This window comes from Carcharodon carcharias, chromosome 35 (assembly GCF_017639515.1).
Source record: "Carcharodon carcharias isolate sCarCar2 chromosome 35, sCarCar2.pri, whole genome shotgun sequence".
NCBI lineage: Eukaryota > Metazoa > Chordata > Chondrichthyes > Lamniformes > Lamnidae > Carcharodon > Carcharodon carcharias.
Window position 1 is genome coordinate 7,097,944 of NC_054501.1, and position 64,777 is coordinate 7,162,720.

A 64,777-nucleotide genomic window follows, 5' to 3' on the forward strand; every position below is an offset into this window, starting at 1 on the left:
GCACGCGATGCGCGTGTTCCTCCAGGGTCTGGTAGCTGCAGGGCTCCAGCATCCTCTGCTCCTCGGCCGTCCGCGATCGGAGCGAGACCCCAACAGTAACCCCGAATCCTGCATGTCATGCTTGACCGGGCGTGTTCTGGGCCGGCGTAACGGTATATCTGGCGTGGGAGGGCGACTCCAGCCGGGCCTTACTTGGCAGCCTGTTAGCAGCATGCAGCGCGGGTTCCCGGCGGCTTCCAGAGGGATTGGCATTCTGCCACGGCGGACACCGTCAGATGATGGGTTGCACACTGGCGTTGAACCGATTTTTGGGCTTGGCCCCACAAGGGTGAGGCTGGGTTTGTTCTCCCCGTTGTGCTGGGACGAATATTGATCCTTCAACCAACGTCACAGAAACCAGACAACTGGTGCCATTAATGGCCGCGGGAGCTTTCTGCGTGCAGATTGAGACGTCTGGTTTCCTGCACTACAACAGTGAAAAAACTTTCAAAGAAAACTTGTACAGGAATGAGAGGCGATCTCATTGAAGTGTACAAGGTTCTGAAGGGGTTTGACAGGGTGGGCGCTGAGAGATTGTTTCCCCTGGTCGGGATCTAAAACACATGGGGGGAGGGCACTGTCTCAGGATTGAGATGAAGAAAATTCCTTAGCCAGAGGGGTTGTGAATCTTTGGAATTCTCTTCCCCAGAAGGTTGCGGATGCTCCGTCGTTGAAGACATTTAAGGCTGGGATTGGTGGATATGGGGAGTGAGCAGGAAAGTGGAGTTGAAGCCCAAGATCAGCCATGATCGTATTGAATGGGGAAGCAGGCTCGACGGGCCGAAGGGTCGGGTCCCCTGCTCCTATTTCTTGTCTTCATTGGCTGTTTGGAGGTGGTGGAGGGAGATGAAGGCTGGATAATGAGGGCGGGGCCGAGGGGCGCGGCCATGCAGGAATGGGCGTGCCCAGAGTTGTCTCCCACCTACCTGCCCGCCCCCAATCAATCTTGCTCCGCCCCTTCCTGACTGAGATCTCGCGAGATCCTGGCTGACCTGCCCCCTGCGCGGCCCTGACCGCTTCTCGCCCTCAGATCTCGCGAGACCATGCCGGCACGGTCCCTTCACACCACGGCCACGCCCCTTCTTTCGTCTCAGATCTCGCGAAGCTCGACCTGGCCACGGCCCGCCCCTTTCCCTCAGAACTCGCGAGGGCCGTTCCACGACCCCGCCCCCTTCCTCACGACACCCCCTTCCACAGGCGCCCGCTTTTTCCCACAACTGTCTCCCTTCCCCACGACCCCGCCCCTATAACCCCACGACCCCGCCCCCTACCAGAGGACTCCGCCCACGCTCCCCGACGACCCCGCCCCCTCTCAGATTTCGCGATAAACCCCCCTTGCCCCGTCCAGCGATTCCCTGCTCCGTCTCCTCCCCACGGCCCCGCCCCCATTCCTCTCTCCCTCACAGCTCGAGATACTCTGCTCGGCCCCCCCCACGATCCCGCCCACCTCTGCTCCTCCCCACGACCCCGCCTACCACTGTTCCTCCTCCCCACGACCCCGCCCACCTCTGCTCCTCCTCCCCACGACCCCGCCCACCTCTGCTCCTCCTCACCACGTCCCCGCCCAGACCCTGCTCCTCCTCCCTACGTACCCGCCCACCCCCCGCTCCTCCTCCCTACGTACCCGCCCACCCCCCCGCTCCTCCTCCCCACGTACCCGCTCCCCACGTACCCGCCCACCCCCCGCTCCTCCTCCCCACGTACCCGCCCACCCCCCCGCTCCTCCTCCCCACGTACCCGCCCACCCCCCCGCTCCTCCTCCCCACGTACCCGCCCACCCCCTCGCTCCTCCTCCCCACGTACCCGCCCACCCCCCCGCTCCTCCTCCCACGTACCCGCCCACCCCCCCCCGCTCCTCCTCCCCACGTACCCGCCCACCACCCCCGCTCCTCCTCCCCACGTACCCGCCCACCCCACCCCGCTCCTCCTCCCCACGTACCCGCCCACCACCCCCGCTCCTCCTCCCCACGTACCCGCCCACCCCACCCCGCTCCTCCTCCCCACGTACCCGCCCACCCCCCCCGCTCCTCCTCCCCACGTACCCGCCCACCCCCCCGCTCCTCCTCCCCACGTCCCCGCCCACCCTCCGCTCCTCCTCCCCACGTCCCCGCCCACCCTCTGCTCCTCCTCCTTACGTCCCCGCCCACCCCCCCCGCTCCTCCTCCCCAACAGCCCCTGCCACCCCCCCGCTCCTCCTCCCCAACAGCCCCTGCCACCCCCCCCCGCTCCTCCTCCGCAACAGCCCCTCCCATCCCCCCGCTCCTTCTCCCCACGTCCCCGCCCACACTCCCGCTCCTCCTAACAGCCCCGCCCACACCCACGGCCCCGCCCACCCCCTGCTCCCCCCCACGGCCCCGCCCACCTCTGCTCCTCCCCCACGGCCCCGCCCACCTCTGCTCCTCCCCCACGGCCCCGCCCACCTCTGCTCCTCCCCCACGGCCCCGCCTACCCACCCACCTGCTCCACCACCCCCCCACGGCCCCGCCCCATTCCTCCTTCCTCTCTCCCCGCCGACCTCGCGAGACCCTGCTCGGCCCCGCCCACCTCCTCCCCTTTCCAGCCCAGCCCCCTCCTCCTCCTAATCCCCCCTCCCCCCACCCCAGCACCAATCTAACCGCCCCCCCCCACCCCACACTCACTTTCTCTCTCTCACTCCGGTTCTCCACGACCTCGCGAGACTTCGGCCGCTTTGCCGGTGTGACGCGCTGGAAATAATTTGAAAATGGCCGCCGCGCCTAGCGGAGGAGAGAGGCTGTGAGTACGGAGCCGGGGAGGGAGGGGGTGGGGGAAGGAGAGACAGAGAGAGAGAGGGAGAGACCGGGTGCCGAACGGGCGGGAGGGCCGGCGATCCCGAGGGGACTGGGCGGCGAGGGAGAAAAGCAGAGGTTTGATGAGACCGGTTTGTGTGTGGGGGGGGGGGGGGGTGGTGGTGGTGATGGAGGGGGAGGGGTAGGATAGGCCCGGCCTCTCTCTCTCTCTGTCTCTATGTGTGTGAGAAGGAATAATAATAATAATCGAAGGGCCAAAAGAACAAAAAAAAACTGGCGCCACAAAGAAATGCGTCTTTTTTTTCCCCATACAGGGTGGCGGGAGGGATTGTGATTAAATAATCAAGAAGCAGCCCGTGAGGCCTACCTTAAAAAAGGGCGGGGTGGAGGTCGACGTTCGGCTGCCGGCCGTTGGAGAGAGCGCGAGCGAATGGAGGAGGAGAGAGGAGGGGGGTGGTGTTGGAGGGAATAACGGTCAGCGCGAGCCGGCCCCGCGAGGTGGGGGATGGGATGGAATGTTGGGGTGGGGGGCGGGTGTGGGGCGACTCCATGGCAACCAGCCCCGGCGACGCCATGGCAACCCGGCCCCGCGCGCGCGCACCCCCAATCCCTCTCCCGCCCCCCGGGCAACGCTCTCCCTGTCAATCAAATCCCCCCCCCCCCCCCCCCCCCCCCCGGCGCTCAGGTATCCGCTCGCAAAGGTGTCCCCCCCGCCGTGACTGACTTCCCTCCCTCCACCCCCAAAACCGCTTCCAGGCACAGCAGAGCCAATTATTATTAGGGGCCCGGGTTGGGCGGATTAATAGGCATTAATTATTTTATACCTATCATTTCATAATTCCCCCTCTTTGCAATCGTGTGTGTATGCATATGTCATTCTGCACAAATGCAGTAATGGTTTCATACGTATCATTTCATGATTTCCCCTTCTTGCAATTCTTTTGTGTGTGTATATACCCATATATCTTGCACCCATGCTATAATTATTTCGTACATATCTTCATGATTCCCCCTTTTACAATTTGTGTATGCGTATATATCGTTTTGCACATATGCAATAACTTTTATACATACTTCCTAATTACCCCTCTTGATTCTTTTGTGTGCATGTATGCATATATAATGTAGTTTGCACATATGCATTCATTATTTCATACATATTATGATTCCCCCTCTTGCAGTCCTTGTGTGTACATATATATCATTTTGCGCATATTTCATAATTCCCCTTTTGCAATTCTTATATGTACATATATGTAATATACTTTGCAAGTATGCAATAATTATTTTTTACGTGCCATTATGATTCCCCTTCCTGCAGTTTGTGTGTACGTATATATAATTTTGCCCATACGTAATAATTATTTTATACATATCATTTCATAATTCCGCATCTTGCAATTCTTGTGTGTGTGTGCGTGTGTATATATCATTTCGCACATTATATGTATTAATTCCACACGTGTCATTTCATGATTTCTCTTGCAATTCTTCTGTGTGTGTGTGTGTGTATATATTATACATATATTTCACTTTGCTCAATTTGTTCTCTTGCAAATCTTTTATCGTTTTGCATGCTTCCCTTTTAATTCCTCAAAATCGGGGAAACGTGGAACTTTCTTTAACGGCAGCAGCGCCACTCGTTTTGCCCGATTGATTCTTCCTTCTCTTGCAACCCCCGCATATCGAACGTTTTGCCCAAAGGCTGCTCCTCTTGCAGTTAATAGTTCTTGGCAATGCCCGCGGGGCAGTGCGCGAAGTGCCCAGCGCCACGCTTCAGCCAGCTGGTCACCCCCGAGTGCGGCCTGACCTGCGCTGTGCTAGCAATTTTTGTCGGTGCTCTTAATTTTTTCTCGGGCGGCGCGGAAGTGAGAGAAGCGCTTGCACCGTTGCCGACGTTCGGTCCGAGCCTGGCGGTGTGGCGGCTAGCCCTTGTTTTTATAAAAAAAAATTGCAAAGCGTGTCTGTTCTTGTACGTGTGTGTCAGTGACCAAAAGATATAAGGTTAATATAATTGGGGTGGGGGGGTGGATGGGTGGGAGTTCAGACCGCAGTGAGACCTTCCTTTACACAGCGAGTTGTTGTGATCTGGAAGGCGCTGCCTGAAAGGACGGGTGGAAGCAGATTCAATAGGAACGCTCAAAAGGGAATTGGATAAATCATTGCAAAGGGCAAACATGTTGGGCTGTGGGTAAAGAACTTTCGGCGTACGGCTAGTTGGATAGTGTTTCACTGAGCCAGCACAGGCACTTTGGGCTGAATGCCTACCTCCTGCGCTGTATAAGTTCTTATTGTTTCTTTTTATGTATGCGTATCGTTGTGTCAAGGAAAACAGCGGCACTTTTCCTGTGCATTTTGCTCAATCCTTGGCAGTTTTTGTTTTGTTTTTATTTATGAATTTATGTAAAACTGTTTTATATCTAATTGGACGGTTTAGTTGTGCTGGTGCTATTTTCTTACTGTATGCGCATCATGATAGTCCATATGACTTAATAAAAACTTGCAGGTTGGGTTTTTTAAAATTTCTTTTTCCCCCGCCTCACTTTGCGGTTAGGATTTTTGAAAAGCGAGTTCCCGCCCTTGCTTCGTTTTCCCCATGAGTTGCGTTGTTGCTGTTCAAGCAAATTCCGCAAGCTTGCGCCCCCATTTAATACGGGTTGAGAGCTTTCTGAAAGTGAAAGGCTTATGCCGAGAAAGGGCTGTGCCGAATTTCTTTTTTAATGGGCCGACTAATATCGTTGGGCGTGGCTGAGACGCAGGTTCCTCCTCCCCACAAGATCTTGATGATGCCACAGGCTTTTCCATCGCGTGTCACATGCAGGTTAGCGGTCAGCCTGGCATGTGTTGTGCATCGCCCACGATGGGAAGTTTTCTTTGAATCATGCCAGCTGTTTGGAGGGTGGGGCGAAACCTTAGATTGGGAAAAGTGAGACCTTTTTTTATTGTTTTAAAGCATGGTTGAGTAATACCGCAGCGACTGCTTGGGTTTACATAGCACCTTTCATGTGAAACCTCACGAGATTTTTGGCACAGGTGTGTTATGAAGCAAAAAGTGTCACTGAGTCACAGGGGGACATTGGGAACAGTTAAGGAGGTCAGGTTTTAAGGAGGGTCTTAAAGGAGGGAAGAGAGGTGGAGAGATTCGGAGAGGGAATTCCAGACCTTAGGGGCCGCGGGCAGCTGAAGGCACGGCCGCCAATGGTGGAGCGGTGGGAATCGGGGGAAGCTGGAGAGGAGCGCAGAGATCTCGGAGGGTTGTGTTGGAGGAGATTACACAGGTAGGGAGGAGACCCATGGAGGGATTGGGAGAGAAGGATGAGAATTTTAAAATGGAGGTGTTGCTGGACTGGGATCCAGTGTCAGTCAGCAAGCACAGGCAGCGATGGGTGAATGGGATGGAGAGTTAGGATATATGGCAGCAGAATGTTGGATGACCCCAGATTTAAGGAGGGTGGAATGTTGGAGGTTGGCCAGGAGAGCCTTGGAATAGCCGGGTCTGGAGATAACAAAGGCACGGATGGGAGTTTCAACAAGGGTGGAGTCAGGCCATGTTGCAGAGATGGCGATAGACTGTGTTAGTGATGTTGCAGTTAGAAAATTATACGAAACGGTCATAACGAGCCGGTTTGACAGCCACGTTACCGCGATACCCATCATTCTGAAAATGGTTGGCCTCTGGTCTGCCTGGCGAAGGAAGCGTGGAGAGGTTGAGGAACTGTACCTCATAGACACTCTCGTGGAAGGGGCTAAAAAGCATGTTCAGCTTATTGAACTCGAATACACTATCACAGCTGAGAGTTGGGACAAAGCCATGACTATCATGCTCCTCTTACTTAGTAGTGGAAGAGCACAAATAGGCAAAGCCTATCCCCACCACTTCCAGTTTTACTCTAAATTGTACTGTGGTCCATCTTCATGGGTATGTGAGCTAGTTCTATTCCCGTGGACTATTCACGGCTGAGCCGAATCCTATTCTCATCCACCATCCACACGTGCATTTAGCATTATGTTATTTGAAGGCACCTGGTTGTGCACTAATATTGCAGCACCCAAATCTCTGGCTAGCTATCCTCTTAAAATAGATTCCTGGTTTCTACTTCCCCAGTAGGAGAAGGGGAGGCCCGAGCAGGAGGGAAAATCGAAAAGATGAGTCAAGCCCACGCCTTGAACACGTCCCTGGGCACCGGACAGGTCAGCATCTCGCTCTGAGCATGATTGGGCACAGCCGGAGGCGAAACACTCCTCGTCTCATGTTTGGCCAAACGTTTCTGTGTAGAGAGCTTGCAGCTCTTGTAACATTCTGTAGAACTTGGAGGCCCCATCCCATCCAAAGAAGGCAAATCCCAAGATCAGTCCCCGTCCCCATCAGCATTGAGCGATCTAGTTGGCCTTAACATGTATTGAGAACAGCGGTGAGTTTGAGGCCTTCCGGTGACCTGCGCTCCCTCTCTCGGAAGCTGTGTAGTTCCTACAGGAAACTGGTGTGAGTGTATATATGTCAGGAGGGCAGAACCCATTCCGTTGGTGGTCCAGGAGGCTAGCGATGCCTGAAACCTTGGTATGGCCACTCAGACCTGGAGAGCTCTTGGTTTCTGTGGAACTGACGTTAAGTGAGAAGCCACCACCTTGGAAGGGAAGATGGTAGGCATCTTTGGTGGACAAATTCTTAAAAGGACCACAGTCTGACGTTTTTTTAATTATCGTTAATTTTCAATAATCAATTTGATTTTGAATTTTGTGTGGAGGAGAAATTTTTGTGTAATGTGCAATGTTCTCTCCTCCTCTGGTAAAGAACCTGCATTTCCTGTTTTAAAAAAAAATTCTGGGGATTGTAAAATTGTTAGACGGATGGAACTTGTTGGGGAAAATTCTTCCTGTATAATTCTGTACACGCTATCTCCTAACATGCAGCAAACCTGATGGTTCAGATTTATTTTTGAACACCTGGATGAGTGGGGAGGGAAAGGACAAAAGGTTTCTCTTTTAATTCCCCCGCTTTCTAAAGTGCACAGGTGCCTGAACACATCCCACCTTTTCTTCCATTCCGTCCTGAAGGCGGTGCCTTCTTGCTTTGGGAGACCGTTCTGTGGTGTTCGTTCACCCACTGGTCTCTCGTCGAGTGAAGCCGTTCTCCACGTCATGAGCAGGCTCATCAGTCACAGAGGGATTTCCAGTCCAACCCTTGTGCACATGCTGCTTCCAAGCAAGGGTCGCTGATCGAGACCAAGAGCTGAGCCTGGGTTGTTTTACCCTCCCCCACCCTCCAAACCCAGGGATGATGAAACTAATTGCAGTATCCTAACTGCTAATCTGGCTGAGATTAGCAAGCGTCACAGACTGGAGGACTCGAGGCTCGTCTTTCCTGGCCAGTGTGGATCACTGATTCACGGGATAACCTTGCCAAACTGCCGTGGCGCTCTGAGCCGTTGATAAAGAAAATTTCCCATCCACGGGAATAGCGGGAGGCCTCAATAGCCCTCCAACAAAGGAGGGAGGGAAATTCACTCTGGATTGCCCGCTTCTGAACAGTAAATGGATGTTGGTTGAGAACCAGGCTGGACTGCAACTTGGATTCTTCCCCCCCCCACCCCCCGCCCCCCGCCCTGCCGTAGTCCAGTAACCATCAACACTTAACCTTCAGGACTCAAACAAGGAAATCAGCTCTTGGGTGGGGCCCTAGAATTTGGCAAAGTATGAAGCAGTGTTAGCCTAATGGGCTGCAGCACCTTCAAAAGAGGAGGAAAGTAGGAGAAGAATTAAATTGCCAAGCTGCGGTCGAATCAGCAGAATTGTGTGTGTAGCTGAACGTGTGTGGCGTCTGTATAAGCTCCCCTCAGCGTTGTACAGACCTTGGTGCAGCATGGCGCTCGTCAAGCATATTAATTTCATTTTGGTTTATAAACACTGATGTTTTTTACAAATTAATCCTGTAAGGTGCAGCCATACGTATGGTATAATTATGATTAGCAATATTGTAGTGCTCGAACATATTCTGAGATAAAGGTTGTGTTGCAGTATGGGCAGAGAGTTGGTTAATGGGCAGGATGTTGCTCAGTTCCTCGATAAACAAGAGGTTTACTTTTGCACTATAAAGGCCTCCAGGTTTTCGAGATAAAATGTGGGTGTGTAGTGGCGGCCCTATTAAATGGCTGAAGAGTTTATGGCGTGACTGCATGTTCATGTCCACTTCTGATTTGTTTTTTCATTCCTTTTATAAATAGTTTTGCTCTATTCTTTTGCTTATAGCGCTCCTTACGGAAGCATTCCACTTACGGCCACCCCACAGAGAAACCATTGAGATCAGAAACATGGTTCACAGACGACCATGGATCTATACCCACTTCCTGCCAGTTTGCGTGTGGCTCAATGAGCCCCTGGCAATGCTGTGCCATTGCACTGTATCCCATCACCTGCATCTTATCTACTAGTTATTAACCGGTTCTGCATGTAAATGCCTGTAATTTGAAGCAGTGTTCCCTCTGTCCTCATGTTTGAAAGGTCGTGCACCAATGTCCGACTGAGAAAAGCGAGTTCTTTGTAAATTGCGGCTTTTTGATGTGGTAGAGCTGCCCAGGGTGAGTCCGTTTAAATCTGATGGTTTATCTTGGACTGAAAAATTCCTGTTTGGTCACACCCATCGTTCGATTGTTCTCTGCCTCTTGTGTGTAGTTAATGGGTCCATACCAATGTCTTGTGTTCATTGCTACAGGGGAGAATGTTGTAGGTAGAAATATGTGCAGTTCTCCAGGGTCTCATCTCTAAAATATTGACTTAATATTTAGCTAAGGATTATTTTAGCCGTGCCCGATTCTGCCTTCTTTCCTGAGTGTACACTGGTGCATTCTCTGCAGCAGGTGGGTTAGATAATGATCAAGATCTCAGCACAGGTGCTGTTCAGGTTGATTTTAGCTCCAGCCGTTTGAATCCGTCTTTGGATGAGGGCGCCGCTGACAAGATCGGCATTTATTGCCCTAGGGAGGTGGCGGTAGAACCAAGAGGCTTGCTTGTCTTTTTCAAAAGGCAGTTTAAGACTTGACCCCATTGACGGTCTGGAGTCACAGACAGCTCAGATTGGGTAAAAGGAGGCCAGTTCCCTTCCCGGAAGGGTATTAGTAGCAGGTGGCAAACCGGCAACTTCACGGTCGATGATGCTGATTCCTGCTTTTTTAAAATTTGCATAATATTTTTAATTGAGCTCAAATTCCCAAGTGCGCTGCAATTTGAATTTGCGTCCTCTGGATTGTTAGTCGAATCCCCTGCAATGTGACCGCTATGCAGTCATAACCCTGTAATTCCTCAAAGGTCAGAAACCTTCGCGTCTGATTGGTGCACTGAGGCACCAACTGGTGTCTTTACTTACAACAGTTGTCTTTTTGTCCCGGCTGGAGTGAAATTATTTCCTCTTGACTCAGCAATTTTCTCTTGCTCTCAGGCGGGGCAGAAAGGGGCATCTTATTCTGTAGGTGCCTTCTGACACTCTACCCAAGCGACTAGGGGGGCAAGTGTTGGCAAGCTGATGGATTGTAAGAAGCCATGCGGTCAAGCCCAGTTCTGCCTTCACCCAATGTTCCCGAGCGAATGTTTGCTCGCCAAAGCTGACATCCGAGCTTAATTTTCTCTCCCTAACCCAGGTGCCGGTAGTAGGGCTCACCACCACTGAGATCCTCTAAACTAACGCCAAACAGGTGTGGACCTAGTGACGCCCCCAGCATGATATTAATAAACCAGTTCAACTTCAGGCTCGCCGCCAAGTGAAGATGTGAAGAGGTTTCAGAAAGGGTAGGAGATAACTTTTTTTAAAAAAAACCCTATACCCCTTAGCTTAGTCAGCACCTTGGGGGGGTGGAATTCAAATATTCTTGTTCGCTAATCTTTCTAAAAGTTGCCAGGAGCTGTGGAACGAGTTTGAGGTTTGTTAATTTGGACCTTGTGGGTTCTTGAGGTTAGGTGTTTGATAGCGAGGAACTGTGACATTTCTTTAAAAATGGTTTGTGATAGTTCTGCTGTCGTACAGAGAAGTAACCTGCTGCTGAGTACTGGAAAATTGTATGATAATATCTACCCAACACAGAGCAAGTGTTTGAACTTGCCCAGTGACCTCGAGCGGATAAAGGGTAAGTGTGATACTGAGCCATGTAGAAAGATAATCCCAGGTACAATTTGCTTGTTTGTGTTTTGTCAGCTGATATCTCCTGGCAGAGCAGTAATAAGGTGGTTACAGTTGGTCTCAAGGCAATGGGTGGGGAAACATTTGTTATCATTTCTGCTCCAGCACGCTGTCCGGTGACCCGTGCTCAAAGATACGTGTGCATAGGCGTAATTGGGATTAGCTGCGATGCCATTTGTAGTCAAGCCCGACATGAAGAATAGCCTTTTGTACCTAATCCGGGTCCTGCATCTTCGGAAGAGGATGGGAGGAGAAATTGCAAGTGTACTCCCAAATCCAGCCCAGGAATTCCCTCCCAAAACCTCTCCGGCCCCTCCATCTCCCCATCTGCTTTATGACCCTCCTTTAAAAACCCACCTCTTTGACCAAGCTTTTAATCAGCCCCCACTCATTTCCCTTCTGGCTGCATGTTGGTTTTTAAGACCATAAGACATTAGAGCAGAAATTAGGCCATTCGGCCCATCGAGTCTGCTCCACCATTCAACCATGGCTCATAAGTTTCTCAACCCCATTCTCCTGCCTCCTCCCCGTAAGCTTTGATCCCCATACCAATCAAAAACCTATCTATCTCAGTCTTAAATAACTCAATGACCTGGCCTCCACAGCCTTCTGAGACAATGAATTCCATAGATTCACCACTCTCTGGCTAAAGAAGTTTCTCCTCATCTCTGTTCTAAGAAGTGTTCACTTTACTCTGAGGCTGTGTTACTCTCTCTGGTCCTAGTCTCTCCTTCTAATGGAAACATCTTCTCCACATCCACTCTATCCAGGCTTTTCAGTATTCTGTAAGTTTCAATCAGATCTCCCCCTCATCCTTCTAAACTCCATCAAGTATAGACCCAAAGTCCTCAAACGTTCCTCATATGTTAAGCCTTTCATTCCTGGGATCGTTCTCGTGAACCTCCTCTGGACCCTCTCCAGAGCCAGAACATCCTTCCTGAGATACGGGGCCCAAAATTGCTCACAGTATTCTAAATGTGGTCTGACCAGAGCCTTATAAAGCCTCAGCAGCACATCCCTGCTTTTATATTCTAGTCCTCTCGAAATAAATGCCAACATTGCATTTGCCTTCCTAACTATCGACTCAACCTGCAAGTTAATTTAAGAGAATCCTGGACTAGGACTCCCAAGTCCCTTTGCGCTCCAGACTTCTGAATTCTCTCCCCATTTAGAAAATAGTCTATGCCTCTATTCTTCTACCAAAGTGCATGACCTCACACCTCCCTTTGATGAAACCATGCTGACTTTGCCCTATTTTACAATGCACTTCCAAGTATTCTGAAATCTCATCCTTAATCCTGTCAGTCTGCTTTTCCCCTTTTCTGAAGCACCTCGGATGTTTTTTCATCTTAAATGCCTGATATAAATGCTGCTGGTGCTGCAATGCTTGGCAGTTTTTCTCGGGCAGTGGAGAGAGAGTGGCACGGGCGGACGTGTTTGCTTGGAGTTTTTCCCCCTTCCTAATGATCCAGCTGAGATTGAGAATTCAACCAAAACAGTGCTCTTTCTCCGCCAGCTTTTCCTCATCGGCTGACGTCTTGCTGGGGAGCGGTTGTAGAGGTTGCAAGCACCCTCCTGTCCGCACCTAAGTAACTGTTTCTGGTCATGAATCCAAAATGGGAGTGTCATCACGCTGTCAGAAAGGAGGAGGGATTTTGCAGCCCAGCAAGGTCAGGTCCTCACGCACACATCTTTCCAACGTCAGATGCTGCCTAACAAACAGTGGGGAGAGCTGTGAACCACTGCCCCTTCCCTAATCCAAAAGAGGTGTGAGGAACACTTCAGAGCTTCTACCACTGTGCTGCCTGCGATTAGCTATTTTAATACAGACTATTGAATCTGGAATTTCCTGCTCTGGATGACTCACTCACTCACTGAACCATTGTGGGAGCCCCGAGCAAGTTATTTATTATGTGAAAATATTTCAGCTTTGTGACTAAATCTGTAGCTGCTTTGTTTACTATCTCTGTCTTTGTTGTTTTGGGAATTTGCCTGAGGTGTTTCTCTCCAGTGCTTGATGCCTTAAAAGAAGATATTTGAAAGGTTTTTTTTAAAAAAAAAGCATACATCCAAGTACGATTGCTGTAAATGTCGCCAGTGCTGTGAATTGTGCGGGTGGGGAGGTGGGCTGGGGTGAGAAGTTGGGCTGGGGTGAGAAGGTGGGGTGGGGTGAGAAGGTGGGGCGCAGAGAGCAAGGAAGCTTCCTGCAGGCAGCACGAGCACTTTTCGTGACGTTTCTCCTATCCTCATCCACCCCCTTCAAAAGGGCAACTGAAGTGGTTTTCTTTTGGCATAGGAAATTTGTTGCGCATGAGCTCCGCTGTGGGACACGTGCTCATGGTGAGGGCTGGAAAGATGGTGCGTGTGTCTTCATTCTTGGATGGAACTGGCCAGGAGCTTTGGTGAGCGCGAGACAGAAAGGAAGAGAAACCTTTGCCGAAAACATGTTTCAGTGCTTCACTTGAAAGCCAAAAAATGTGTTTCTTTTGTGGGGTGGGGGGGGAAATTAACTGCAAGACAATTACAGTTTCCAGTAAATGTCAGCTTTTTGTGATTCTTTTTAAACCGCATGTTTTCATTTGATTGCAATGAAAACATTCTCACAGCTTATCTTTAAATTTGCATGCTGCAGTTATTTTTTGTTCCCCTCTCTCTCTCGAGTTTTCTTCCTCCCCCTCCCCAGTTCCAGTCCTGTGTACACTGAGTGATGCTGGGTGCGGTTCCAATTGGGTCATCCCCACCCCCACCCAAAATCTCAGCGAAGGCCCTGAGCAACTTGACAATTGAATGCTTTGCAGCCCCAGTTGCTGGAGTTTATATGAATGTGAAGTGACCTCACTGAGATGTGTAAAGTGCTGAGAGGACTTGACAGGGTGGATGGTGAGAGGCTGTCTCACCTACCCCCCCACCCCTGGCCGGTGAGGCTGCAACGAGGGGTCAATTTTTACGTTGCATGAGTTGGGCCGAGATGAGGGGAAGTTCTTTCACTCGGAGGCTTGTGATTCTTTTCAATTGTCTATCCCAGAGAGGTGTGAATGTTCAGTCACTCTGGATTTTCAAGATTCAGATAGATGGATTTTTGTGCAGTTAAGAGAATCAGGGGATTTGGGATCCATTGGGAAAATGGAGTTGAAGCGGAAGACCAGCCGTGATCTTATTGAGTTGTGGATCAAGCTCAAGGGGGCCTCCTTGTATAGCTTGTGTTGTTATGAGCAGGAGCCATGGCTGATTTCTCCTCGCCTCCTCCACACACAGGCGTTGAAATCATTTCTATCTCCGTCCAAGCTGGACACTGCTTATTGGGAGTGTATCAGTTCCATACCATGGAATTAGACCATAAACGTCAGTTAAATTTCAGCCCTTAATATTGGAAAGAGAAACTGGACTGTCATTCAGTATGAATTAACATAATCGGGGGGGCGGGGGGGGGATGCTACTGTGGGGAGATCCAGTCTCCCAACTGGAGACCAGACTCCATGGAGAAGAAAAGAAATGAGAGGGAGGGTTATTACCTCCTGGGCCTTATACTGCTGGAAGTTCCTGGCTGCTTGAATGGTGTACTACGATTCAATATCAGAAGAAGGTAAATTTATTTCCCTATCACAGCATCCCATAGAAAAATATAGAGAAGGTTCACCTGAGGATATAAAATCTCTTTTCGCAAAAAAAAATTCTTAAGTCAGGGCATCTCATTTTCATTTTTATTCGATTCTGATGCGCGGTGGAAATGGGTTTGTTGCACGTTATGCCTGTAAATAGGATGAGCAGGTCTCGATTAAATCCTCCCACCCCAAGTCTGCTCATCCAAAACTGTGCATTTTCGCAACTCTCCATGGAGGCGAATGTGAGAGAGACCCAGTTGGATGGATTCCAGTGAAACAGAGAAGGAACTGGCCAGTTCAGGCAGGCAAAGTACAGCAGGTTGGTGTCTGAAAAGGAAAGGTCGGTGAGCCGTTCATGTGTAGCACCACCACCACCACCACCACACCCCCCACCCCCACCCACCACCACCACACCCCCCACCCCCACCCACCACCACCACCCACCACCACCACATTCAGCGTCCCAGTCTCAATGTTCGTTCTTCTCTTGAAGCTGTGACCTGAGCTGTGTCACCAGTGTTTTCTGTTTCATTTTATAACTGATACCAGTTCCTGCTCCTCCTGTGCTCTTTGGAATGCTTACTTGCTATAAATGAGGTGTAAAAGTCACTCTACCCCTCCCCTTGCCACACAAGTGTCTGCCTGGCAAGTTTAAAAATCTGTATCTAATGCAGAAGTGAGATTCTTAAGAATTGCATGTCATAAGCAACTATGTACCAGTGCAATGTGCACATGGCAGTTTGTACCTGGATTTTAAAACAATTAGACAGCAGGCTTGAAGTTTCTTGCATTTATATAGTGCCTGCTTGTCAAAGATTTCAAGGCGTGACGCACATATATCTCTGAGCTATTTTGAAATGCATTGACTTGTGTAGGCACATTCAGCAGCCATTTTACAAACAGCAAGTTCCCACAAACAACTGTGAAATGACAGCAATTCATTTGTTTTATGGCGGTGATATGTTGAGGGGGAAATATTAGCCAGGGTACGGAAAACTTGCTGCCCGTCAGACTGGCATGGGATATTCAAAATCTACCTGAGCAGGCGGATAGTGTTTGAGAAGAACATCTCCATCAGTACTGCACTGGAGTACCTGCCCACATTGTGTGTCCCTGAAGCGGGGCCTGAATCCATAACTCTGTGCTAAGCTAACAGCGCTACCAACTGAACTAAACTAGCCAGCTAAGCAATGTGGCTAACTTCTACGGACCTGCCAGTGCGACTGTTGCAAGCTGAACAAGAGAGTGGTGACTTTCCCTTCTTGCAGGAAACTAAGTTATCTCTGTTCAGTGCCTTTGCCACGGTGACATGCTAGCGATCATGGCAGTATGGGTCTGCATCTAGCTCCTCTTCCATTGTGCTTTGGGTGCTGCAATACGGTCTGACACCACGATTAGTTAATGCACGTCTTTGCGATGTTGGAGTTCCTACGCCTGGCACCCTGCGAACTCCCATGCAAGATAAACCTCTGTTTCTGTTGCTCTCCACCTGAAGGCTTACTCTTCCTGGCACATTGTACTCTCATGTGCTGACAGCCCTCTGGTACCTTGCCAATTGCCAACTCACACGATAGCTGGGATGTGTGTGTCGACTGGCTGTTCATATATCAAACTTAATTCTATTCTCGTTCAAAGGTCACTGCCTAGTCCAGAGGTGCTGCTCTTTCCCTCAGTTGCTGCAATTGAGATCAGCCAGCTTGCTAGAAAAATCCTTTCTAGCCACCCCAGTCACTCCCCGACAGCGAACTGCTAAAGTGTACAGATCAGGTTCAATTCCTGTCTTGCAGCAAATTACCTGATCTTAGCCAAGGTGACAGTGGGTCACTTCAGTCAGTCTCCTTAAGATATGGAGGGCAAACAAGTTCTTAACTTCTGATTCCAGTCCAGCCACTCCAGTTGGATGCATGAGCGTGCCAGAGTGTAGATGTCTAGCGCAGGCATAATTATGCTGGATAGTACCATCCACCCACCCCTGTGGTGAAAAACCTCATTGTCATTTGCTGTCTGAAGTTGCTTGGGTAGAGTACAGTAATACACTGCCACCACACACTGCCCCCCACCCGCCCCAAGAACAGTAGTTAAACAAATAGTCGATACATTTGAGAGCAGGGATAGGCAAAAAGTTAGTGAGGCCAAAAATGAGCTGGATACTTGGTGTCGTTTTAAGAGAATTATTACCAAAATTGGTTCTGCACTGCAATTTTATTTTTGCTTCTATTCTGTCTGTGTGTGTGTTTCTATTTGTTTCTGTGTGTGTGCGCACGTGCCTGTATTTGCTTCTGTTTCCATGTGTGTGCATGCCTGTGTTTGTTTCTGTATGTGTTTGTCTCTCATTTTGTGTGTGCGTGGCTATTTGCTTGCGTGCATGTGTGTGTGCATGTGTGTCTTTCTGTCTCTCTTTGTTTCTGTGTGCATCTGTATCTGTCTCTCATTTCTGAGTGAGCGTGTCTCTGTTTGTTTCTGTGTGTGTATGTGTGTAAATATTGAAGTAATATGTGCTAATGACTTGATTTTGTTTTGTTATTGGTTCGGGTTCTTACCAAGACTGTCATTGCCACTGAGTTAATTAACATTGGGGATATTTATTAATCCAGGGATGCTGCAGTTTTGACACCAATTTAAGTTACCTCCATACTAATTTAACTCTTGCGCACTCTTGCCCAAGCTCCCTGGCCACATTGCTTTCATGTCGTCTGTCAGTAATTAGAGTAAATCAGGAAAGACAATTTCCTGAAATGAATGGCAAGATTCCCTCATCAACACTACCGCAAACGCCCAGTGTGAGGACCTCCACCCCTTGTAGTGCACCTCTTGTGGCCCATCCCGGCCATATCCAATAAATAATGCCCTCATCATCATCAGTGGCCATTCCCCGGCCAACTTTTAACATGTCCCTTTCCTATTCAAGCAGGCCAGCGACCAGAGCGTGTGCCACTGCTGGAACCTCTTTTTCTTCTGCCTATTCCTACTGTGCGCTGACAACTGTTTGTGCTCCAAGGTACTGTTTCTTTGAGGCAGTGGGCCCCTCTTCCAAATATCAGCACACTCCTGAGGGCCCCCCAGCTGTGATTTCAGAAAGACATCACCAGCTACGCACCTATTCAATAAACAGCAGCGCGATTGTACACAGACTGCGTTTATTGGCCTCGGACAGAGAAGCCCTGATGGCTTTGTGAGCCCCCATTGGAAAACTTGTCCTCGCGATGTCCCGTGTAGGAATTGATTTTTTTTCTTTGGAGGGAGCGGAGGAATGGCCTGGAGCAGAGCCTGCTGTTTGTCAAACCCTATGTCAGCCTAACCTCGGGAGACCAACCGAGACATGTCGCTTTGCATTCTGCATACGGTCACAATTTAATCCAAATGTTTCTGTTTTTAAGTGGCAAGACTCAGTGACCTCGTGGGGTGGGAGGGGGGTGGGGGGCGCGAGGGGAGTGTCTGATTGAAGTTAACCGAGCCTTGACAGCATGAAGGAGTTCAGTTAATGGCAGGCAGTTAAACTAAAGGATTCCCCGTTCCCTGGGGTTAATGAGTCGGCGGCTGCTGCTGCTGTTTGTTTTCTCACGCCATTGGACTCGGCCTCAGCCATTTTCCTTTGATAATGTCATCAGTGCTCGGTGTTTTAAACCATACATGCACACAAGCATGAATGGGGTAGGATGAGAAAAATCTTGAAGCTAATGATCCTTAATAATTGCTTTATCTCTTTTTTTTGTAAAATGTGTACAAAGGGGTCCTGTTAGTGAAGCTGACATGTTAAGTGAAGCATTATTGCCCTGGTTGCTTTTAATCACACTCTTGTGGCTATTCTGAAACTCGATGCATACATCACCGTACATCCATGATGTAATCTGATGCCAAGGTTAATTTTATGCTTCTGTACATTCTCGGAGTGCTGGTTACTATTTTATTAATTGTCGTGCTCTTCTGTCCGGTTATCTGTTCCCCTGACAAAGAAAACAACAACCGCTATCCTTGGTTTGCAGCCTTTTGTGGCTTTTAATGAGCTGTATTTCTATCTGGGCTGTGGGGGAGTGGAGGTGGGGAATGAATACGTTTGTTGGTTATTTACTCTTGGGGCTTTTGATGTATTTACGCCTGGGAGGCCTGCAACAGGGTCTTCTGCCTCTTTGGGGTTTGTTTCCTGCCCCTTTGTGCAACTTAACCCCCTTCGCTGCCCCCACCCCCTCCCACAGTTGCACAGTCCTTTCCGAGTCTCCCCTGCAGAGAATTGGATGCATTCCCTTAACGATAGGGTGCAAGGCTGAGGAGGGCTCATGATAATGTCCTGCTCTGCGAAGCTTGGAGCGTAAGCCCCTGTTGTACTCGAGTGAGTATTATTCAGATGTGTGTTTAGATAGTGAGTGCTCTTGGGCATTGTGCGGGCATTGCAACTGATCCTGATCATGTCCCCATTTCAAGCAGATGTCGCTGGATGGTGGGTGACCAGGTGCGGGAACCCTGACTGTGTTTTTGCCTTCATAATGCAGTGGCACTAAGGCCAAATGTAACTTGCAAATGGTTGGGCCAAGCTATTTGTGGTTTTTTTTTTATTTTCACGTCTTACCTGCTCAATTTTTCTACCAATCTGAGAGTTTGGTTTCCTGCATTACTTTTTTTTGTGGCGGCTTATTTCAAGCATTTCTATGCACCCAAGTCTTTTTGAGTGGTCCTGCTGCTCACCATGTCACTCGCAAGGAGTTCCTGATAGCAGCTGTCTGTCTTCTGGATACACACACGCCCCCACCCCTTGACAGAGAGAGATGCACACACACCGATATACACAGATAGGGAAGGAGAGACAGGCAGACACGCACACCGACAGACAGTGATAGACGCTGATACACACACACATGGACAGAGAGACAAACGCACACACACATTGATACACACGGACACAGAGAGAGAGACACACCTACACACACACCTACAGAGAGAAAGAGACACCGATATGAGTGCACACCAATACACACACCCTGACAGACATACACACACACCCACACCCCCATGCACTGACAGAGAGAAGTGCGCATGCACACACACATCCCCCGACAGAGTGAGAGGCATGCACTCACATGCACACACCCCCCAACGGAGAGAGGCTGCATGCGTGCGCGCACACACACACACACCCACCCCGCAACAGAGGGAGCGGGAGAGGCATGCATGCGTGCACACACACACACCCCAACAGTGGGAGAGAGAGGCACGCATGCATGCACACACACACACCCCCAGACAGAGAGAGAGAGGTGCGCGTACACACACACTCCAGCAGAGGGAGAGGGAGGCACACACACACCCCGACAGAGGGGGGGGAGAGGCGCGCACACACCCCGACAGAAGGAGAGAGACGTGCATGCACACACCCCGGCTGAAGGAGACAGGCGTGTACAAACACCCCGACTGAAGGAGACAGGCCTGCACAAACATACCCCGACAGAAGGAGACAGGCGTGCACAAACACACCCCGGCTGAAGGAGACAGGCGTGTACAAACACCTCGACTGAAGGAGACAGGCGTGCGCAAACACACCCCGACTGAAGGAGACAGGCGTGCGCAAACACACCCCGACTGAAGGAAACAGGCATGCGCAAACACACCCCGACTGAAGGAGACAGGCGTGCGCAAACACACCCCGACTGAAGGAGACAGGCGTGCGCAAACACACCCCGAGTGAAGGAGACAGGCGTGCGCAAACACACCCCGAGTGAAGGAGACAGGCGTGCGCAAACACACCCCGACTGAAGGAGACAGGCGTGCGCAAACACACCCTGACTGAAGGAGACAGGCGTGCGCAAACACACCCTGACTGAAGGAGACAGGCGTGCGCAAACACACCCCGACTGAAGGAGACAGGCCTGCGCAAACACACCCCGACTGAAGGAGACCGGCGCGCGCAAACACACCCTGACAGAAGGAGACAGGCGCGCGCAAACACACCCCGACAGAAGGAGACAGGCGAGTGCAAACACACCCCGACAGAAGGAGACAGGCGTACACAAACACACACACAGAGAGGGAGAGAGAGGCACGCACGCGTGCACAAACACACCCCGGCAGAGGGCGAGAGAGGCACGCACGCGCCTGCACACACCCCGACAGATGGAAAGGCACGCGCGCGTACACAAGCACACCCTGGCAGAGAGAGAGAGGCGTACACGCACACACACGCAGCAGAGGGAGAGAGAGGCATGCATGCATGCACATGTGCACACACACCCCGACAGAGGGAGAGGGAGGCATGCGCACACATACACGCACCCCGACAGAAGGAGGCAGGCAGGCATGCGCGCACAAACACACACCGAGAGAGAGACCGGCACACACGTGCACAAACACACACCAACAAAGACAGACTCTTGCACACTGATATACACATACATACTGACAGACACCCCACACATACTGATGGAGACACCCCACACATACTGATAGAGAGAAGCAATGCATACATGGGTGGCCATGGATGGATACAGCGCAAGTGTACACGAGTGGATGCACGCACCCACATTAGCACTTATGTCCGCACCCACTCATGCACAAGCTTGCACACCCATTTTCCTTTGGGAATGTGAAGAATCTCTTATGCTGCACCATCTTGGAATTTCAGAATGAATTTTCATCTGGTAGACTCTGTAATTTGTTAGCCGATTGTAATGTTCATGTACCGTCTCACTAATGGAGCCTGAGTTGTAGACACGTTCTGTTTTGTAAGGGGTACAGGATTCTTAGCTGCGTAAGCATAGGGAAGCTGAACAGTAGCCTCTCTGGGTTTTCTAGTAAAACTCCAGTAGAACATGCAGTTTGGGCAGGTAGGCAGGTGTTGGTGGCTTGAGACTCTGCTCTGCAGGCTTGTGCCTTGGTTCTCTGAATTTAAAATAAGAATATATAAGGTGTAGGAAGATTGAACTCTATTGCAGCATTGATATTGCTGCGCAGGGTAGGGCAGCAAAAGTTGGAATCTTTGGGACACTGAAGCTCATTTCTGTACCGGGTAGTGTTTTTATTCATAGGGCATGATGTAGAAGTCTCACTCCAGGGACCTGAACAGGAAACTCTAGACTGATGCTGTAGTGCGCTGTGCGAGTGCTGCATTGTCAGAGGTGCTGTCTGTTACACAAGATGTGAAACCAAGCCTGCGCTCTCGGGCCGATATGAAAGATCCTTTGGCATCGTTTTTGGAGAACAGCAAGGGTGGGGGAGTTGTACCCCGTGTCCTGGGGTCAATATTTATCCCTCAAAATCAAATTTGTTAAAACAAAATATAGGGTCATTACCGCGTTGCAATCTGTTGGCGCTTGCTGTGTCTAAATAGGCTACTGTGTTTCCTGCATTGCATCGGTGACTGCACTTGACTGGCTGTAAGGTGCTTTGCGACAATTGAGATGGCAAAAGTTGCTGCAGAAATGTTTTGTTTCTTCCTGAGTTACATGGTGAGCCTGTCTGTTGGACTGTAAATCATCAGGTGACAGGCAAACAAGGAGGTGACAAAAATCTGATTCACTGCTAATGCCCCTACCTTTAGCATGAGCTGAATGATTTAATCATTTACGCATCTATATTTTTAACAAATAAGTTTTTATTAACTAGTGGTTCTGTATTTTGAGCAGCTGAGCACAGAATTCTTTTTATTCTGTGGGGACGGCAGGTTGCCGTGGGGCTGTCATGTTGCAGTGGGTAAGTTTATTGCGGAGGCAGGGTGGTTGACGTGCATTTTGTGCAGCAGCCTAAGATAGAGCACAGTCGCCCTGTGCTGCTGTACAGAGAGTTTCAGCCTGTGGATGAAAGATGGAATCTGAGATGAGCCTGCATCTGCTGTGACAGAGGAGCCAATTTGAAAAGCTGCTGTTGTTGGATATGCAATTGGGCTGCAGAAACGACCAAAAGTAAAAAAAAAATCACTGATATTCATTCTCTGTGTGGTGATGATTCTGTTTTCTATTTTAAAATTTGAGCCCTGAAGGTATTTAAGTGTGCCTCCAGCTTTGTAGCAACCTCGCACCATGATCAGACCTCACTCATTCAGACTGCAGCTCCTCAGTCAGTGGATAATAGCAGCTGCACACACATAATAAAATAAAAGACCTACGCACTGTGTATTCAGTGTCGAAAAAAAAAAATCTTTCCCTCCTTCCTCCCTCCCCTCACCGTTTCTGTGAGCTGTTCCCATCTGCAACATTTGGTGGTTAAGATTCTGCCATTCGTGTGTAAACTGGTTGAGAGTGAGCCAGTTTGAATTAATGGCCACTCTCCCTCTGCTCTTGCATGTTCACAAATTGTGCAGCTGTGTGTGAGACTGCACGGATTAGTGTACTGACTAACCACACCAGCTCAGGTCTTCTGTGTGGTATATGTGCAAGATTGGAATCAATATAGGGAAGGTAAACATGTAGCACTATTCCTCAATTATAGTGTTGCGAGTAGTGTATCGAAGTCTAGATTCATCTGGCAAAGGACCGTTTTAGGATCCTATTTGAGCAAATCTGCGGGTGGTTGGTAAAGACCGACAGTCAAGTTAGGCTGATTGCCTTGCTTATATGCTGCAAGTTCTGTAGATGACGTGGATGCAAGTGGATAAAGTAGTGGGGGCGAAATCTTGGTGAGATGTTGTGTTGAGGATGGGGGGGTGGTAGGCTGCTGCTTTTTGTGAATGGGTGGATAGAATGCATTGTGTTTTAACTGTGAGTTGTGGTTTTCTTGCTGCTCCTGACAAACAGGGCCTATCTTCTCCCAGGCCCCTGCCTTTGGCTGGCCTGGCATTATGTGATGTCATATTAGGGCATCCAGCTCTTTATCTTTGTGTGTGAAGGTGCTGCCGCCTTCACTCACACTTGGAGATCAGGCCTGGCTCCCCAAAACAATGATATTTTAAAAATCTTCCCATGGAGCCCCATCCCCATGGACTGGGAAGGAAGAACTTGCATTTACATAACTCCTGATTATGCTTCACATACAATGAAGCACAGTCAGTATTCCTTATACAAATCAACAGCAGTCAGGGGTTCAGACTCACCTTTCCATTTTCTTGAGCAAAATATCTCTCAACACAGTGTACACACATGTATACTCTAGAATTGGGAGCTCAGGCTCATTTTTGATTTGTCGAATTATATGGACTATAAAAGACAGATACAGGCCAGTTGGCTTGACCTGTTGCTGAGGCATTTATGCTCTACATGAGCCTCCTTGCATCTAACACTATTAGCATAACCTTCTAGTCCTTTTTCTCTCTCTCTCTCCCATATCTAGCATCACCATAGAAAAGTTACGGTGCAGAAAGAGGCCATTCAGCCCATCATGTCTGTTACAGCCAAAAAAGAGAAAAAATAAACTAGCTGCTCATTTTTAATCCCACTTTCCAGCGCCTGGCCCATAGTCTTGCAGGTTTCAGCACCTCAGGTGCAGATCCAGGTACCTTTTTAAATGTGTCGAGTGTTTCAGCCTTAGCCACCAATTCAGATAGTGAATTCCAGACTTCCACCACCTTCTGAGTGAAGAAGGTTTTCCTCATGTCCCCTCTAATCCTTCTACCAATCACTTGAAATCTGTGTCCCCAGGTAACTGGCCCCTCAGCTAGGGGAAACGCTACCCTATCTAGGCTTGTCATAATTTTGTACACCTCAATTACGTCACCCCTCAGCCTCCTCTGTTCCAAGGAAAACAACCCCAACCTAGCCCATCTCTCATTGCTGCAATTTTCCAGCCCTGGCCAACATTCTTGTAAATCTCCTCTGCACTCCCTCCAGAGCAATTATGTCCTTCCTATAATGTGGTGACCAGAACTGTTTATATTACACCCCGATTTTATATTCAATACATTGTCCAGTAAAGGAAAGCACTCCATATGCTTTCTTTACCACCTTATCCATCTGTCCTGCCGCCTTCAGGGACCTGTGGACATGCACTCCAAGGCCTCTCACTTCCTCAACCCCTCTTAATATCCTCCTGTTATTGAATATTCCCTTTTTTTTTTGCCCTCCCCAAATGCATTACCTTGCACTTCTCTGGATTGAATTCCTTTTGCCACTGCTCCGCCCACTCAACCAAACCATTGATATCATTCTGGAGACAACAGCTGTCCTCTTCAATATCAACTACACGGCCAATTTTTTGTGTCATCTGTGAATTTCCCAATCATGCCTCCCACATTTAAATCCAAATCATTACTATTTACGACAAGCAGCAAGGGCCCCAACACTGAGCCCTGTGGAACTCCACTGGAAACCGCTTTCCATTCACAACAACAGCAATATCTATACTATTCACCTCAGTTAATCCCTGTGGGAGTGAGTTCCACGTTCCCATCGCACTCTGGGTAAAGACGTTTCTCCTGAATCCCCCATTTGTTTCCTTGGCGACTATGGTCTTGTTTTGCTCTTCCCTCTCTAGCATGGATAGAAGATTGGCTGTCTGGCAGGAGGCAGAGAGTGGGGTTAAGAGGGTCCTGCTCAGGATGGCGGCCGGTGACTAGTGGAGTTCCTCAAGGGTCAGTGTTGGGACCACAACTTTTCACTTTATACGTTAATGATCTAGATGAAGGAACTGAGGGCATTCTGGCTAAGTTTGCAGATGATACAAAGATAGGTGGAGGGACAGGTAGTATTGAGGAGGCGGGGAGGCCGCAGAAGGATTTAGACAGGTTAGGAGAATGGGCAAAGAAGTGGCAGATGGAATACAACGTGGGGAAGTGTGAGATCATGCACTTTGGTAGGAAGAATACAGGCATAGACTATTTTCTAAATGGGTAGAGAATTCAGAAATCTGGAGTGCAAAGGGATTTGGGAGTCCTAGTCCAGGATTCTCTTAAGGTTAACTTGCAGGTTGAGTCGGTAGTTAGGAAGGCAAATGCAATGTTGGCATTTATTTCGAGAAGACTAGAATGTAAAAGGGATGTGCTGCTGAGGCTTTATAAGGCTCTGGTCAGACCACGTTTAGAATATTGAAAGCAATTTTGGGCCTCGTATCTCAGGAAGGATGTGCTGGCCCTGACGAGGGTCCAGCGGAGGTTCATGAGAATGATCCCAGGAATGAAAGGCTTAACATATGGGGAATGTTTGAGGACTCTGGGTCTATACTCAATGGAGTTTAGAAGGATGAGATGGGGGATCTGATTGAAACTTACAGAATACTGAAAGGCCTGGATAGAGTGGACGTGGGGAAGATGTTTCCATTAGTAGGAGAGACTAGGACCCGAGAGCATAACCTCAGAGTAAAGGGAAGACCTTTTAGAACAGAGTTGAGGAGAAACTTCTTTAGCCAGAGAGTGGTGAATCTATGGAATTCATTGCCACAGAAGGCTGTGGAGGCCGGGTCATTGAGTGTATTTAAGACTGAGATAGATAGGTTCTTGATTGGTAAGGGGATCAAAGGTCATGGGGAGAAGGAGGGAGAATGGGGTTGATAAACTTATGAGCCATGATTGAATGGTGGAGAGACTCGATGGGCCGAATGGCCTAATTTCTGCTCTAATGTCTTATGGTCATATGGAAGCATTTTCGCTGTGTGTCTGCTCTGTTGAAGTCTTTCATAATTTCAAAGACCTCAGTTTGGTCACTCCCCAGATGCAGCATCTTCAGTTTAGTGACTAGAACCTTGCCATTCTGCTATCATCCTAATACCTCTACATACCCTTTCTATATTAAAGCAACAAGAACTGTATGAAGTACCTTAAAGTGTGATCTAACCAAGGTTCGATGCATGTTTAGACTACCCTAATTCCCAGATTCTAAAAGCCTAGGTTTGTTCATTTTTAATAGCCATGTCAAATTGCACCTCTGCTTTTGGTGATTTGTATTCCCAGATCCCTTTAGCCCTCTCACCCCATTTAGCTTCCTGTTTTTCCCAACCCTCCATAATTTAATTTGCCCCGACCAGCCTTGAGGACCCCACAGCCAATTCCTCAGACACCCTGGAATTTTCCTGGCCTGCGATTAGTGCATTTGAGCTGTTGGAACGGGCGTGAGTTTTCTAGCGTGTTGAGCACAACTCCCTTCCAGCTCCCTCCCCGTGTTTGGTTTCCTCCTGCCACAGTGTTCTCACATGTCAACCCTGCCCGGGATTATCAGAAATCTTCTCCCGGCCCACCAGTGCTGTTGTCAGCTGGCCAGTTGGCAAAGCACGAGCGAGAGGAAGAGATTCCCTCTGTGGAGAAGAATCAAACTGCGCCATCATGATAATCAAAGCCGCATTCCACTCTTTCAGTGACGTGCACTCAATGACAATTTCCCAGATGGTGTGCATCTATAAACACTCTAGCTGACTCGAGCTGCAGTGCTGTGATATTACTTTGCTCGTGCTGCAGTAATAAACCCACTTTTATTTAGTGAATGTGGCATGAAATGACACGGCTGTGCATCAAATTAAATTAGCTCTTGAACAACAGTCTGTTCTCTGATTGGCATTGAACTCCCAGTCTTCTCATTCAGTCCCCTGCACCACCTCTTCTGACTGATAATACGATTGCTTTCACAATTTTAAGTTATGACTGATTGCTAAATAAAGGGGTGAAACACAATTTCAAGTGGTTAAAAACAAATGTTCGGGGCCATATGTATTTTCAGGCAAAGAAAATCACATCCACAATTGTTTTGGCACTTGGTCTCACCGTAATGCTAATCCCCCTGGTATGGACATGTCCCATTCAGGGTTAGGTAACCTTGGGCCTGGCTGGTTCAGTGACAGGGTTTTGTAACGCTGTTTTACTTCAACATTGTTCAGGGCTTTGGGTAGCGCAAAATGCAGCATTGTTCGTCCATTTGCCGGCCACGCAATGAGAACTGGAATCCCGGCCAATCCCAGAGCTGGGGCTGACGGATCCTTCCCCCGAAGAACAATAGTGGCTGTTCCTTGTCAAACGACAGTGTTGTTAACTTTCCCTGTTCTTTTCCTGTCCGATGCAGCCCAGATTTGTTGACATTGTGATGGCATGGCTGCAATCGTCAGTTCATTATCGCGTCGACATTGGGCTTCCCGACTATACTGCTATCCGTGTATTACGGTGCTTGGAATTTTCTCAGTTTGTGCCATTGAAAGGCCTGATGGCACCGGAAAGCAGCATTTTTACTGAGGGCAGTGAAAACTCTAGCGCAAGCGGTGCGCGTGTTGAAGGGAATCTGGGCGCAGGGTGCCATCTTTTGCGCTGATTCCACTGAAATCTGATGCTGCTTGTTAATGCAATCTCCCACAATCCAACAGTTTCCTTAACTTCGATTTCCCAAATTTACACCAATTCTGTCAGTGTTGAAAATTAACCCAGAACTTGTCCGGCGCTGCAGTAACCCAAAGATGTCTTTCTGCACTTCTGTATTTTTCTGGCAATTTCTTTTCTTAAAAAAAGCAAGTGCACCTGTGCTGTTGAATGCAGCTGGATGATTAGAATTAAAAAATGGTAAAGCTGTCATAACTTTGAAAAATACTGTGCCAGATGTGTCTAGACAATGGTTGGCGTCTTGAAACTTCAATTTTCACGCATAAAGAGGGATTTGAAAGTAAGAATATGGCGTATGTTGGACAGTCTTCTCGGGGCCTAACACTTGACGCTAATTGTGGCTGCCCTTAAACTGCTATTGCTTTTTTTGCGTTTCTCTGGAAGTTTTAGCATAACTCCTGTCAGACACAGAGGCATTAGTTTCCATGCCTCTGCCTTGTCTTCCGGGTTAATGGATAAAGGGAACAGAAGTGATAATTACTGGATGCAGGTAGTCCTTTTAAAACTGTGCCATCAGCTTTATTGTTAATTATTCAGATGACCCTGTCATTCATCTGACCTTGGGGCTGACCTCATTTTTAAATCTCTTGAGGTGGTTAGACACACTATCTGTCCCCATGCTCTGCTTGGAGCAATAATTAAAATGGCCATTTACAGATGCCAGTCTTCAGCCAATTCGATTGACTCCACATGATATCAAGAAATGGCTGAAGGCACTGGATAGTGCAAAGGCTGTGTGCCCTGACAATATTCTGGCAATAGCACTGAAGACTTGTGCTCCAGAACTTGCTGTGCCCCTGGCCAAGCTGCTCCAGTACAGCTACAACACTGCCATCTACCCGGCAATGTAGAAAATTGCCCAGGTATGTACTGTACACAAAATGCAGGGCAAATCCAACCTGGCCTATTACCACCTCACCAGTCTACTTTCGATCATCAGTAAAGTAATGGAAGGGGTCATCAACAGTGCTATCATGCAGCACTTGCTTAGCAATAGCCTGCTCATTGGTGCTCAGTTTGGGTTCCGCCAGGGCCACTCAGCTCCTGACTTCATTACAGCCTTGGTTCAAACATGGACAAAACAGCTGAACTCCGGAGGTGAGATGAGAGTTACTGACCTTGACATCGAGGCCACATTTGACCAAGTGTGGCGTCAAGGATCCCTAGCAAAACTGAAGTCAGGGAAAACTCTCCGCTGGCTGGAGTCATACCTAGCGCAGAGGAAGATGGTTGTGGTTATTTCAGGTCAATCATCTTAGTTCAAAGAAACACTGCAGGAGTTCCTCAGGGTAGTGCCTGAGGCTTAACCATCTTCAGGTGCTTCATGAATGATCTTCCTTCCATCATAAAGTCAAAAGAGGGGATGTTCGCTGATGACTGCACAATGTTCATTACCATTTGCGACTCCTCAAATACTGAAGCAGTCCATGTACAAATGCAGCAAGACCTGGACAATAGCCAGGCTTGGGCTGACGAGTGGCAGGTACCATTCGTGGCACACAAGTATCAGGCAATGATCATCTCCAACAAGAGAGAATCTAACCATCACCCCCTTGACGTTCAATGGCATTACCATCACTGAATTCCCCACAATCAACATCCTGGGGAGGTTACCATTGACCAGAAACTGAACTGGGCCAGCCATATAAATACTGTGGCTACAAGAGCAGGTCAGAGTCTGGGAATTCTGCATCGTGTAATTCACCTCCTGACTTCCCAATGCGTGTCCACCATCTACAAGGCACAAGTCAGGAGTGTGATGGAATACTCTCCACTTGCCAGGATGAGTGCAGCTCCAAAACCACTCAGGAAGCTTGACACCATCCAGGATAAAGCAACCCACTTGATTGGCACCACATCCACAAACATTCACTCCCTCCACCACCGACGCACAGTGGCAACAGTGTGTACTATCTACAAGATGCACTGCAGAAACTTGCCAAGGCTCCTTCGACAGCACCTTCTGAACCTTTGACCTCTACCATCTAGAAGAACAAGGGCAGCAGACACATTGGAACACCACCACCTGGAAGTTACCCTCCGAGCCACACACCTTCCTGACTTGGAAATATGTCGGCCATTCCTTCACTGTCGCTGGGTGAAAATACTGGAACTCCTTCCCTAACAGCACTGTGGGTGTACCTACACCACATGGACTGCAGCGATTCAAGAAGGCAGCTCACCACCACCTCAAGGGGCAATTGGGGATGGGTGATAAATGCTGGCCTGGCCAGTGATGTCCACATCCTATAAATGAGCAAAAACAAATCTCTGTAACCTCCTCCAGCCCTGCAATCTTCGAGATCTCAGCGCTTTTCCAATTCTGGCCTCCTGCACAACCCCCAGATTTCTGTCGCTCCACCAAGACATGTGCCTTCAGCTGCCTGGGGCCCTAAGCTCTGGAATTCCCTCACCAAACCTCTTCACCGTCTCTCCTCCTTTAAGATGTTCCTTAAAACTGATCTCTTTGATCAAGCTTTTGGTCCCCTGTTCCTTAATGCTGCCGTAAGTGGCTCAGGGTCAAATTTGGTTTGCTAACACTCCTGTGAAGCACCTTGGAACATTTGGGGACATTGAAGGCACTGTATAAATGCAAGTTGTTTGTTTGTAAATTAATTTGTCATGTCTGTCACATCTCAAGAAGCTGCGAGCACAATGGATTGATTTGAAATGCAGTTAACCCTTATCCAGGCAAACGTGACAGGCATAATAAAAACAGGAAATGCTGAAAAAACTCAGCAGGTCTGGCAGCATCTGTGGAGAGAGAAACAGAGTTAATGCTTCGACTCTGTATGACTCTTCAGTGCTAAACGGAAATAGAAATGTGATGGATTTTATACTGTTTAAGAGCAGCTGGAACAAGATAGAAGGTCAGGGATAGGTGGCAGCTAAGGAGAGATTGATAAAGGTGTCATGGACACAAGACAAAGGGAGTGTTAATGATATTGGTAAAGAATAAAGGAGGTGACATGACGGCCATTTTGTGCACTGCAATGTCCACTAGCAACAATGAGATATGAGATGAGTGAACAGTTAACTGGTTCTTGGTGGTGCTTGGTTGATAACCCCCGATTAGTGCGGTAAGAGCTTTATAATCCGTTTGAAGCACTGAAACAGATTGAAGGCCCTCACTTTATTGTCTCATCTAAAGGATGGCACCATTCCCGTCACGAGTGCTATCACACTCTCTAATTTATTTTTAAAAGTGTATCTCGTATGGATGTCATCTCTGCCCTGGAAGTGGGTGGGGGAGGAATTGTAAAACCATCTGACCAATTTACATTTAAAATGAACATTTGTGTCTAATTATTTAAATTAATTGCCCACAATGCTGGATAAACAGATTACATGATGAGGAGCCCTGGCATGTGACTTATATCCCATTTGTGACAGCTTTGTTGCTTGTGAGTGAACAGGTCAACCTGCTACATAAATTATATCTTCATGAAGCAGTTAGTTGAATCAACTAAATGACTATCATCACTGATGTTAATTTGGGTCCCTCCCTGCCAGACGTGACAATTCCTCTTAAGCTTTGACTTCTATTTCCACCTAATAACTGTACCTGAACCTCCTGTGCTGTGCACCTACTGGGCTGCCAGGGCCAGCCAGTCACGTGCATACACATGAATGTGGAATGAGAACAGATTCGAGCTTACCTGTTACTACTTACTGTTTGCAATTCTGCGCTCGTGTGCAATAGCCGCTTGGGTCGGCACTAGGGAGCAGCCAGTATCCAAAGGAGTGCACACTCTGATTCGTTTTCAGTGGGGTAGGAGTGAGGGGCGGGTCAAATCTCTGCGTTTTCAACAGTTCTGGGACATTGAGCAAACTGTTCCTGTCCTCAACGCCCTTCTTTGAACCTCTGAATTAGATTTTTGCTTGTTGCTCACTGGTGGATATTGCATGTTCTAATATAATGATTACAAGCCAGAAAATCATCTTGCGACCAATCACGGGTTATTTCTCTCTCTCTTCTGTGCTGTAACCTTTCTGTGATTGTGTGAACCAGGTCAGCCTTGGCTGGAGGAGAAGATGAAGGCCACTGGCTAAACACCACAGAAACACAGCACACATGCGGTCGCTCTAAGCCTCCTCCCATCGATCTGCGCCTGTTGTCATCCAGTACTCAACTGCACAGGACCTAACTTGCATCAGGCCCTGTTCACCTGACAGCCCCGTGCACACTGATCTACATGGGCTTCTGGTCTGGCAGCGCATCAATTTTAGAATTCTGATCCTTGTTTTCATATCACTCCATGGCCTGCTTCTCCATGGTGCCGCCCCCACACCCCACCCCACCCCACCCCACCCCAGCCAATTTCTGTAATCTTCTCCAACCCTACAATTCCCCCAGATCTCTGACCTGTGTATCCCTGATTTTATTCATGATACTGCCATCTTAAAAAGAAACAAGTGCTGAAATAAAGGGACTTGAGATGGCTTTGCCTCAGCACTGTGCTGTACACCAACACAGTACTGACGTTGTGTGATTAAATTTGTGTGTGAAGGGGGCGAAAGGTCAATGCCAGGATGGTTGATCCTGCCTAATGTGGATACTGGGTGTGGAAGAAGGGGTTGGAGGGGTCGACCTTTGCTCATTGATATCAACATAACATGAAAGGGAGGGAAGAAAATATGTGATGGGAGGCTTTGTTAATAAAAAAAAACCAGGACAGAGGAGAGGAATAGGCCTAACCAAGATGGTGCCATTGTGATATGTCACTGGACTGGTAATCCAGAGGCTAATACTCTGGGGACATGGGTTCAAATCCCACTGCAGCAACCGGTGGAATTTAAATTCAATTAATAAAACCTGGAATTGGAAGCTGGTCTCAGTAATGGTGACCATGAAACTATCATTGCTTCACTAATGCCATTCAGGGAAGGAAACCTATTGTTCTTACCCGGCCTGGCCTACATGTGACTCCAGATCCACAGCAATGCGGTTGACTCTTAACTGCCCCTCTGAAATGGTCTTAGCAAAACACTCAGTTTAAGGGCAATTAAGGGTGGGCAACAAATGCTGGGTCATCCAGTGACGCCCACATGCCATGAAAGAATAATGAGTGACAGAACCTCACGCCTCAAAATGCGATCAAATTGGCTTCAGTAGAATGTTCAACTACCTTGCTGCTTTCTCACCTCAGGGCCCTGATTTGTACTTGGGTACAGGTTCCACAGATGCCTGTCATCTTGCCAGTGGTCCAGTGTTCACCTGCGACCCTACACAGCAAGTGATTGCAAGCTGTTTGACCACAGGCCAGCACAGTGGACAGGCTTGTGTCCTTGCCTGAAATCTACACACCCTCTCACTTTTCAGAAAGCCTCATTTGAACAACAGCATTTTAAAAAAAACACACAGACGCTTCCCCCAGGCACAAATACTCTCATTCTGTGCTGTGCTCCCTTTTCGGCTCTGAATTACTCTGTACTTTCCTGTTCAAAATATTCACTTCCAGCACGGATGCTTGGCTTTTTTTAAAAAAAGAAGCAACAAATGGGTCTATCGCGCGCACGCTCTTGCTTAGAGTGGTACCTGAAGAATGTAAAATAAATCAGAGAGCAGACAGCTAGAAAAGAGCGCTATTTATAGTGCAGAGAATAGAAAAAGAGAGCCCCAATCTTGTGCTACACAAAAATACTGCTGCAGTGCTCCACAGAGATGCACAGACGATGATGGCTATTCAGCTGGGAGGTTCAGACAGCTCGAGGCATAACAAGGCAGCGTTTTAAAACGATGGGTTCGATGCAGACATGTTCAATGCATTGACAAGACAGGAACCTAATTGAAGGTTTCAAATGGTTTGAGTGTAGAGTAAGAGAGAGGTTTATGTAGAAGAGCAGGTAGCTGGGAGAGAATTGATATTTGATCAGATGTTTTGTCTGGAGAGCCATTACTATTTTGAAAGGTGTTATATAAATACAAGTAAAACATCTCTTACTGAGTGTGATCAAGCAGAATTTGACACCAGGTCACATAAGGAGATATTAGGGACAGATGACCAAAAGCTCAGTCAAATTGGGCGGTTTTAAGGAGCGCCTTAAAGGATGAGATAGAGGTGGAGAGGTTGAGGCAGGGAATTCCAGAGCACAGGGTCCAGGCAGCTGAAGGTATGGCATTTAAGCATTCAGTGTCAGTACACTACCTTGCTAGATAGCACAGTGTGCTTGGGCACCACTGTCACAATACCATCTCAACTCCCTTTATTTTAGCTGGTACTTTTTTTTAAATATAAAGGCTGTGGTTTTGACTGGACGAAATACCCCTGTTCTGCTTAAAATGGCTGCAAGCGCTTCAAAAAGTGATGGGAGTTTTGTTAAATCTTGCCGCCTTGCTCTTCCACTGCAAATGCTGGGATGTTAGAAACTCCCTTTTGTGATTTTGTTACCGCAGGTTTACCGTAAATACACACTGCAGTCGGTTTACAGGGGAATTTCCCCCCGCCTCACCCACACACCTATTGTGTATTGCACCTATATGGTGATGCCAACCCTCCCACTCCCATAGGCAAATTAAGGAAAAGTAATCAGAAAAAAGCAATCTTTCAACCTGTTTTCTAAAAATGTCAATGATTTGAACCACTGGCCATGTTTAGAAAGCAGCCTTATCTGAACAGGGCATTATTTCAATGGCTTGTGAGATTATCTGCCCAGCTTAACCTCAGAGGGAATGTCCGGGGGGTGGGGGGTACTTCTGCATTTGCTGCAATTTCAGTAAACCATGCTGGCAGTTAGTGTTGCTTCCCCAGCATATTTTTCATAAGTGGGCTTTAAAAGAAAGTATCTTTTTTAACTCTCTCCTCCTTGCTGTCAGCAGAACAGGCTCAAGGCACTAAATGGCCTCCTGCTGTTCCTGTCTACCTATGCGTGCCTGAACCTCACCCAAAATGGATGTTTGAGCATCTTTCCTCTCTAACAAAACTCCCATCATTTTTTTTTGAAGCGCTTGCGGCCATTTTAAGCAGAACAGGGTATTTCGTCCAGTCAAAACCACAGCCTTTATATTTTTTTAAAAAGGTACTAGCTGAAATAAAGGGAGTTGAGATGGTATTGTGACAGTGGTGCCCAAGCACACTGTGCTATCTAGCAGGGTAGTGTACTGACACTGAATGTATATGTTAAGGAAACATATACATTCTCTGCTTCAGCAGCAGCTTTCAGACTTCTAATATCATTTGTTTGTTTAATTTTGTTTGGGTAGAGGCCAGTATTGGCCACATTCTGCTTGCTGTGTCCATGCCTTGTTACCCTCTTGCTAGCAGGAGCCTCCCATTTCAGACGGAGATGAGAAGGCATTTTTCCTCTCAGAAGGTTGTGATCTTTGGAACATTCTTCCCTGGAGGCTGGGTCAGTGAATATTTTTAAGGCAGAACTAGCTAGATTCTTGACTAACAAGGGAGTCAAAGGTTATCGGGGCTAGGTGGAATGTGGAGTTGAGGCAACAACAAGATCAGCCGTCATCTAATTGAATGGCGGAGCAGGCCCGAGGTGCCGAATGGCCTACTCCTAATTTGTGTGTTGGTAAATAGGGCAAGGCATCCGCTGAATGAGGGGGTGCGTTCTGGTTTGCACAAGCCTATTGTGTCTGTGGTAGTTTTGTAAACTTTTCCTTTATAAAATTTTAACTGCAATTTGTCACTTGCCAAAGGGAAGATGTCTCACGTTTTGCTTGTGAATTATTGATTTGTGCGGAGTGAAATTCTTGTTTTTTCTTTTGAAAAGAATCGTATGAGGTCACCCAGTATCATCGCTTGTGTATCAGGCCAGATAAATGGTGGAGCCTCTGTTCTTTTCTGTTAAGTCAATTTTCCTAACACTGGGTGTGTTTCCTGACTGGATAGCCAGCCTGCCTGTTGGCCTGTGTCAAGGCTGAAACAAGTCGCCCTTGTTTTCTCTCCCAACCCTGTGACCTTTGCCCTACTATTCACCTCAGGTAGCAGATCTGAGCCCTGAGGAATGCAGTGAGTGTAGGACCATAAGATGTGTGCTGAAACAGTACTGTGGGCGTGCCTACACCACATGGACTGCAGCGGTTCAAGAAGGCAGCTCACCACCACCCTCTCAAGGGGCAATTCGGGTTGGACAATAAATGCTGGCCTAGCCAGCGATGCCCACATCCCCTGAATGAATTTAAAAAAAGAGAAAATTCCCAATTGGAGTAGATTAATTTTCCTGATCCACGTTGGAGATATTGGTGAAAAGGGAGTGATTATTTGCCTCTTTCTCTCTCCAACTCCATGGGCTTCCCAGGTCCCTTACTGCGGCCCATTTGCAGAGCAACACACCCTCTGCGCTCACCCAAACCAACAATGTGTCTCAGCCCCAACCTCGCGGCCTCCCTGCTTACAGCCATGTGATCGCTATCCATCACGTCGATTGTAAGGTTTCCAATCTGGTGCTGGATCCGGGTCATTTTTGCATTGCCAGCCCCGTTCATGGGAAACTGTTGAAATTGGCATGAACTCCCTTTAATGGAACCATTATAGCAGAGAGGAGAGTCCAGCCAGAGGTAAAATGGGCAGTGTGTGCCCCTCCATCGGCAAGTATCGACTTTTAAATACAAATTGACTTCTTTGGTGCCCAAGCCACATTTTTGGTTTTTTTGAAAGGGTATGTATTTAGGGAGCACGTCACCATATTTTTCAAATGTTTCCTGGGCAGTGAATGAATCTGAAAGTACACTGGCTTCTGCAGGCAAGCCAGACAGCCACTGTGCAAATGGCAACACCTGGTTTCACGTGACTGTTTTATTGAGAGACAACTTTTGGTCAAGAGCTGGGGAGAGCTCCGGTTCTCTTTGAAAGCATGCTGTACAACTTGAACACCCACCTGAGCCAGTTGGAAGCAGCTTGGCACTGCCTCTGTTTTATGTCTTGCGTATAGGGTGGTGCCCCTGGCATTGGGGCACTCGCTCAGTTATACAACAGAGCGCCGCCCTAGATTATGGGCTCAAGCTCCAGGCGTGGAACATTCAGCGTCCTGAACCAGGGGCCAGAGTGATATTTAATGCAGCAGGGGCTTAAAAGAACTGTAAACTGCCATGGTGTCTGAAAGGATCACCTGATTAAGAATGATTTAGCAAAATATTCTAACTCTAAGAATGAGGGTATAATCTATAATTAAAATCTTACATCTGTTCATAGCTCCTGTCGATTGCTATTCTAAATTCCTGTGACTGCATTATGAATGGAACCTGTTTAATGGGATAACTTGGGTTATGCTGTAACACTACCATTGACAGGACAACCTCATTGCTGCAAGAACAAGGTTTGCACAGCTCTCATCCATCATTCATGTGGGTGTAGGAATTTATAATGGAAGCACAAAAGTTAGGACAGGCTGTGTGCTTTCTATTGCACCCTGACTGAATTAACCAAGCTCCGAGACTGACTTGGTCCGATGCCCACAGTTGGGGTGGGCGGTGTGGGTGATCTTTGAGGCATTGACGCAGGCCCGGGCAATTGGTTTCTTGCCCATCTTTTCAACTGGAGATGTGGTGTGTGGAAAGGGAACAGGAGAAAGTATGCCATCCACCAACTTAAACATTGACTCCCTCCGCTACGCACAGCAGCTGCCGTGTGTGCCATCTACAAGATGCACTGCAGCAACTTAGCAAATCTCTTTCGACAGCACCTCTCAAACCTGCGACTTCTACCGCCTAGAAGGGCAAGGGCAGCAGGTGCATGGGAATGCCACCACCCGCACGTTCCCCTCCGAGCCACTCACCATCCTGACTCGGAACTATATCGCCCGTTCCGTCACTGTCACTGGGTCACAATCCTGGAACTCCCTCCCCAGCACCACATGGACTGCAGGAATTCAAGAAGGCGGCTCACCACCACCTCAAGGGCACTTAGGGATGGGCTATAAACACTGGTCTTACCAGTGATGTGCTCACCCCATAAATTAAGCAGCTGTGAGGTACCTCATTGGCTGTAAAGCACTTTTGGGACATCCTGAGGCCCTGAAAGGCAATTTTGATGGCTTCTAGCCAGTTTTGTTTAAAGTCTGGAACTGTACCATTACAGAACAGAAAGGTCTGTGGATTGATCTGGAGTTTTCGCTGGGTTCACTGATCTTAGCCAGGAAACAATGGCGGGTTTTGGGTGGGGGGTGGTTTTGGGCCTTTGCCATCAGCCGACCACAAGGAAGGGGAACTATCGCTATGGTCCCTGATTGTCATTCAGTGACTGCTGTTATAGTGTCTGCTTGTGTAGACACCTTGTGGAGCATGTTTGACACTTCCTGTGGCGCCTCCATGTTGACACTTGGCCTCTGCGTTCTGACATGAAGCCTCACTACTCGAGCGGGATTCCTCCCGGGGAAATGGCGACCATGGTGCCATGGAGCCTGCTTTTTCCGCAGGAGAGGGAGAAATTGGAGGGATTGCGAGGCACTTGTGGGGGAAAAAACCCAGAAGAATCCGAAATAATTCTCGTCCCCAGTGAGCAGCACTTAGCGGTCAGCACTGAGTGGGCCCATATGACTCACTTTATTTCCGTCATAAAACTGCATTTCCTGTTCAGTACCTTGAACCTTAATAAAAAGCACAGTTGTATCATGTTCCTGCGCTGTGTTCTTTTTAGGTAACATGCAAGTTCCAGTGTCTCGCGATTACCCTCTGGGTTATTAACATTTCTACTTAAAGCAAGGGGACAAAGGCCTGAATCCACCGCACATTAACCATTTCATGGATTACAACAGCGTGCCCACACTGAATATGTTGGTTTCTTTGGCCAGGATTTTCTGGATCCACCGCAGGTGAGACGGTGCCCCAGCCAGAAGCCCATTGACTTGTGGCAGGCCCAGACGATCCCGTCGGTGGGTGGGTGTGGAAAATCCCGCTCTTTGTTTCCGAAGTCAGTTATCTCATTTCTTCCATTTTTGGGAACAAAACTAGTTTTCCTGGGGCGGTACCTTCCGGGATGGAGGGTCTGAACATACGAAATAAGAGCAGCCCCTCGAGCCTGCCCACCCCCCCCATAACCCCTGACCCCGCTGAAGGCAGCTAACCTGTTCCCAGATCCCGACTATAATGCGGCTCCAGGATGAAGATGACCCCCCTCACACCCTGAATGAGGTGTAGCCTCTTAGTAAAATGGGAATAACCAGGCCAACAGGAACAATATTGATCTTCACCGCAGGAGTGAACGAGGTTTGAATTACTCAGCAGCTGCACAGAGCAAGCAGTGTCTTTGTTCCCATTCATTGTGCGGCTCATTGAAGGGGAGGCAATGCCTGAATGTGTGCCTAATCCAGAAAGTACTGGATTTCCAATTACTGTGGTCTTTAGATCAATACCTGCAGATAAGTAGCCTATTTAAGAAACGTTCCACTTCTTGAGAAGTACTTTATGCTGTCAAATGCGATACAATAACTGAAGGAGAGTTTTGTTGAGTTTGTCCTTTTTAATCCCCGCTCCTTTCTGGGGAGTGCTGACCTCTTCAGTTTCTTAGCCCAATGTAGAGGATCATGAGCCTGATTGTGTGTTGTTTTCTGGCTTTCATAAAAAAGAACAATTGTAAAGTTGGAGGGTATGCTAATTTCATGCAACATTTGGATAAATCCTGAATTGACTGCCGTACCAATTGATTACTGTACCATTAACAGTTTATCGTGCACAGCTTTGCACCTCTTAACGCAGTCATGTGTTTGCTCACCCTACTGTTGCTGGTTCTTCATGTGTTTGGCCTAGACACATAGCTTTGGGATGCCACTCGACCATAGACGCACTCGCAGTGCTCGTGCTTGCATATTCCAGGATTATTTTAATTTCCACCCCTATCCCTACCTTCTGCCCCAAAGTTTAGGAGTACCAAGGCCAGATGTAGTATTCCCTACTGCCACTTAGCCTAAGCCCAGCTAACTCCTCTGAGACTAGCGGTGAAAGCCATGAGCATCTGGTCTCGGGTTGCTGCGGTATCTGAAAGGACAATTTTAAACTCACTAACCTATTTGGGGAATGTCTGACTTTGAGGCGGTCAGACCATCAGGACTTCCTTTAAAAGGTTAAGTACGAAGAATTCTGGTCGAATGTGACGGCCAGCACTTGGACTCCTTTAAGCATCGTTTTTTTTGGCACTGGGGCGGGGAGATGGCTTGGAGTTGTTGTTAAACCCAATGACGGGGTAACGGAATTAAAATGCAGGTGGTGGAATGGTGGAATCATTGTGCATAATTGTTACTCGTTCAACCCTTTTACCCCACCTGAGCCCAGTGTGACACCCCCCTCCCCCCTTCGCAGTCAGGAAACAAGATGGAGTTGAAACTCTCAGCTTAGAACAAGATGGCGCGCTGCCATCTTCTCAAGGGCAACTAAGGATGGGCAATCGATGCCTTGCCAGAGAATGCTTTACAAAAAAAACTAAAAGAAAAAGACAGGCTTGTGTTTCTGCAGCACCTTTAACCACTTCAGGACGTCTCAAAGTGCTCTACAGCCCATGAAATACCTATTAGCGTGTGGTCACTGTCGTAGTGTAGGGTCCGCAGCAGCCGATTTGCATGTCGCAAGATCGCACAGTTGGCAATTTGGGCAACGCCCCACTCACCACCTCAATTGATGGCATTTTTGGGTCATCGATGACCCCGCCCCATCAGAATGAAAAACTTAAATTTCAGGTCATCGACCTGAGACATTATCTCTGTTTTTCCTCTCTCTCCACAGACGCTGCATGGTCTGCTGAGTATTTCCAGCTTTTTCTGTTAGTAATGCAGATTTCCAGCATCCGCAGTATTTTGCATTTCATAGAATCATAGTTTATGGTACAGAACGGGGGAGGCGATGGCGTAGTGGTATTGTCGCTGGACGAGTAATCCAGAGACCCAGGGTTCAAATCCAACCACGGCAGATGGTGAAATTCGAAGTCTGATGATGACCACGAAGCCATTGTTGATTGTTGATTGTTGTAAGGACCCATCTGGTTCACTAATGTCCTTTCAGGGAAGGAAATCTGCCGTCCTTACCTGGTCTTGCCTACAAGTGACTCCAGACTCGCAGCAATGTGGTTGACTCTTAAATACTCAGTTGTATCACAAAAAAGAAATGAAATCGGACGGACAACCCGGCATTGACCTAGGCACTGGAAGAAACAATGGCAATCTCAGTCGGCCCTGCAAAGCCCCCCCCTTACTGGGGGCTAGTGCCAAAGTTGGGAGAGCTGTCTCACAGACTAGTCAAGCAACAGCCTGACATAGTCATCCTCACGGAATCATACAGATAATGTCCCAGACACCAGCATCACCATTCCTGGGTATGTCCTTTCCCACCGGCAGGATAGACCCAGCAGAGGTGGCGCCACAGTGGCATACAGTCGGGAAGGAGTTACCCTGGGAGACTTCAACATCGACTCCGGACCCCATGAAGTCTCATGGCATCGTCAAACATGGGCAAGGAAGCGACCTGTTGATTACCACGTATACCCCCCTGCCCCTCAGCTGATGAATCAGTGCTTCTCCATGTTGAGCACCACTTGGAGGAAGCACTGAGGGTGGCAAGGGCGCAGAATGTACTCTGGGCGGGGGACTTCAATGTCAATTACCAAGAGTGGCTCGGTAGCACCACTACTGACCGAGTCCTGAATGACATAACTGCTAGACTGGGTCTGCTGCAGGTGGTGAGAGAACCAACAAGAGGTTTTGACCTCATCCTTACCAACCTACCTGCTGCAGCTGCATCTGGCCATGACAGTATGGATAGGAGTGACCACTGCACAGTCGTTGTGGAGATGAAGTCCTGTCTTCACATTGAGGATACCCTCCATTGTGTTGTGTGGCACTAACACTGTGCTAAATGGCATAGATTTCGAGCAGGTCTAGCAACTCAAGACTGGGCACCCATGAGGCGCTGTGGGCCAGCAGCAGCAGCAGAATTGTACTCAAACACAATCTATAACCTCATGGCCCAACATATCTCCCACGATCCAGGAGATCAACCCTGGTTCAATGAAGAGTGCAGGAGTGCATGCCGGGGCAGCACCTAAAAGTGAGGTGTCAACCTGTTGAAGCTGTACCACAGGGCTATTTGCATGCCAAACAGCATAAGCTGGAGGCGATAGACTAAGTGATTCCACTACCAATGGATCAAATCTAAGCTCTGCAGTCCTGCCACAAGAAGCCATGAATGGTGGTGGACAATTAAACAACTCACTGGAGGAGGAGGCTTCACAAATATCCCCATGATGGGGGTGCCCAAAACGTCAGTGCAAAAGATAAGGTTGATGCATTTGCTACAATCTTCAGCCAGAAGTGTTGAGTGGATGATCCATCTCAGCACCTCCGGAGGTCCCCAGCATCACAGATGCCCGTCTTCAGCCAATTTGATGCACTCCATGCGATATCAAAAAATAGTTGAAGGCAATGGATAGTGCAAAGGCTATGGGCCCTGACAATATTCCGGCAATAGTACTAAAGACTTGTGCTCCAGAACTTGCCGTACCCCTAGCCAAGCTGGTCCAGTACAGCTACAACACTGGCATCTACCCAGCTACGTGGAAAATTGTCCAGCTATGTCCTGTATACAAAGTGCAGGACAAATCCAACCTGGCTTATTACCACCTCACCAGTCTACTCTCGATCATCAGTAAAGTAATGGAAGAGGTCATCAACAGTGCTATCATGCAGCACTTGCTTAGCAATAGCCTGCTCACAGGTTCTCAGTTTGGGTTCCACCTGGGTCATTCAGCTCCTGGCCTCATTACAGCCTTGGTTCAAACATGTACAAAACAGCTGAACTCCTGAGGTGAGGTGAAAGTGACTGCCCTTGACATCAAGGCTGCATTTGACCAAGTGTGGCATCAAGGAGCTCTAGCAAAATTCGAGTCAATGGGAATCAGGGAAAACTCTCCACCGGTTGGATTCATACCTAGCACAAAGCAAAATGGTTGTGGTTGTTGGAGGTCAGTCACCTCAGCTCCAGGACATCACTGCAGGAGTTCCTCAGGGTAGTATCCTCGGCCCAACCATCTTCAGCTGCTTCTTCAATGAGTTCCTTCCAGCATAAGGTCAGAAGTGGGGATGTTTGCTGATGACTGCACAATGTTCAGCACCATTTGCGACTCCTCAGATACTGAAGCAGTCCACAGCCAAATGCAGCAAGACCTGGACAAAATCCGGGCTTGGGCTGACAAGTGGCAAATAACATTCATGCCACACAAGTGCTGAGTAATGATCATCTCCAACAAGCGCGGATCCGACCATTGCCCCATGATGTTTATTAGCATTACCATCACTGAATTCTCCACTGTCAGCATCCTGGGAGTTACCATTGACCAGACACTGAACTGGACCAGCCATATAAATACTGTGGCTACAAGAGCAAGTCAGAGGCTGGGAATCCTGCGACGAGTAACTCACCTCCTTACTCTCTCTTGTCCACCATCTACAAGGCACAAGTCAGGAGTGTGATGTAATACGCTCCACTTGCCTGGATGAGTGCAGCTCCAATGACGCTCAGGAAGCTCGACACCATCCAGGACAAAGCAGCCCGCTCGATCTGCACCACGCCTATAAACATTCACTCCCTCCACCACTGATTCCCCGTAGCAGCAGTGTGTACCATCGATAAGATGCGCTGCAGGAATTCACCAACGCTTCTTAGACAGAACGTTTCAAACCCACAACCACTACCATCTCGAAGGGCAAGGGGACAGCAGATAGATGGTAATATCACCACCTGGAAGTTCCCCTCCAAGTCATTCACCACCCTGACTTGGAAATATATCGCCGTTCCTTCACTTTCGTTGGGTCAAAATCCTGGAACTCCCTCCCTAACAGCACTGTGGGTGTATGTACACTACACGGACACAATCCTGGAACTCCCTTCCTAACAGCACTGTGGGTGTACCTACACCACATGGACTGCAGCGGTTCAAGAAGGCAGCACATCACCACCTTCTCGGGCAACTAGGGATGGGCATAAATGCTGACCCAGCCAGCTAAGCCCACATCCCATAAATGAATAAAAATAAAGGAGGCCACTTGACCCATCGTGTGTGCGCTGGCTGAAAAACAAGCCACCCAACCAAATCCCTCTTTCTAGCATTTGGTCCATAGCCCTGCAGGTTACAACACTTGAGGTGCGTGTCCAGGCACCTTTTAAATGAGTTGAGGGTTTCTGCCACAACTACCCTTTGAGGCAGTGAGTTCCAGACCCCACAGCCCTCTGGGTGAAAAAAATTTCCTAATTTTCCCTCTAATCCTTCTACCAATCACTTTAAATCTGTGCCCCCTGGTCACTGACCCCTCTGCTAGAGCAAATAGGCTCTTCCCATCTACTCTGTCCAGGCCCCTCTCAATTTTGTACATCTCAATTAAATCTCCCCTCAGCCTCCTCTGTTCCATGGAGACCAACCACAGCCTATCCAATCTTTCCTCATCGCTGCAATTTTCCAGTTCTGGCAACATCCTCGTAAATCTCCTCTGTACCCTCTCTAATGGAATGACATCGCGTTGTAACCTAACTAGTGTTTTATATAGTTCCAGCATGACCTTACTGCCCTTATATTTCTATACCTCACTAATGAAGGAAAGGATTTCCTATGCCTTTTTAACCACATTATTGACCTGCCCTGCTACCTTCAGGGATGTGTGGGCGCATTCACTCCAACGTCCCACATTTCTTCTACACCTCTCAGTATCCTTCCATTTATTGTGTAAATTGTATTATCGTTATTTCCCGATTATTATTTTTTGCGTGCCCCCAGTGAGTAGTGAAACATCAATTTGGGGCATTTTCTGAGACATTTCTCAAAATGTTTCTCAGACGATCAGGACAAAAGTACAAAGCTCTAAAATAACACATGTTTTTAAATTCCAAGAGTAAAACTGAAATATGACTCCGGTTTTAGAAGCGCTCAACTAAAACTGGAATCGATGTTCTTCCGAAGACTATAAAGTAAATGAAACAAAACCTTGAAGTTCAGAAACGAGACTGAAACTATTCCTGTGACTAAACTCAGCTAAGCTGAGTGGTTAGCTAGACCATTTCAGAGGGGCAGTTAAGAGTCAACCGCATTGCTGTGGGTCTGGAGTCATACGTAGGCCAGACAGGGTAAGGTCAGCAGATTCCCTTCTCGAAAGATCATTAGCGAACCAGATGGGCTTTTACAACAGTCGACGATAGTTTCATGAAACAAAACAGAAAATGCTGGAAAAACTCATCAGGTCTAGCAGCATCCGTGAGGAGAGAAACAGTTGACGTTTCTGAAGAAGAGTCTCATATGGACTCGAAACATTCTCTGTTTTTCTCTCCACAGATGCTGCTAGACCTGAGTTTTTCCAGCATTTCCTGTTTTTGTTCCCGATTTCCAGCATCTGTGTTTTGCTTTCACCTTGATGATAGTTTCGTGGTCACCATTACTGAGTCTAGCTTTAAATTCTGGACTTTTATTGATTGTGTTTAAATTCCACCAGCTGCTATGGCGGGATTCGAACCCATGTCCACGAGAGCAGTGACTGGCTTACTAGTCCACTGACGTTACCAAACGTCTCAGCCTCCCCTTGCAAGCGTGGTACAGCCATGTTAACTACTCTAGAACCATAGAGTACTGGGGCCTGCTCTACCCAAGCTGCAGCTCTGCCTCTACTCGCTTATCTCTGTTGGAGCACGGGGAAGGGATGTGGAGCTGCCTGCCCATGCTTGCGGCTGTGCCACCTGTGTAACAGAGAGAGGAGACTCCGAGGGCAAATCCTTGCCTCATGCGCTAGCGAGCAAAATTGTGTTGGGAGTTTGGAAGGGCTATGTGCAAACAGGATTTGCATGCAAATGGGGCTTCACTGTTTCAGAAGTTGTTTTAAAGTGAGTCATTGAAGTTCATTACTGCTTACTGAGGTAATTGCTGAAGTTACCAGAACTTCCGGATGTAAATGTTGTGAAGAATCATATTCTTGTAAGTCTGTGTTCATTATCTACTAAGCACAGATGCATGAAGACTATCAGCTACTTCATTTGATTAAAAATCGAGTTGAATATAAAATTTCTTCTTCTGCTTTGACGCTGTACCTTGGTTTATATGGGATGGCATATTTTTCATGTACAGCCTCAACACAACTGAACAGTCTTTTTATCCATAATTGTATTTAGACAAATAAGCTAATTTGTGTTTATGAATGAGGAGGGGGGGGTGGGGGAGAGAGAGGAGTTGGTGGCGTTTTGTGTAATGGTTTGATTTTTGTTTTGCAAAGTCGCTATGGCAGCCAGGCTGTTTATCTGAGCTTTGCTGTGTAAGATGCTTTTGGTGGCGGCGGGGGGGGTGTTTACGGCACTTCATGGGTTGTATTTTGTATCCTGGAAATACACAGGTCCGTCAGCTTGCATTTATATAGTGCCTTTAACATAGCAAAATGCCCCAGTCTGTCCTCCTTTAAAGCCACCCTTAAAGCCTCGCTCTCTGACAAAGCTTGTAGTCACCCCTCCATTGTCTCGGTGTCTTTTTTAAAAATCTGCTTATGTCCCTGTAAGTGCTCTGGGATGTTTCCTTACCTTTATAGGAGGTGATTAAATGCCAGTTATCGCTGTACTTTTCCAGCATTTGCCGTGTTTATTTTAAGGATTTTCATGTTTTTTTTGGTTCTCAGTCGAGTTAGAAATTGAGGCGGGGGAGCGAGATGCTTTCCTGAGTGGGACTGCGGGCTGGAGAGGGCAGTGTTTGCTGGGCTGGGGTACAGGACATTGAAGGCCTGGACAATTTACTGAGCCTGACACACCAGTGTAGCCGGGTTTGAGCAGTAGGCATTGTCACCGGTGTTTTGACCCATCAGTGGTGGCTGTATGGGGAAATTCTGAAAGGATCTTTAAATGAGCTCTTGTTTTCTATGAGTCGCAACACGCTTTTTTCCCTTTTTAAAAAAAAATGGTGGTTTCTTGTTCTTGTTGCAGCGAAGAGAAATCAGAAGACCACGAGCAGGCTGGACAAAGGGAGAAGCTGCTGAAAGTGAAGAAACACAAGAAAAAGGAGGAGCGAGATGATGAGAAGCACCGAGAAGCCCAGCCAGCCGAAGCTCTGGTCCCTGAGCCGGCCGACGGTAACAAAGCCGAGACAGCAGAGCAAGAGGGAGCGGTCGCGGCTACCCCTTCCACTCCAAAGCCAAGGCGCTCCCTGATTCGAGACCGGGGCCCACTGTACGATGACCCCACGCTCCCTGAGGGCTGGACGCGGAAGCTGAAACAGAGGAAGTCGGGACGATCGGCGGGAAAGTACGATGTGTACATTATCAAGTAGGTAACCCTTAAAATAGGATTTTAACTTTTAAAAACCTACTTAACGGAGTCTCCTCTCTTGTCTCTCCCCACCCCCCCCCCAAATCCCCCAATCTTTTGTTGCTTTGTCTAGTGCAGGGTCTGGTTTGCTCTGCCTCACCGCATCTGCTGAAACCTTCATCCATGATTTTGTTCCCGCTGGACGTGACTATTGCAGTGCCCTCCTAGCTGGCTTCCCCAGTTACACCCTTTCTAAATTTAAGCTCATCTACAACTATCCCAACTCGTACCAAGTCCTGTTCACCCACCACCCCTTGTGTTTGCTGACCTCCATTAGCTCCCAGTCTGCAACACGTTGACTTTTAAAATTCTCATCTTCATTTGCAAATCCCTCCATGGCCATAGCCCCTCCCTATCTCTGTAACTTCCACCAGCACCTACACCCCTCCCTATCGCTCTAAACTCCTTCAGCCCCTCCAACCCTCCCTATCTCTAATCTCCACGAGCCCTGAAAACCCCCCCTATCTCTAACCTCCTCAAGCCCTGACAACCCTCCCTATCTCTGTAGCCTCTTCCAGCCCCTACAACCCTCTCTATTTCTGTAACCTCCTCCAGCCCCTACAACCCTCCATATCTCTGTAGCCTTTTCCAGCCCCTACAACCCTCCCTATCTCTGTAACCTTCCCCAGCCCACCTCCTGCCCAAAATCTCTGTGCTCTTCCAATTCTGCGTTCCTGCACGTCCCCAGTTTCCATCGCTCCCCGTCGGCAGCTGTGCCTTCAGCCACCTAGGTCCGAAACTCTGGAATTACCTCCCTAAATCCCTCTGTCTCTAGCTCTCCCTCCTTTAAGTCACTCCTTACTACCTCATTGTCGGAGCTTTCAATCGCTTGTTCAAGTATTCCTATGTGGCTCGGTGTAAAATTATGTTTGATAATGCTCCTGTGTAGTGCTTGTGAGATGTTTGTCTATGATAAAAGCGCTTTACAAATGCAAATTGTGTGCTTGTTTGACTGCTTCTAAGCCCCTCACTCGAATGGCAGTTCTCTATGCAACCCAGCACAAGTCAGTCTGCAGGGGGGCATCACTGCTAAACCTTACCTGACCTGGGTATGCTCACAGTGATCGGCCGTGGGAATTCTGGCTAGTATCCCATCTCTCACCCAGATACTCTGGCACTCACCATCGTGGTTGAGCTCAATTGACCTGACTCAGAGCATGGATCAAACCTGGTACCTTCCTGGTCTACACAGTTCCGCTGCTCACCAAACTTCTCAACTAAGCTCCCTGGAGTATTTTTCTAATTTGTCTTACTGGGGTGATATATGGAAGAACTTTATAAAAGACCGGTAGTTTATCAGGCTCAGCTGTATATTTTTTTTAAAAAGCAAACAAAACACTGGGCTTTATCTCTCAAGGGATAGAATTAAAAAGTAGGCACGTTATACTGAACCTGTGAGACCTCCCTGCATGCAGTTCAGGTCGCCATATTATCAAAAGGACATCAAGACACTGAAGAGGGTGGGAAGATTGACAAGGGTAATCCAAGAAATGCATGGGGTATCCATCTCAGGAAAGCATTGACAGGCTTCAATGCTCTTTGCTCTTGAAAAGAGGTGGCTGAGGAAGGCGACCCTAATCAAAATGATGAAAGGTTTTGATCGAGTGGAGACAGAGAGAATGTTTCATTTTGTGGGGAAGAGCGGAACTAGAGGCCGTCAATGTGAGACTGTCCCCAAGAAATCCAATCGGGGGATTCAGGAGAAACTTCTTTACCCAGAGAGCGGTGAGAATGTGGAACTCACTCCTACAGTGAGTGGTTGGCGAGAATAGTGTCAACGTGTTTAAGGGGAAACTAGACAAGCAGATAAGGGAGAGTGGAATAGTGGGTCACGATGGTGGATTTAGATGAATAAAGATGGGAGGAGGCTCAACACCAGCATGGATTGGTTGGGCCAAATGGCTTGTTTCTGTGTCCTATATCCTATGGAATCCTATGTATGAGTGTGGTAAAGAATGAAAATAAAAGAGGAATAAGAATAGAAAATGCTATAAGCACCTGTAGAGAGTGAAAGGGTGTTAGCATTTCGGCTTGATCATAGGAAAGGAAAGGGATTTCAGTTGCTACTTCGCTTTCTCTTTCCACCACCCATCCACGCTCTAAACGAGATTTGGTTGGTGAGCTGATAACTGAGGCTCTTCCTGTTTGGCTCCAGCCAGCAGTTTACAAGCAGTTTCCTCATGGGTAAGGTGATCCTGGGCTGGGGAGGTGGTGGGAAGCCTTCTAGCCATGGAAGGCTTCATGGTTTCAGGTGGTTAAACTTCAGCAATACTTGGGGATCCAAAAGCATTAGTTCACCCCAGCTCCCATCAAGGAGTCTTCCATCACCCCTGCTCATTGGGCAAGCAGAAATTCTATCCTGTGCAACTAGTTTAGAGATTCGTGAGTCTGTGGTCCCACTCGTGTCTGCGAATTGGCAGACCAGAAAGCAGAGCCAGGGTCTGTCGTTGGGAGTGGCAGGAAGGTGACGAGCGGCAGTTTGCAACTTTAAAGTGCGTTTATCGGGCAACATAAGCCACTCCTCCAATTTTTACTCTGTCTTTTTCTTTCTGTTCTTTAGCCCACAAGGAAAGGCGTTCCGTTCCAAAGTGGAGCTCCTGGCACACTTCGAGAAGGTTGGCGATACCACCCTCGACCCCAGTGACTTTGACTTCACGGTCACAGGCCGAGGGAGCCCCTCAAGGAGAGAGAAAAAACCGCCCAAAAAGCCAAAGAGCCCCAAGTCGGCTGGCACAGGAAGAGGGCGGGGCAGGCCTAAAGGCAGCGGCAAGGACAAGAGGGTGCAGAAAGGCGGCCCGTCGAAAAGATTGTCGGACAAAAGCGCGGCAAAGCTCCTGGTTAAAATGCCTTTCTCGGCTCCCCTGCTGCAGAAAGCCGAAGGAGCCACGTCTTCCACGGAGCAGCTTCCAAAGGTGCGGAAGGGCGGCCCCGGCAGGAAGAGGAAGTCTGACGTCGAGCCCAAGGCTGTCCCGAAGAAGAGGGGCAGAAAGCCGGGCGGGGCCAGCGTGGTGCCAGCCGTCAAGAAGAAAATCATCAAGGAGTCTTCCATCAAGCCTGAAGAAGTGACTGTTTTGCCAATCAAAAAGAGAAACCTGGGGGAGGAGAGTTCACCCCTGAAAAAGAGAAAAAGTACACGCATCTTCGAGGAGGACACCAGCATACCAGTGGTGGGAAGCTCGATAGTGAAGGAAAGCACCCAACCCGAACACTCAGTGGTGGATGCTGGCGAGAAAAGTGGGAAAGGACAGAAAAGCATTAAAAGTGTGATTCACAAGGCAAGAGAGGGGAGCCCAAAAGGCCGGAGCGTCAAGAAGGAGCCCCCTCACCCTGCTGACCCCAAGGAGCCGGAGCTGAAGGAGGTGACTGCTCAAGAGGCGGAGAGCTCCAAGGACAGGAGGAGCCCCTCAGAACCCAAAGACTTGAGCACCAGAGCGTGCGCGGAGGAGAAGCCTCCGCGAAGCAGACCCGAGGCTGACCTGTTTCCAAAGGAGCCCTCAAAGACTGAGCTTGCAGAGAAGGGCAAACTGAGAGGCGAGGGTGATCAGAGGGGCGTCATCTCGACCGTGCCGAGGCCGAGCAGAGAAGAGTCGGCAGATACTCGGGCGACCGTTTCAGAGAGAGTTAGCTGACTTTGATAGGAAGAAGGAAAAAAAATGAACGAGGCAGCTGTTGTGTCTTTTTCTCCTTGTGAGTAGGGCTCTAACGAAGGCTTTCCAGAGCAGTGATGCTGAACCTCGAAGCTTATCTGGGGCAAGAGTTAATTTCTAATTTCTTCCTTGAAGTGTTTGCATCTGTTAGGTGGTCAAATGTTCAGTCTGTCTTTGTGTTTTGTTCGGCCCTCAAAAAGATAGCGAACGAGAGGTTGCCCCTTCCCCACCATCCTCCTCCTTCCCTCCTCCCATTCAGAATAAAATAAAAAGGAAAAAGCTCACTGTGCCTTCTGTGATCTGGTCACAGAGTCCACCTTCAGTCAGTAGGATGTTAGTGACACCTACCCGCTGCCCCCCTCCCCCCCCCCACCACCTGCAACCCCAAGTTGCTAAGGTCTTAGATCAATGCACCCCTGAACTCCTCGGCCCAATTTGAGTTTGATGTTGAACCCACAGAGTCCGTACTGTCGGGGTGGGGAGAAAATTGGTGCACTGATGCTGTTGTACCCTTTAAATGCCTGTCGCCGGCTTGTCACGCTGCAGTCCTTGCTAGCTGTGCGACTGACATCTGGAGGCAGGCGACCAATAATGCACCAACCTTTTTTTTTAAGTTACACCGATGCGCTCGTTGGATTTGAGACACCTTGGATCCTTTTCTGCGGTGCCCTGATTGGAGAATCAGCCGTCCATTGTGCGCTGAGGCACTCGACAAGGCATGTTGCTCGTCCCCAATCACTTGAGTAGTGGACGGCCCATTTGGTGAACGGGCACGAGTGTGAGACACATGGTCACTCATGTCCACCAACCTCAGCCGAGGGACTTTTACATGTTGTGTTGGACCTGAGATTGAAGAGAGCACATCCTGTTAAATAAGCCCGCCTTTGACGTGGGGGTGCCCTGTACCCTCAACTGTGCTTTTCTGCACTGTAATAGATGAGGGCACAGAGCATTCCAGCTGTGGCGAAGGTGGATATTGTGCCAATGAATACAACCTGAACCGTGTAGAGTTAAGAGAAAGACGCCACCTGGCTTGCCCACTCTACTGCCCCTGAGTGAACCAAGACAACTGCGCACCGGCTCAACTTGTGAAATTAGTGAGGATGTGCACAATGGCGCTGGACTTTTGAGGCAAAATGTACGGCATAGTGAGACATTGTTGAGCCCAGCCTGGTTTAGGGAATGACTGGCACTGAAACTACCCTGGAGTGCTCTTTGAACCCTAGAGTGAAGGTTGCCAATTCTGCCGGCTGTCGGTGCAGAACAGGGCTGGGGGGTGGGGGTTGTGGGAGAGGGGAGGAGGACGAGGGTGATATCCTATTTTTTAAAAAAAATTCTCCCTTGTGTGGAGAGGGACCCTGACCATGAATAGTGTGTTCTGTCTAGATGGGCCAGGGTACATTATTGTGCTCGTCAAAGGCCCCAAGAGCTTCACGAGGAGTTTTGGGGCGGGGGCAACCTTTTATTTTTCGACAATGAGGCTTTTCCCTTCGATTTTTATTTTAGTAAGACTGATGATGATGAGGGGGACAGAATTATGCAGCAAGCTTTTAAAACCATGGGAGCCCTTTAGATGATTATGCACTGCTCATCGATTTCCCCAGTGTTACAGATCTTGCAAAATCATGCAACCGTGTATACCTTTTTAAATCCACCAGCTCTTGGGTGACGCTCGAAGATGAACACCCTTGCGCGCGCTCTCTCCCGCTAAATTGTAGACTAGACCCTCTTCGTAAACCTGGCCATCCGCGGGTTGCCCTGTTATTGATCAAGCTCATGACCCTTGTTTCTTTAAATTGTGTGCGGAATACTCTGAATAAAACCCCCTTCGACCTTGGTTTTAGAAATTCAGCCTTACTGCACTTCTGCCCAGTGGAAAAGTTGCTCTTTCTGGTTTGTGGGCGGTGAGAGGAATAAATGGCGTGCTTGGGGGGGGAAGATTTAAAAAAAATATCCAAAAATGACCAACTTTTTTTTTATACACCTATATATAGGACACGTAGATGAGTGGAGTATAGTTCCCAAGATAGTGTTCTGTCTACTTCCCACATTAGACTGTTGTTTCGATATCATGTGTCCGGGCGAGAGCAAAGCCTGTGCTTCCGCTGTACTACGTTAAGGGTTGCAAACACTTTGAAACACTTTCTGTATCCTGGCGTTGATACAACCAATCTGGTTTCCACATCCCATCTTTCCGCTGAGCTGGCTATGAACTGTCTGCTAGCCTTGAATCTTATTCTTCCCGCTTGCACTGTCAACTAGAGGATTTTACTGTACTGTAAGCTGTCCTTTATATCGTAATATTATTTATATCTTAATAGTTTTGATTGTGTTTTTTTTTTAAAAGAAAAACAAAGTATGATCTGGTTAGGCTGCCTGAAATCTGCAGGATGCCCTACGTTTCCAAACATTTGACTGACTTTTTTTCAAAATGGCACCGGCAGCTCGAGCTGATTGAAGAGTTAAAAAAAAAAATGAAGGCTGAGGTCCAGTTGTTCTTTTAGGGATAACGCTGGGCTGCTGCTGCTGACGAGGGAGCCAGGGGTGGTGGGGTAAGGACTGAGTTTTACCCCGCCTCAGTAGCGGGCTTTGGCATCTCCGGTTTCACCGAATGTTTTGTTAAAATAAAATTTAAAAAATTGTTCCCTTTATGGGTTTTTGTTTTTTGCCCCCCCACCCCCCCCCTCCACACCTTCGGTTTTTCATCTCCGACGGTGTGGGGAGGTGGGTTGGACCCGATGGGGTGTTGACCGGTTCAGTCCTGTCATCTAGTCACAGAGTTATCACTATGGACAGGTGTCTGCGGTTTAGAGCTTTCTGTCAGAAGTGGAAATGGTTGACAAGGGTGCTGCAAAAGGAGACTGCAGAGTTAAGCAAAAGGGGAATGGCATATACCTGATACTTTGAAAGAATGGCACACGCAAGATTGTGTATGTTGCATGTTCTCCCAGCCATCGCCTCGTAACAATCTTGGTCATAAATCCTGTACCTTTGTAAATGCTGACCATGTTATTGATGAAGCACCGTAGAAAGGCCATTGACCAGGTCATGAGTTATACTGTGGAGGCTCTTCCCTTCCTCCCCTCATCTCCCCCCCCCCGCCATCCCCGCTCACCGCCCACCCCCTACGCAGCTAGTGCATTACAGTAGAACTGCTGAATGTGCAACCAAGCACCCACCCACACCGCGTTCCCCCACCTCCCCACCCAGAGTGCGAAGAGATAGATGTAATAGGAGGCGGTCATTGACAGCAGGCAGCTTCTTAGTGTCAGAGTGTCAAATGCTGTAACATGGAGTCAAAGGCAACTTATCTTAGATTAACCTGGATGGCAGTGTTGACTGTGCTATGGATTTGAATTCTACTTTTCAGGAAGTAGCAGCCTGTTTTAAATGTGTTGTTTGTACAGTGCTCCTCTTGAGGCTTGTGTACAACCCCGTGTATGCAGATGTCCTCTTTGCTAAAGAGGTAGCAACCTGTGTTTTGAGGTGGGGACAGTCAAATTGCAAGGCATACTCAGGCTTGTGCATTTTCCAAATTTCCCATCAGTAGCGCGCAAGTGTGGAGGAAGCCACTGGTTTAAGTCCTGTCGAGCTGTAATTCAAATTTCAAGGCTGTGCTGGTGCGCAGGGATGAGGGTTTACTTGGCTGTGTAAACTAGACTGCAGGATCCTACAGCAAGGTCAGGATTTGTATCTTCCCCTGTCACCAACCACCACACACACACACACACACACACACACCACCACCACCACCAACCACCCCCCCCCCCACCAAACCGCCAAATCTTCAGATGAGGGTGGGGGAAGAACGCAAGTGATATATAAATTTAAACTTTAAATTTCGCAATGGAGCATCCCAGAAGAGTTCCGAACACTTTTTTAACTGCAGTGACTTATGTAGGCAAACACTGAAACCATTCTGCTGCGGCAGTGTCCCACAGAACTCTGATGATACGAACGACCCGCTAATATACTTTTCTAAATGAGGATGTTTGTCCCAGGCCACTGCGGAGAACTCCCACCCCACTCCTTCCAAATATTGCCATTGAAACTTTGACAGCAACCTAAACAGGCAGACGGGGAGTTGGTTTAATGTGTGACCTGAATTTCTCCTGCCCCGCGCACCGCCCCCCCACCCCCCCCTCCCTTACTTTCAAGGTACAATTAAGCACTTGTGTTTAAGCTTTTTTTAGCGCCTTTAAAATGCACTAAATTGCACCTTTTTAAAGATAGTATTTATATTTATTGAACATGTGAGCGTGCGTGTAACTCCGTTATGGATTCATTAGCTATTTAGTGGGTCTCAGTAACAAAACTGATGTTTCTCCACTAAGCAGTGGCCGCGGGCATTGTTTCTCAATGAAAAAACCCTCCAAACTGCTCCTGAATATGGATTTGCTTTCTGTGTGGGGGAGTGGGGGCAGCTTTCCGTCATGCTCATGACAAAGCAGTGCATCTGTGCTGTCTTTGCTGCAAAACCTAGATGGCTTTTCTTCACGTGTAAAATTCTACAGCTTTGAGCGTGCACTTTGCCGACATCTGTGAGCAGTTTTCCTTTTGTTTCTTGAGTTTCTTGAGTGCACCACCGCTGAAAACTCTATAGCCAGTGGCCCTCGTAGGCACCTGCACCACAATCTAGTATAATCTGGGTTTTCAGCTGCCTCCACACTAAGTACCAGTCGGGCAGGGTGGATCTGGGAGCAACTGGCCTGTAGATTTGCCCAGCTTAAATTACATTCAACTTTCTCTATTTTATCATTACTTCACGAGTCACTAACTGCAGCTACCAGTAAAGTTTGGAATCCTTGGACTAATGCTTTTAATGCCAGAGAAGAGTGCTCTGCTAGAATTAACAGTGAAGTGTTAGCAAGGGCACAAAGGATGAAAGAGAGGGAGAGAATTCAACTGATTATCCAAGAAAAAAGGAGCTTAGGAATTTCTGAAATTTAAAGAAGAGATGGTGTGTTTTTTTTTTTAACTACCCTGTGTGCTCATTGACACGAGTAGGTGGACCAGCAGTGACTTATACACTACAGACGGCTCAATTTGCATGCACGTCTTGGGGACTGAAGCAACATGGCGCCTTGACGTAGGTGACAAAATAAGACTGACTTTTTGTCAACTCCTGTAATGTGTATTGAAAATTTCCTTCTACCATTCAGTTTGATCATTAACGGTAAATTTCTTGTAAAGAATCAACCCGAATTTATTTTGCAAGATCGCCACCTTGCCACTTCTGGTATTTATTGATGCCAGTAGGCTGTGGGGGCGAGAGGAGGAAATCGCACTTAAGCCAACACCCTTTTTGTGTGATTCCCACAGACTGCTCCCACTCCCAGTGACAGATCTGTAACTGTCAGTATCCTGCACCCTAATGTTGTACAGCTCAATGATCTCCCACTCCCAGTGACCGACCTGTAACTGTCAGTATCCTGCCCCCTAATGTACAGCTCGATGTCGTCCCACTCCCAGTGACTGACCTGTAACCATCAGTATCCTGCCCCCGATGTACAGCTCGATGTTCTCCCACTCCCAGTGGCAGACCTGTAACCGTCAGTATCCTGCCCCCTGATGTACAGCTCGATGTTGTCCCACTCCCAGTGATAGACCTGTAACCATCAGTATCCTGCATCCTAATGTACAGTTCCATGTCCTCCCACTCCCAGTGACAGACCTGTAACGATCAGTATGCTGCCCCCTAATGTTGTACAGCTCAATGTCCTCCCACTCCCAGTGACAGACCTGTAACCATCAGTATCTTGCATCCTAATGTTGTACAGCTCAATGTTCTCCCACCACCAGTGACTGACCTGTAACCCAGTATCCTGCACCCTAATGTACAGCTCGATGTCCTCCCACTCCCAGTGACAGACCTGTAACCGTCAGTATCCTGCACCCTAATGTACAGCTCAATGTCCTCCCACTCCCAGTGACAGACCTGTAACCGTCAGTATACTGCACCCTAATGTACAGCTCGATGTCCTCCCACCGCCAGTGACAGACCTGTAACCGTCAGTATGCTGCCCCCTAATGTTGTACAGCTCCATGTCCTCCCACTCCCAGTGACAGACCTGTAGCCGTCAGTATGCTGCCCCCTAATGTACAGCTCCATGTCCTCCCACTCCCAGTGACAGACCTGTAACCATCAGTATCTTGCCCCCTAATGTACAGCTCCATGTCCTCCCACTCCCAGTGACAGACGTGTAACCGTCAGTATCCTGCCCCCTAATGTACAGCTCGATGTCCTCCCACCGCCAGTGACAGACCTGTAACCATCAGTATCCTGTCCCCTAATGTACAGCTCCATGTCCTCCCACTCCCACTCCCAGTGACTAACCTGTAACCATCAGTATGCTGCACCCTAATGTTGTACAGCTCCATGTCCTCCCACTCCCAGTGACAGACCTGTAACCGTCAGTATTCTGTCCCCTAACGTACAGCTCGATGTCCTCCCACTCCCACTCCCAGTGACTGACCTGCAACCGTCAGTATCCTGTCCCCTAATGTACAGCTCCATGTCCTCCCACTCCCACTCCCAGTGACAGACCTGTAACCGTCAGTATCCTGTCCCCTAATGTACAGCTCCATGTCTTCCCACTCCCAGTGACAGACCTGTAACTGTCAGTATCCTGCCCCCTAATGTACAGCTCCATGTCCTCCAACCGCCGGTGACAAACTTGTAACATCCGTGTCTTGCACCCTGATGTTACATAGCACAAGAGTTCCCTCGTGTTGGGACTGATGCGATCAGATCATGTCACTGATCCAATTCAAGAAGTGCAGACTTGAGCGTTTTCGATATATCAGTTATTCTACAGGCCAGTAAACAAAGGATAGCGCACCTCTCTTATGGGTCACTTTTCGTGAACTTGTGTGTTTTAAGTCAGAAGTGAAAGCTGAGTCAGAAGGTGTGATGCTTCAGTAGGCCTGGTTTTATTCATGTCGTAATTTTAGGTGGGATGATGCTAAGGTGACGGAAGCTGCACTTGTCAAGGTTAGCGTACAATTCCAAAAGACCCAAGGCAACCTTTGGGACTTTTTGTTCTGGTTCAGATGCTGAAGTTGGGGTTATAAACCCCTGTTCATTGTTCATCCAGGGCTGCCACAGCCTTGACCAGACTTCAAGCACAGGAAGAGAGGAAAGCAGACGCTGACCGGGATGTACTGGCTCTCTGTCCCTTTCTAACAATGGGACAATTCATATGCATCTGCCGCTTTAATTTGGATATTGTACCACAGCCAGACAGTGGTTTCACACAGGCTTTTATCTGTCAGTCGTTTTATTTTACTCAAACAGCTCTGAGCAATTCCACTGTAAAAGCTTGCGTTCTGCCTGAGAGACTACTTCAAACTGCCTTGTGACATCTAGAGTAGTAATTACTCAATGGTTGTTCGCCCCTAACGCGCTCTGCAGTCTGATGCATGCTGGTGTTTGATTTTATTTTCATCGCTATTGTGCGACTGCCATGTTGCAGAGGTAAGGGCTTGCACAGGCAATTTAATCAACGCAGAAGGCCAAAGCCTGTCTTTTGTTTTTTTTTTAAAAATAACCTCCGGCCAGGATTACTTGTCACGGTTTTACTTTGTGCCTGCTTTGAAACCTCCATCACAAATTTGTGTTGGAGGGTGAGGCAGGCCTGCTATTTTCATGAGGAAAGTGGCACCCCGGCTGTTTCCGACGCTTGGTGACATTGTTTCTTGATGAGCGACGCTCTTGATCTTGGCGAAAACTTTACCAAAATTGCCCTTGCTCTTTGCCCCATTTCTTGAGTGATCTAAATTTTACTGCCCTTTTTGCCTTCCTCTCACCCTCACTGCCCCACCCCCCAAATACATACACACACACACACACACTCTTATGAAATGCAGGCGGTGGGAGTAGGAGTGTGTGAATCAGTTGTTTTGTGTTAGTTCCAAAGCACTGTCTCGGAATGCTGATGTTTGCACCCTTGCCAACGTTTATCATTTTGATTTGATTTTTTTAACAGGCAGGTCACTGGAATAGAAGGGGTAATGTGTCTGGGGTGGCAGGCGTGCTGTGGAAGAGAAGCCCCTGGGGTATGTGATGCAGTTCAGACCTAATCCATCCATCCACTTCTGTGCACTCTACTGTGCTTCAGCTGCGAGGGGCCAAGCTGGGTTGGTTAAAACTTTGCAAGTTTGCTGATTCAGAGTGAAGTCTCCCCATTTTGGCAGGGCCAAGTAGAGAACTTCTGTGCGTGTGAGTGTGCTTTGCACCAATTCCCCACTGTTAATCCTAAGCGTTAAGCTGTATCTGTATACCCATCAACAAAGGACACTGGTTGGGGTGATGAGCGCGAATGAGCACATATTCCCCTCGCAGCATCAGTAGAAATCCGGGACAAAAACAGAAAATGCTGGAAAAACTCAGCAGGTCTAACAGCATCTGTGGAGAGAAGAGGAATCAGATGGATTCGAAACGTGAACTTTTTTTTTCTCTCTCCACAGATGCTGTTAGGCCTGCTGAGTGTTTCCAGCATTTTCTGTTTTTATTTCAGATTTCCAGTATCCGCACCGATTTGCTTTTACCTTAGAAATCTAGGCTTGGATTCCAGGTCAACTCGGCTCGGTGTAAATCTGGAGCCTGGATGAGGTGGGGGTAACTCTCATCCTCATGCTCGTTCAGCTTGTTAGTTCTGGCAATCACGTGAAGCGGGTCAATGGGGCGACAGCCGGCACCTCTTGTCCACCCGTCACAGAAACGGAGCCCGCAGTTTGCTGCCAACTGAGGGGGGAGGGCGGAGCTGCACGCCTGATGGTTGCACCCAATAGGTGTCCCAAGAGTAGGAATTTTAAGTTGTGGATAAAAGCAAAACATTGCCGAGTGCTGGAGATCTGAAATAAAAAGTGTTGGAAAAACTCAGCCGGTCGGGCAGTATCTGTGGAGAAAGAAATACAGTTAACGTTCCGAGCCCAATAGAACTCCTCTTCGGAACTGGCTCAGAACGAGGTCAGAAGCGCCTTGGACTTGAAGCGTCAACTCCGCAGACGCTGCCGGACGGGCTGTTTTATTCTAGCGCTTCCTGTTTTTATTTCAAATTGTGAAACTCGGTAACAGGGAGACAATTGAGCACCGCAGATGGGTTCACAGACACCGTGAGAAACTATTGGGAATGTGTAACCCAGCAGCCAGAACGCTTTTGCACCTTGAAGGAACGCTGCAGATAAATTCCCCCACCCAGCCTTTTAAACAGTGCCCAAGGCCATCCTCAGTGAGGCCCCCGCTTTAATTGCCAGAGGATTTTGCTTGTAATGTGCATTCGCTCTCTGCCCACTGGAAATTTGCCATGCTTTCTAACAGTGACAGAAAATTTATATTTAAAAAAAGACAACTATTTGGACTTGGAGCATCCATTGCCATGAGTGACTTGGCTTCACTGGGCCGTGAGAGTTGAAAATACACCGCAAGTTGGATTTCTACTGACTTCCCTGCCTCAGACAGATGAAATTTTTTTTATTTTTTTTCCCCCTACTAATTGCCCTTCTGCTTCAGTAATATTACAAATAAGACCTGACAGTCGTACACTTGCTCCCTGTGCCCAGGTGGCCTCTGTTTCTGCATCTGACTGCTGGTATCATCTGAGTTCCAGAAGCAGCTGCGTGTTGTGCGCGCGCGCGCGTGTATGTGTGCGTGTGTGCACGCTTTTTAATTGTTAGAAAATTGACACTCGTGTCCAGGCAGGGTATGGCAGTGTGCGCGCTATGGACGTGACGCTGTCCTCATAATTGGTCAGTGCCAGTTTAGGAAGGCCCCCTGCAGCAACAGCTTGTATTTGCTTTTAGCCCTTTCGAGGTAGCAAAAAGGTCCCAACGCGCAAGCAACTTGTGTTGGTGGGAAAGGGGAAAGGGTGCCGGATCATACGGCATCCATTGCGTCCAGGTGTCCAGTTACACTCCAGACCTTTAGGAAGGAGGGAAGGGGAGACAGGTTTTATCCCGGAGCCCTGAGATGATCTCTCCCCTTCTCTCCCCCTGGTTCTCCAGCAGCACTCACCCCTGACGAACACTAGTGGGTGAGCTTACTCTAGGCAGCGTCATCTCACCGCTCTTGACCTGTTCTCATAAACATGGCTGAAGTCAGTGACTTTCTCCGTCAGTTGAAGCCAGCAATGTCTCTCTCCAGTAACTTGGAGCAGCATCACTTTCACCCACCGTCCCACCCACCCATCTACCTTCCCCCATCCCCACCCTCCCTGTTCTTTACAAAGCTGCATTCCTGCTCTGTTTTTGTATAACCCGTTGCGGTGGCTTTTTGTTAACAGCCCTTTCCCAACAGTTGGACAAACATCTGCAAAGTACCCAACAGTGGTAAGAATTCGCCAGAAACCTTTTCTAGTCTGCACTCCTAACACGTTGTTCTTGTGTGTGTTGTCAGTGACGAGATTCTTCCTGTAAACCAATAGCCAATAACACACCTAGGTTTAACCCGTGGGTCTTTTATTCTGTAGAATAATGCTTTTGTTTTTGCACGAAAATAGAGAAAACAAGTTTATATTTTTTTTAAAAAAAAGTTTTAAAAAAATCATAATTGTAAAACTGTTTTGCTTGTGACTCCACCGAAATGTTTCAGTAAACAAAAATATAAATTATATATATATTATATATAATTGTTGCTTTTACATTGTTCACACTTACCATCACCTAGGTAACTGAGTTGGTGTGCTGGTGGTTTCTTTTTAGTTAAGACAAAGTAAATTGAATCAGCGTCCCAGTGCTTCTGCTGTCAACACTTGGTAGCAAATCGAGATTTGTGACTTTAATCCTGCTTCTCCGTTCCCACAAACCTGTCTTTTTAAATAAATAAATAAATGGCGGAGGTGGGTGGGGGGGCGAACTGGAGGAATATGCGACGCTCACAAACAGGAGGGGGGAAAACGTAATGGTGGCGGGGGTGGGGGGTGTGGGGTGTGGGGTGGGGTGCGCGGGGGTGGTGTGGGGTCGGGCGGCGGGGGGGGTGGGGTGCCGAGAAAGGACTTGCATGTCATAACTTGGGTGCAAATACGGCAGCCGCACAGTTTGGCAAAGCGTTTCCATTTTTCAGTGACCGTGGCCAATTCCTAGCCGTTAATGTGTGTGTCGATTATTATTTTTTTTAATTTTAAATAGATAATCTGTTTGTCCGGTAAGGATTGACCGGTTGGGGGACCACCTGGTTTATATTTTTTACATTTTAGTAATATATAGAATATATAAAGCTTCCTATAGAATATAAACATATAGTTTCCTATAGAATATATATGTATAGTTACTTAATAGATTATAGCTCAGTGCTTCCTTTTTCTCTTGTACTTGTCCGACTAACGTGACTATAAAACCCGGGCCTGTAGTTTGTGTGGTTGGCTCGAGCATCCTTAAAGCCCACCCTCCTTTTAATTACACTACAGTGCTGGAGGATTTGTCGTGCTAACTGTGTGGAGTTCCTGTTTATTTAGCAGGGTAAGGACTGCTGCGTGTAATTATGGAATCCCTGTTTGTTTGGTGGGGTAAAAGCTCTCCTGCTCACTGTGTGTAACCATGTTGAATTCTTGCTCAGCAGGGTAAGGATTTACTCGTCCGTGATTATGTAGTTTCTGTTTATTGCGAGGAGTGAAGCCCAATCGCTGTGTAACGGTATTGGAGTTTTTGTTTGCCTCAGCAGGGCAAGGATTGCTCACTGTGTAACTGTGGGGGTTTGCTTTATTCGGTAGGGTTAAAAGGGTTACTCACTGTGTAACGTATGGAGTTCGTGTTTGTTCAGCAGGGTAAGGGTCACTCACTGTGTAACTGTATGGGGGTCTGTTTTGTTCAGCAGGGTAAGGACTAAGATGACTCTGCAGACTGATTGGTCTTCTCTCATTTAACCTTCCAAGTGATTCTTAAATGTGGCTTCCATGACTCAGCACATATGATGAACTGATGTGGTCTCCCATCACTGTCGAAACGCAAATAAAAACTTCCAAGTCCTCAATTTTAATCATTTGTAAGAGTTTTACTTGGCAGCAAAATGAAGTTACGTCTTTTTTTTAAATCTTGTTGACCACAGGCTGTCCGTCAAACTTCCAGCCCACGAGGTCAAAGATCACAGACCCAGTCCTAACGTGTAAACGTGTCGCTTTTAAACACCAGGGCAGAACAAAGCTGTGTCTTGTGCTCAACTCCTAGCGGCTGATGGAAGCTGACTGCAGAACTGGACTCTGGCGGAGGCTGTGGAGCTGCCCCAGGGCCTCAAAATCCTGAGCCAAAGCTACTTGCACTGGGGGTAGCTGCAGGTAAACCTCTTTTTTTTTTAAAAAAAAAAGAGTGGTGAATGCGGGAATGGAAAAGGAGAGGAGTCGAAAAGGTGAGATAACTGAGAATGGAGGATGACCTGGCTTGTGGCAGGGAGTTCGGTGATGCTGATGCCAGGCGTCACATCCTAGTCTCTTTCTCCCCCACTGCCCCCCTTTCTGCACCACATGCTATCTCTGAGGGAACAAACAACCTTGGGACCCCCACCCTATGTATGGGCACATCCCCAGAATTGAATACCACCTCCCACTGCTCCTCGAGCGAGAAGCAGATGATCTCTGCCGGTACCCTCCCTATCAGCCTACAGTTGAGACCAGGTACCCATTGGCCGCAAATAGTCCATAGTACAAGGACTTCCCCCTCCCTGCCACCTCCATCCTCCTGCGCCCCCAGCCTCCCCTCGCCCAGCTGGAAAATACATAGCCACCTGTCCCCTTGTCAGTCCTACCTGTAAGTCGACGGTACCTTATGTGTATAATTCAAAGGCCCATAAGTGAAGAGGTGCCCAATTTGCTTCTGGTGTTTTGAACGGGAGTGAAGCGGGGTGCAGATTGTTGGAAGTGTTCATTGCTGTGATCTGTTGTCGTAGTCAGGTCTAAATGCATTTGCAGGAGTGTTGGCACCACATCAATTTTGGGTGGTGGAGAGAGGTTGAACTGTGCTTGGCCGTCAGTTAAGGGACTGGGTGACTGACCAAAGCGGACTCCCGTGAACTGTGTGTGGTGGGCTGCCAACAAGAAATTTTTTTTTTTAAATTGTTCTGTGGGAGTCAGTTGTTAACCAGCCTGAAGGGCGCCTCCTGTTCAGTGATGTTATTTTTGTGAAATGCCTGCCTGTTTCGGTAGTTAAAGTTCATCACAGAAACAAAACAAACCTCAATAGCTGAACCGTTTGTGACAAAACAAGCTGGATACAAGAATGGGTGCTGGGTTTTGGCAAGTGTCTCGCCCTTGGCTTGATTTGACCCCAGGGCCGCAGGAATTGTGTAGGTCACAGTCGTCACAGGCCTTCTCTCCCAACCTTTGACCCCAGCCCTGAAAAGGCAAGTGTCTGCTGAAACGTTCCGTTGTTAATACCTTAGGCGGGACTTTGCACGTTTGCTGATGTGCTCCAGTTGCTCCTCGTGCCATGTTGCACTGTTAATCGGAGGCAACCTTCATTTGAAACGTTTAGTGGAAATCCCCGGCCCGACTGTTTGTGTGTGTTCATGTGCGTGTGAGCGCATGTGACTTTACTGCAGTGATCTGAATGGAGACTGATGGGCAGGACGGGGAGAGGGTAATTTAATGGAGTGTGCTTAGGCCATGGATTACATAGTGGGCGATTTTTTTTTTTTTTCTCTCTCTCTCTCTCTCTCTCTCTCTCCCTCTTTATTCTTTCATGGGATGGGATCACTGGCAAGGGCAGCATTCGTTGCCCATCCCTAATTGCCCTTGAACTGTTTGTCTTGCTAAGGGCCATTTCAGAGGGGCAGATAAGAGTCAAACACGTTGCTGTGGGTCTGGAGTCACATGTAGGCCAGACTGGGTAAGGATGACAGATTTCCTTCCCCAAACGGCATGAGTGAACCAGATGGGTTTTTACAACAATCGATAATTTTGTGATCCCCATTACTGAGACTAGCTTTCAATCCCGGATTTATTAATTAGATTTCAATTCTGCCAGCTGCCGTGGTGGGATTTGAACCCCTATCCCTAAAGTAATAGGCCTGGGCCTCTGGATTACTAATCCAGTGATGTAACCACTAAGCCACTGTCTCCCTATAAATTGGCAATTCACGGGGAGGGAGGGAAGGGTGCTG

The 64,777-nt window shown here is 48.2% G+C and overlaps 1 protein-coding gene across 1 annotated transcript; it reads left to right on the forward strand.

The window, feature by feature from the left end:
- Window positions 1–2,655: 2,655 nt before the first annotated feature.
- Window positions 2,656–53,329, forward strand: mecp2 (methyl CpG binding protein 2). The gene is made up of 3 exons (XM_041179610.1): window positions 2,656–2,793; window positions 46,661–46,999; window positions 49,602–53,329. The coding sequence occupies exons 1-3, from the start codon at window positions 2,762–2,764 to the stop codon at window positions 50,668–50,670; spliced, it is 1,440 nt and encodes a 479-aa protein (XP_041035544.1). The 5' UTR covers window positions 2,656–2,761; the 3' UTR covers window positions 50,671–53,329.
- The last annotated feature ends 11,448 nt before the right edge of the window (window positions 53,330–64,777 follow it).

Excerpts from the sequence above, each read along its gene's own strand:
- mecp2 (XM_041179610.1), top strand. The coding sequence starts at position 2,762 with ATGGCCGCCGCGCCTAGCGGAGGAGAGAGGCT. Across the intron at positions 2,794-46,660 it reads CCTAGCGGAGGAGAGAGGCT|CGAAGAGAAATCAGAAGACC; the intron begins GTGAGTACGGAG and ends TTCTTGTTGCAG. Across the intron at positions 47,000-49,601 it reads TACGATGTGTACATTATCAA|CCCACAAGGAAAGGCGTTCC; the intron begins GTAGGTAACCCT and ends TCTGTTCTTTAG.